The 62177-nt window shown below is 50.2% G+C and overlaps 1 long non-coding RNA gene across 1 annotated transcript; it reads left to right on the top strand.

Annotated features, from left to right (window-relative positions):
* Positions 1 to 14059: 14059 nt before the first annotated feature.
* LOC146062440 (uncharacterized) lies at positions 14060 to 42378 on the top strand. Its single transcript, XR_014471318.1, has 3 exons — positions 14060 to 14190; positions 36757 to 37120; positions 42251 to 42378. It is a non-coding gene; the product is annotated as an uncharacterized LOC146062440 (long non-coding RNA).
* The last annotated feature ends 19799 nt before the right edge of the window (positions 42379 to 62177 follow it).

The following is a 62177-nucleotide window of genomic DNA, read 5'->3' as shown; positions in this document are numbered from 1 at the left end:
TGGATCCCGGCGTTCAGAATCCCGACGCCGGAATCCCGACAGCCGAAATGCCGGACAAGGGGGGGACGTGGATCGCCCCCCCTTGCGGGCTCGCTGCGCTCGCCACGCAGCGGGCCCGGTGCCTCCGCTACGCTCGGCACACTAATTTATTCTCCCTCCAGGGGTGTCGTGGACACCCCAGGAGGGAGAATGTGTCGGCATTTCGGCGGTCGGGATTTTAACTGCATCCCGTTGCAATGCAAGAAGAAAAAAATACATTAATATTGTTTCTGTGCGGGCTAAATACCAACTGCTTTTGCATGCAGCCCATGGAATGCACTCAGCCCTGAGGTGGTCAGGATGCCAGCATTCACTACAACAAACAGCGCTGAAATCATCAGTACACCGCCACCGATACCGGAAATTCGGCAGCTGTTCGGTGAGTATACAGGGCAGTTCAGGGTCCGCCTAGGATTAGGGGAGAAGTAGAACTGGATAGAACATCATTACAGCGATTCTCTGCCATTGGTGCTGGTACTAGTCCTGTACTATAACAACGTACAGGCAGAGCTGGCACTGCCGGTCTCCTTGCAGTCACCTCTGTGGTACGCCGCACACCCGGCTCTGGATTGGGGCCTTTGGCTATAAGTAAAAGTGACAGCGTTGCTTAATGAAGACATCTGTACCTAAGACGGTACCTCCAGCAAGCTGCTCAGCGTACGCGGGCTGTAGCCAGGCACAGACAGCACTCGCTTTATTTACCACATTATTACTTGTGGGCTTGTATGTTGTTTGATCAGCGGCTGCTTCACTGTATGGAACTTTCTTACTGCAATTATAAACGGTGATTGTTATCGATTAGGTAACCGTACACGAGCATATTCTGTATGAGTGTATGCCTAACATCTTATATATACGCTGCACCCCCTCCCCCGCCCGAATCTGCTCACTAACATATACTGTATGCCTAACATCTTATATATACGCTGCACCCCCACCCCCCGCTGCCTGAATCTGCTCACTAACATATACTGTATGCCTAACATCTCATATATATGCTGCACCCCCACCCCCCCCCCCCCCCCGCTGCCTGAATCTGCTCACTAACATATACTGTATGCCTAACATCTCATATATACGCTGCACCCCCCCCCCCGCTGCCCGAATCTGCTCACTAACATATACTGTATGCCTAACATCTCATATATACGCTGCACCCCCCCCCCCCCCCCGCTGCCTGAATCTGCTCACTAACATATACTGTATGCCTAACATCTCATATATACGCTGCACCTCCCCCCCCCGCTGCCTGAATCTGCTCACTAACATATACTGTATGCCTAACATCTCATATATACGCTGCACCCCCCCCCCCCCCCGCTGCCTGAATCTGCTCACTAACATATACTGTATGCCTAACATCTCATATATACGCTGCTGCACCCCCCCCCCCGCTGCCTGAATCTGCTCACCTAACATATACTGTATGCCTAACATCTTATATATACGCTGCACCCCCCCCCCCCGCTGCCTGAATCTGCTCACTAACATATACTGTATGCCTAACATCTTATATATACGCTGCACCCCCCCCCCCCGCTGCCCGAATCTGCTCACTAACATATACTGTATGCCTAACATCTTATATATACGCTGCACCCCCCCCCCGCTGCCCGAATCTGCTCACTAACATATACTGTATGCCTAACATCTTATATATACGCTGCACCCCCCCCCCCCCGCTGCACGAATCTGCTCACTAACATATACTGTATGCCTAACATCTCATATATACGCTGCACCCCCCCCCCCCCACTTTCCGAATCTGCTCACTAACATACACTGTATGCCTAACATCTCATATATACGCTGCACCCCCCCCCCCCCCGCTGCCCGAATCTGCTCACTAACATATACTGTATGCCTAACATCTTATATATACGCTGCACCCCCCCCCCCGCTGCCCGAATCTGCTCACTAACATACACTGTATGCCTAACATCTCATATATACGCTGCACCCCCCCCCCCCGCTGCCCGAATCTGCTCACTAACATATACTGTATGCCTAACATCTCATATATACGCTGCACCTCCCCCCCGCTGCCTGAATCTGCTCACTAACATATACTGTATGCCTAACATCTCATATATACGCTGCACCCCCCCCCCGCTGCCTGAATCTGCTCACTAACATATACTGTATGCCTAACATCTCATATATACGCTGCACCCCCCCCCCCCCCGCTGCCCGAATCTGCTCACTAACATACACTGTATGCCTAACATCTCATATATACGCTGCACCCCCCCCCCCCCCGCTGCCCGAATCTGCTCACTAACATATACTGTATGCCTAACATCTTATATATACGCTGCACCCCCCCCCCCCCGCTTCCTGAATCTGCTCACTAACATATACTGTATGCCTAACATCTCATATATACGCTGCACCCCCCCCCCCGCTGCCTGACTCAGCTCACTAACATATACTGTATGCCTAACATCTCATATATACGCTGCACCCCCCCCCCCCGCTGCCCGAATCTGCTCACTAACATATACTGTATGCCTAACATCTCATATATACGCTGCACCTCCCCCCCGCTGCCTGAATCTGCTCACTAACATATACTGTATGCCTAACATCTCATATATACGCTGCACCCCCCCCCCCCGCTGCCTGAATCTGCTCACTAACATATACTGTATGCCTAACATCTCATATATACGCTGCACCCCCCCCCCCCGCTGCCTTAATCTGCTCACTAACATATACTGTATGCCTAACATCTCATATATACGCTGCACCCCCCCCCCCCCCCGCTGCCCGAATCTGCTCACTAACATACACTGTATGCCTAACATCTCATATATACGCTGCACCCCCCCCCCCCCCCGCTGCCCGAATCTGCTCACTAACATATACTGTATGCCTAACATCTTATATATACGCTGCACCCCCCCCCGCTTCCTGAATCTGCTCACTAACATATACTGTATGCCTAACATCTTATATATACGCTGCACCCCCCCCCCGCTGCCTGAATCTGCTCACTAACATATACTGTATGCCTAACATCTCATATACGCTGCACCCCCCCCCCCCCGCTGCCCGAATCTGCTCACTAACATACACTGTATGCCTAACATCTCATATATACGCTGCACCCCCCCCCCCCGCTGCCCGAATCTGCTCACTAACATATACTGTATGCCTAACATCTTATATATACGCTGCACCCCCCCCCCCCGCTTCCTGAATCTGCTCACTAACATATACTGTATGCCTAACATCTTATATATACGCTGCACCCCCCCCCCCCGCTGCCTGAATCTGCTCACTAACATATACTGTATGCCTAACATCTTATATATACGCTGCACCCCCCCCCCCGCTTCCTGAATCTGCTCACTAACATATACTGTATGCCTAACATCTCATATATACGCTGCCCCCCCCCCCCCCGCTGCCTGAATCTGCTCACTAACATATACTGTATGCCTAACATCTCATATATACGCTGCACCCCCCCCCCCCCCGCTGCCCGAATCCGCTCACTAACATATACTGTATGCCTAACATCTTATATATACGCTGCACCCCCCTCCCCCCGCTGCCTGACTCAGCTCACTAACATATACTGTATGCCTAACATCTCATATATACGCTGCACCCCCCCCCCGCTGCCTGAATCCGCTCACTAACATATACTGTATGCCTAACATCTCATATATACGCTGCACCACCCCCCCCCCCCCCCCGCTGCTGAATCTGCTCACTAACATATTACTGTATGCCTAACATCTCATATATACGCTGCACCCCCCCCCCCGCTGCCCGAATCTGCTCACTAACATATACTGTATGCCTAACATCTCATATATACGCTGCACCCCCCCCCGCTGCCTGAATCTGCTCACTAACATATACTGTATGCCTAACATCTCATATATACGCTGCACCCCCCCCCCCCGCTGCCTGACTCAGCTTACTAACATATACTGTATGCCTAACATCTTATATATACGCTGCACCCCCCCCCTCGCTGCCTGAATCTGCTCACTAACATATACTGTATGCCTAACATCTTATATATACGCTGCACCCCCCCCCCCCCGCTGCCCGAATCTGCTCACTAACATATACTGTATGCCTAACATCTCATATATACGCTGCACCTCCCCCCCCCGTTGCCCGAATCTGCTCACTAACATATACTGTATGCCTAACATCTTATATATACGCTGCACCCCCCCCCCCCCGCTGCCCGAATCCGCTCACTAACTATACTGTATGCCTAACATCTCATATATACGCTGCACCCCCCCCCCCCGCTGCCTGAATCTGCTCACTAATATATACTGTATGCCTAACATCTTATATATACGCTGCACCCCCCCCCGCTGCCCGAATCTGCTCACTAATATATACTGTATGCCTAACATCTTATATATACGCTGCACCCCCCCCCCCCGCTGCCTGACTCAGCTTACTAATATATACTGTATGCCTAACATCTTATATATACGCTGCACCCCCCCCCCCCCGCTGCCTGAATCTGCTCACTAATATATACTGTATGCCTAACATCTTATATATACGCTGCACCCCCCCCCCCGCTGCCTGAATCTGCTCACTAACATAACTGTATGCATAACATCTTATATATACGCTGCACCCCCCCCCCCCCCCCGCTTCCTGAATCTGCTCACTAACATATACTGTATGCCTAACATTCTGCTCACTAACATATACTGTATGCCTAACATCTTATATATACGCTGCACCCCCCCCCCCCCCCGCTGCCTGAATCTGCTCACTAACATATACTGTATGCCTAACATCTTATATATACGCTGCACCCCCCCCCCCCCGCTGCCCGAATCCGCTCACTAATATATACTGTATGCCTAACATCTCATATATACGCTGCACCTCCCCCCCCCCCCGTTGCCCGAATCTGCTCACTAACATATACTGTATGCCTAACATCTCATATATACGCTGCACCCCCCCCGCTGCCTGAATCTGCTCACTAACATATACTGTATGCCTAACATCTCATATATACGCTGCACCCCCCCCGCTGCCTGAATCTGCTCACTACATATACTGTATGCCTAACATCTCATATATACGCTGCACCCCCCCCGCTGCCTGAATCTGCTCACTAACATATACTGTATGCCTAACATCTCTATATACGCTGCACCCCCCCCCCCCCGCTGCCTTAATCTGCTCACTAACATATACTGTATGCCTAACATCTTATATATACGCTGCACCCCCCCCCCCGCTTCCTGAATCTGCTCACTAACATATACTGTATGCCTAACATCTCATATATACGCTGCACCCCCCCCCCGCTTCCTGAATCTGCTCACTAACATATACTGTATGCCTAACATCTCATATATACGCTGCCCCCCCCCCCCCCCCCCCGCTGCCTGAATCTGCTCACTAACATATACTGTATGCCTAACATCTCATATATACGCTGCACCCCCCCCCCCCCCGCTGCCCGAATCTGCTCACTAACATACACTGTATGCCTAACATCTCATATATACGCTGCACCCCCCCCCCCCCCCCCCCGCTGCCCGAATCTGCTCACTAACATATACTGTATGCCTAACATCTTATATATACGCTGCACCCCCCCCCGCTTCCTGAATCTGCTCACTAACATATACTGTATGCCTAACATCTTATATATACGCTGCACCCCCCCCCGCTGCCTGAATCTGCTCACTAACATATACTGTATGCCTAACATCTCATATATACGCTGCACCCCCCCTCCCTTGCTGCCCGAATCTGCTCACTAACATACACTGTATGCCTAACATCTCATATATACGCTGCACCCCCCCCCCCCGCTGCCCGAATCTGCTCACTAACATATACTGTATGCCTAACATCTTATATATACGCTGCACCCCCCCCCCGCTTCCTGAATCTGCTCACTAACATATACTGTATGCCTAACATCTTATATATACGCTGCACCCCCCCCCCCCCCGCTGCCTGAATCTGCTCACTAACATATACTGTATGCCTAACATCTTATATATACGCTGCACCCCCCCCCCCCGCTTCCTGAATCTGCTCACTAACATATACTGTATGCCTAACATCTCATATATATGCTGCCCCCCCCCCCCCGCTGCCTGAATCTGCTCACTAACATATACTGTATGCCTAACATCTCATATATACGCTGCACCCCCCCCCCCCCCGCTGCCCGAATCCGCTCACTAACATATACTGTATGCCTAACATCTTATATATACGCTGCACCCCCCTCCCCCCCGCTGCCTGACTCAGCTCACTAACATATACTGTATGCCTAACATCTCATATATACGCTGCACCCCCCCCCCCCCGCTGCCTGAATCCGCTCACTAACATATACTGTATGCCTAACATCTCATATATACGCTGCACCACCCCCCCCCCCCGCTGCCTGAATCTGCTCACTAACATATACTGTATGCCTAACATCTCATATATACGCTGCACCCCCCCCCCCGCTGCCCGAATCTGCTCACTAACATATACTGTATGCCTAACATCTCATATATACGCTGCACCCCCCCCCCGCTGCCTGAATCTGCTCACTAACATATACTGTATGCCTAACATCTCATATATACGCTGCACCCCCCCCCCCCCGCTGCCTGACTCAGCTTACTAACATATACTGTATGCCTAACATCTTATATATACGCTGCACCCCCCCCCCCTCGCTGCCTGAATCTGCTCACTAACATATACTGTATGCCTAACATCTTATATATACGCTGCACCCCCCCCCCCCCGCTGCCCGAATCTGCTCACTAACATATACTGTATGCCTAACATCTCATATATACGCTGCACCTCCCCCCCCCGTTGCCCGAATCTGCTCACTAACATATACTGTATGCCTAACATCTTATATATACGCTGCACCCCCCCCCCCCCGCTGCCCGAATCCGCTCACTAACATATACTGTATGCCTAACATCTCATATATACGCTGCACCCCCCCCCCCCCGCTGCCTGAATCTGCTCACTAATATATACTGTATGCCTAACATCTATATATACGCTGCACCCCCCCCCCCCCCGCTGCCTGACTCAGCTTACTAATATATACTGTATGCCTAATATCTTATATATACGCTGCACCCCCCCCCCCCGCTGCCTGAATCTGCTCACTAATATATACTGTATGCCTAACATCTTATATATACGCTGCACCCCCCCCCCCCCGCTGCCTGAATCTGCTCACTAACATAAACTGTATGCATAACATCTTATATATACGCTGCACCCCCCCCCGCTTCCTGAATCTGCTCACTAACATATACTGTATGCCTAACATTCTGCTCACTAACATATACTGTATGCCTAACATCTTATATATACGCTGCACCCCCCCCCCCCCGCTGCCTGAATCTGCTCACTAACATATACTGTATGCCTAACATCTCATATATACGCTGCACCTCCCCCCCCCGTTGCCCGAATCTGCTCACTAACATATACTGTATGCCTAACATCTTATATATACGCTGCACCCCCCCCCCCGCTGCCCGAATCCGCTCACTAACATATACTGTATGCCTAACATCTCATATATACGCTGCACCCCCCCCCGCTGCCCGAATCTGCTCACTAATATATACTGTATGCCTAACATCTTATATATACGCTGCACCCCCCCCCCCCCCCGCTGCCTGACTCAGCTTACTAATATATACTGTATGCCTAACATCTTATATATACGCTGCACCCCCCCCCCCCCGCTGCCTGAATCTGCTCACTAATATATACTGTATGCCTAACATCTTATATATACGCTGCACCCCCCCCCCCCCGCTGCCTGAATCTGCTCACTAACATAAACTGTATGCATAACATCTTATATATACGCTGCACCCCCCCCGCTTCCTGAATCTGCTCACTAACATATACTGTATGCCTAACATTCTGCTCACTAACATATACTGTATGCCTAACATCTTATATATACGCTGCACCCCCCCCCCCCGCTGCCTGAATCTGCTCACTAACATATACTGTATGCCTAACATCTCATATATACGCTGCACCTCCCCCCCCCCGTTGCCCGAATCTGCTCACTAACATATACTGTATGCCTAACATCTCTAATACGCTGCACCCCCCCGCTGCCTGAATCTGCTCACTAACATATACTGTATGCCTAACATCTCATATATACGCTGCACCCCCCCCCCGCTGCCTGAATCTGCTCACTAACATATACTGTATGCCTAACATCTCATATATACGCTGCACCCCCCCGCTGCCTGAATCTGCTCACTAACATATACTGTATGCCTAACATCTCATATATACGCTGCACCCCCCCCCCCCGCTGCCTTAATCTGCTCACTAACATATACTGTATGCCTAACATCTTATATATACGCTGCACCCCCCCCCCCGCTTCCTGAATCTGCTCACTAACATATACTGTATGCCTAACATCTCATATATACGCTGCCCCCCCCCCCCCGCTGCCTGAATCTGCTCACTAACATATACTGTATGCCTAACATCTCATATATACGCTGCACCTCCCCCCCCCGTTGCCCGAATCTGCTCAGTAACATATACTGTATGCCTAATATCTCATATATACGCTGCACCCCCCCCCCCCCCGCTGCCTGAATCTGCTCACTAACATATACTGTATGCCTAACATCTCATATATACGCTGCACCCCCCCCCCCCCCGCTGCCCGAATCTGCTCACTAACATATACTGTATGCCTAACATCTCATATATACGCTGCACCCCCCCCCCGCTGCCTGAATCTGCTCACTAACATATACTGTATGCCTAACATCTTATATATACGCTGCACCCCCCCCCCCCGCTGCCCGAATCTGCTCACTAACATATACTGTATGCCTAACAGCTCATATATACGCTGCCCCCCCCCCCAGCTGCCTGAATCTGCTCACTAACATATACTGTATGCCTAACATCTCATATATACGCTGCACCCCCCCCCCCGCTGCCTGAATCCGCTCACTAACATATACTGTATGCCTATCATCTTATATATACGCTGCACCTCCCCCCCGTTGCCCGAATCTGCTCACTAACATATACTTTATGCCTAACATCTTATATATACGCTGCACCCCCCCCCCCCCCGCTGCCCGAATCCGCTCACTAACATATACTGTATGCCTAACATCTTATATATACGCTGCACCCCCCCCCCCCCGCTGCCTGACTCAGCTCACTAATATATACTGTATGCCTAACATTGCATATATACGCTGCACCTCCCCCCCCGCTGCCCAAATCTGCTCACTAATATATACTGTATGCCTAACATCTCATATATACGCTGCACCCCCCCCCCCCCGCTGCCTGACTCAGCTCACTAATATATACTGTATGCCTAACATTGCATATATACGGCTGCACCCCCCCCCCCCGCTGCCTGACTCAGCTTACTAACATATACTGTATGCCTAACATCTCATATATACGCTGCAACCCCCCCCCCCCCCACTGCCCGAATCTGCTCACTAATATATACTGTATGCCTAACATCTTATATATACGCTGCACCCCCCCCCCCGCTGCCTGAATCTGCTCACTAATATATACTGTATGCCTAACATCTTATATATACGCTGCACCCCCCCCCCCGCTGCCTGAATCTGCTCACTAACATATACTGTATGCATAACATCTTATATATACGCTGCACCCCCCCCCCCCCCGCTGCCTGACTCAGCTCACTAACATATACTGTATGCCTAACATCTCATATATATGCTGCACCCCCCCCCCCCCCACTGCCTGAATCTGCTCACTAACATATACTGTATGCATAACATCTCATATATACGCTGCACCCCCCCCCCCCCACTGCCCGAATCTGCTCACTAATATATACTGTATGCCTAACATCTTATATATACGCTGCACCCCCCCCCCCGCTGCCTGAATCTGCTCACTAATATATACTGTATGCATAACATCTTATATATACGCTGCACCCCCCCCCCGCTGCCTGACTCAGCTCACTAACATATACTGTATGCCTAACATCTCATATATACGCTGCACCCCCCCCCCCCCGCTGCCTGAATCTGCTCACTAACATATACTGTATGCCTAACATCTCATATATACGCTGCACCCCCCCCCCCCCCCGCTGCCTGACTCAGCTTACTAATATATACTGTATGCATAAAATCTTATATATACACTGCACCCCTCCCCCCCCGCTGCCCGAATCTGCTCACTAACATATACTGTATGCATAACATCTCATATATACGCTGCACCCCCCCCCCGCTGCCTGACTCAGCTCACTAACATATACTGTATGCATAACATCTCATATATACGCTGCACCCCCCCCCGCTGCCTGACTCAGCTTACTAATATATACTGTATGCCTAACATTGCATATATACGCTGCACCCCCCCCCCCCCGCTGCCTGACTCAGCTTACTAATATATACTGTATGCCTAACATTGCATATATACGCTGCACCCCCCCCCGCGCTGCCTGACTCAGCTCACTAACATATACTGTATGCATAACATCTCATATATACGCTGCACCCCCCCCCCGCTGCCTGACTCAGCTTACTAATATATACTGTATGCCTAACATTGCATATATACGCTGCACCCCCCCCCCCCCCGCTGCCTGACTCAGCTTACTAATATATACTGTATGCCTAACATTGCATATATACGCTGCACCCCCCCCCGCGCTGCCTGACTCAGCTCACTAACATATACTGTATGCCTAACATCTCATATATACGCTGCACCCCCCCCCGCTGCCTGACTCAGCTCACTAACATATACTGTATGCCTAACATCTCATATATACGCTGCACCCCCCCCCCCCCGCTGCCTGACTCAGCTCACTAACATAAACTGTATGCCTAACATTGCATATATACGCTGCACCTCCCCCCCCCCGCTGCCTGACTCAGCTTACTAACATATACTGTATGCCTAACATCTCATATATACGCTGCACCCCCCCGCTGCCTGACTCAGCTTACTAACATATACTGTATGCCTAACATCTTATATATATATATATATATATACGCTGCACCCCCCCCCCCCCCCGCTGCCTGACTCAGCTCACTAATATATACTGTATGCCTAACACCTTATATATACGCTGCACCCCCCCCCGCCTGACTCAGCTTACTAATATATACTGTATGCCTAACATTGCATATATACGCTGCACCCCCACTGCCCGAATCCACAAGGCGCCTATTGAATTATCATGATTTACATTTACCTTAATTTAACTCTAATTACCTCTAGAAATGAATTACACGGACAACAACTGCATAAGTTAAAAGGTCAACAATATTTATTTACGTGGAATGACCCTATTGGAAGGGATGGCTAAGAAAGTGCTTGGAGACCAGCTCGGTCAAAAAATGTTAGTAATGGCGGCGGCAGCGACTACAACGCCCCCAATTATAACCAGGCCGCTGAAACGCCCCCATTGAATTTAAGGCACAGCCCGCACAGTGACAGTCCTACCGCCCCTCCTATGGCATGGCGAGGACACTTTAAGGAAATGGCCAACATCCCCCCTCGGGGGCAGGACTCACCAGCCGTCCTGGCAGAGGGGGCAATACCGCACAGTGACCACCTGTACCTCAAAATTGAGAACGCCTTCCCGCCAATTATTAATGCTGTAGGGTAGGTAACTATGGTGTAACAGTGTAATGTGGGCTGGGTGACATGAGGTAGATTGCTTGACTAATGAGGGAGAGAGGGAGATTGCTGCTATGTCAGGGAGTCTCCTGCAGAATGCAGGAGGGGAGGTAACTATGATGTAACAGTGTAATGTGGGCTAGGTGACATGAGGGAGATTACTAGACTAATGAGGGAGAGAGGGAGATTGCTGCTGTGTCAGGGAGTCTTCTGCATAATGCAGGAGGGTAGGCAACTATGCCACAATGTAACAGTGTAAAGTGGGTTAGGTGAGAGGAGGGAGATTGCTAGACTAATGAGGGAGAGAGGGAGATTGCTGCTATGTCAGGGAGTCTCCTGCAGAATGCAGGAGGGGAGGTAACTAGGATGTAACAGTGTAATTTGGGCTAGGTGACATGTGGGAGATTGCTAGACTAATGAGGGAGAGAGGGAGATTGGTGCTATGTCAGGGAGTCTCCTGCAGAATGCAGGGGGGAGGTATCTATGATGTAACAGTGTAATGTGGGCTAGGTGACATGAGGTAGATTGCTAGACTAATGAGGGAGAGAGGGAGTTGATGCTATGTCAGGGAGTATCCTGCAGAATGCCACAATGTAACAGCATGCCGGGCATATGTGCTGGTGGATGTTTCTTCAAAATATATAAAAAGGGCCCAATTCAGACCTGATTGCATAGCTGCTAATTTTTGGAGCCATGTGATCAGGTATACGCTGCCCCGCCCCGTGCGAGCCTCAGATTTTCTACGCACGGCCTACAAAAAAAGGAGCTGGATCAGCGATCAGCTACAAACCCAATCGCAGCCGCCACCATATAATGATTCCCCAGTGTGTGTGTAGCCCAGGATTTACTCAGCGGCTGTGATAGAATCAGGCTGATCGGGGGCGGAGCTGACGTCACATGACTTCCCCTCATACACCTGGCCACGCCTGCGTATTACCTGACACTCCCAGATAACAGCCGCTCACCATGTAATGATTCCCCAGTGTGTGCAGTCTGTGCGTAGCCCAGGATTTACTCAGCAGCTGTGATAGAATCAGGCTGATCGGGGGCAGAGCTGATGTCACATGACTTCCCCTCACACACCTGGCCACGCCTGCATTATCCCTGACACTCCCAGAGATCGGCCGGTTACCACACCCAAACCCCGGCTTCCTGTCAGTCACCTTGCATGCAGTCAGCAACAACAGTAGCAGGATTCTAACGCAGGTCGCGCATGCTTACTACAGGCAATACGCATGTGCAGTCTATTGATAATTTCTCGGCCAGCCGTGCGATCAGGTCTGAATCCGAATTAGGCCCATTGTGCTCAACGCTGTTATTCACGACATACTATTACTACCACGTCTACAGAAGTCATTGTGTTGTATTAATTCTGCCACGCAGCTGGTACCATGTACTATACGGGTAATACCGCGCCCGGGCCGATGTCTTCGCAGCAATGTGTATATATATATATATATATATATATATAGGCAAAGAAGAATCCGGCACTCCACAGGTGTTTAAGAATAATACTTGCTCCGGTGCCTTCCCAGGTCGCAGACCAAATGTAGCATAGATGGCAAAAAGGCGTCACTCGGAGACTGGATACAAATTCAAAGCTTTATTGTGTGGTGACCGACACCAGTGTTTCGAGCTAAACTGCTCGTCCTCAGGGTACAACTCACAGAATACAAATTACAGTGTTATATACCCTACAAATATTCCCGCGCCCACCGATGCATGATTATACTTATATTTAATGAGATCGGACCTACTTGGAGGATTCAATGCTTCCTCTCTTGAAATGTCTAACACCCTCTTTTTGGCCTTCAGGAGGGTGTGACGTCTATAGCCCCTATCCTCAAATTTCTCTTGCATCAAATCTAACTGTCTACAGGTTTCAACGGGGTCACTAGTAATGCGGCTTACTCGTAGCATTTGGGAATAAGGCAGGGGCGGAACTACCGCCGGTGCAGACGGTGCACTGCACCGGGGCCCAAGGGGTCAAAGGGGCCCGGTGCCACCGTCCGCCCGGCATGCCGCCGTTTCCGTTTAGTAAAAATGTGAGGGGTTCGTGGCTTCATGTGCGCTGCGCCGCGGAGACGGAGAGTGACCGGAAGCAGTGCTTTTAAACACATTACATCAGATGCAGCAGCGCTGGGGACCGGCATCCTGTCCCTGCGTGCGCGCATGTCTGGAAATGGCAGGGGTGGGGGTGCACACCTAGGTCACAGCCGGCCACCGCTACGGGTGGCCGTGCTGCTGTGTGCGTACTTACTGCTTACTGGTGGAAGTCACCATCAGGAGGAGCTGGAGAGCCAGCAGCCGGGGCTCTGTTTCAATGAAGCTGGCCACGCCCACCACACAGAGCAGGCCCTGGCTCCGTGCATCAGGCCAGCGCTGCTCTCCCTGCTCCTCTCCCCGCTAAGCTGCCTCCCTCACCAAGAAGCCGGGTGACCTCCAAACAAGAAGCAACACAAAAAGGTATAGACTGGGGGAGGGAGGGTTCTGATTAATGTGAGGGGGGCTGTGTGTAATGTAGTGGGTATAGGCTGTAATATAGTGGAGGGCGTGGCTGCATGTACTTGTATAACATGGGGAGGGCTGTTTTCAAATGGTGTGTGTATAGTGGTGTGAGTAATATGGGGGGCTATGTGTGCTATGTTATATAGTTTTGTGTGTGTGCTAAGAGTAATATGGGGGACTGTGTGTGTTGTAATGGGGGAGGTAGTGCTGTGTATAGTGTAATATAGTAGTGTGTGCACTGGGTGTAATATGGGGGCTGTGTATAGTGTAATATAGTGGTGTGTGCACTGGGTGTAATATGGGGGCTGTGTAACATAATATAGTGGTGTGTGCACTGGGTGTAATATGAGGTGTATAGTGTAATATAGTGGTCTGTACTGGGTGTAATATGAGGGGGCTGTGTAATATAGTGGTGTGTACTGTGTGTAATATGAGGGGGCTGTGTAATATAGTGGTGTGTAATATGAGGGGGCTGTGTAATATAGTGGTGTGTGCACTGGGTGTAATATGGGGGCTGTGTATAGTGTAATATAGTGGTGTGTGCACTGGGTGTAATATGGGGGCTGTGTATAGTGTAATATAGTGGTGTGTGCACTGGGTGTAATATGGGGGCTGTGTAACATAATATAGTGGTGTGTGCACTGGGTGTAATATGAGGTGTATAGTGTAATATAGTGGTCTGTACTGGGTGTAATATGAGGGGGCTGTGTAATATAGTGGTGTGTACTGGGTGTAATATGAGGGGGCTGTGTAATATAGTGGTGTGTGCACTGGGTGTAATATGAGGGGGCTGTGTAATATAGTGGTGTATAATGAGGGGCTGTGTAATATAGTGGTGTGTGCACTGGGTGTAATATGAGGTGTATAGTGTAATATAGTGGTGTGTACTAGGTGTAATATGAGGGGGCTGTGTAATATAGTGGTGTGTAATATAGTGGTGTGTGTACTGGGTGTAATATGAGGGGGCTGTGTAATGTTATATAGTGGTGTGTGCACTGGGTGTAATATGGGGGGGGGGCTGTGTCTAATATGGTGGGTTGCCTACTCTACAGCATTCAGCGGGGAGGCTCACAATTTGTGAATGAACCACCTGCTGCCCCGCACCTTAGTTTTAGTGTATTGCTCCCCTAAAATACGGACTTGTGGATGCGCAAGTCCAGAATGCCCGGGGAGGGGTGCCTGCATGGGCAATGTCATGCGCTGGTGTCTTGACTGCCACCACTATGTTCTGGGTAGCTGTTGCCACGGCATATGGGAGTGGATTGGTTTGTGTGTGCAGAGTGCCTGGCAGACTGTCGGCGATTTTACCAGCAGCAGGAGGCCAGGTGCTGTGTTATGCTGAGCTGCTGCTTCATGTTGCTGATCTGTTTTCTCCTGCAGTGGACCCCTGCAGTGAATTGGAATCTGTCACAGCAATCTCCTCTCTCTGGCTATGTTCCGGAGACTGGCCTCAGATGCAGCCGCTGCAGTAGAACACAGATCAGCAGGACAGTAAGTGCTAGAACCCTTAAGCCCTGTGCACATGGATCTGTGGCACCCTGTACAAGAAGCAGGTGGGCAGCTGACATCTGCCGGTGTCAGTTGCCCGCCCCCTGCACCCGCGAATTACCATGGGAACGCCCATGAAACACTGGGTGTTCCCATGTGTTCCCACGGTCCGCCACCCCATGTCCCCCACCCGCTGCGGAAAATTCTACCCACTCAAATGTCCCTGAAAATGATTTTCAAAAGTAGGCAAGTATGACACACGGGGAGTTGAGGAGGGGAGCCGTGAATACGGGGAAAGGAGTAGAGGAGCCGCACACACGAAGCGAGTGGAACCAAACACATGGAACCCCACGGTTGGCAGCTACTGTCAGGGCTGGGAATGGGTGGGGTGGCCTGCAGAGGGAGATGTCAGGGTATTTGTACATTGATAACACATTCTGTGTGTGACTGCCCCTCTGCTCACCATACCCCCACCCAGCCATCTGTCTGTCTATGCCCCCTCATCTGTCTGTCGAGGCAATGCCCATCAGACAACCTGGCTGGCTAACTATGCCTCTTTCCATCTGTTTATGAGCCCCCACACCATCTGCCCGTCTATGCACCCACATTCTATCTCTCTCCCCCTTTAGCACCCTGTCTCCACCTGTCTCTCCCTCATTCTCTCCAACACTCTCTTGTTTCCCTCTTTCTCTCTCCCTCCCTCTCTAACCCTCTCTCACTTTCATACCCCTCCCTCTCTAGTATTGTAGTGACAATGGTGTGGGGGCGGGGGGGTGGTGGGGGTCTTTCTAGAGTTTTCTATAGGGCACACAAAGTTCTAGTTAGACCCTTGCTGGCAGGACCAAACCCAATCAAGCAGTGGCGCTACTGTACATTTAAAATGGCCTTAGGCCGGGGCAGCCAATCGTCATTGGGGGCTGACAGCCAAGGACAGAATAGGCTCGTTGCTGTCCGCCATTGATATTGCTGTCCTTTTAATATGCCAGATGATCTAAGTGGGACTGACATCCCCCACAACAGCTAACCTACACTATCGTGACCTGTAAATTACATGCTTCATTCCTCATAATCACACCTGTCAGCGTCCCATCAGCCACATCCCCCATATAAATATGGAGCTGGGACCTGTGCACAGGTAACCATTGAAGGGAACTGTCAGCACTGGACTTGCTACTCCAAGCCAGGAGTCAGACCGACAGAAGTGGACACCAACCCCAGGGATACTGCAAGGAATAGACAGCTAGGGACTTCCTTATCTCTCCCCCTGCATGCCTCTCTCCTGTTCTCTCCCTGTATCTCCTCTGTGTGCCCCTCACCTGCTCTCTCCGACAGGGCAGACCCAAACATTATGCTGCCAGAATAGATGCCTCATGCCGGGCTGCAAAACATAGTGAGCATTACTGTAAGTGGCACTACTGGGGGCATTATATGTAATGGACACTACTGGGTGCATTGTGTAAGGGGCAATAATTGGGGTATTAACCTTATAAGCAGGAGTACTGTGGGGAATTACATGTAGCATAATGTGTAATGGGCATTACGGTGTGTGAATGTGTAATTAGTATTACAGTGTGCTGCATAATGTGTATTGGGCTTTAAATTTGAAGGAAAAAAAAAAACTATGTGTTTTTCTGTGTGTGTTTGGGGGGCCCAGGCAATATTTTTGCACCTGGGCCCATAACTCTCTTGTTCCGCCTCTGGAATAAGGTAACCCTTCCCGTAGGGGCAAGGGGTGACAGCTTTCATGACGTAAAATAGTGTTTCTGTCAGTATCTTTAACAAAAATAGAGGTGGAGAGTCTACCACAATTAAACATAATATTTACATCCAAAAAGTTGACAAAACTATCACTGATGGAAAAAGTGAACTTCACTGGACTATCGGAGTTATTGTGGGACTCAAACATCTCTGTGAGAGATTCAGCCGAACCTTGCCAGAAAATCAACAAATCGTCGATATATCGAAGATAAAGTAATACTTTGTCTTTGTTGGGACCCTGTAACAACAATGAGTCGTCCAACAAGCACATGAAGGCATTGGCGTACGATGGGGCCACAGGGGACCCCATCGCACAGCCGAGTTTCTGCCTGTACATCTCACCATTGAAAGTAAAATAATTCCTATGCAGAACCAAAAACAACATTTTCATAAAAAACTGTGCATCAGGGCCACAGTAAACATCATTGTTGTTAATAAGTGTATATACAGCATCCATCCCCTGTGAATGGGGGATGCAAGTGTATAAGCTGGTAACATCGGCGCTGCACAGTAACAAATTATCTGGCCAGCTATCAACCTCCTGTAGACGTTTAATTAACATGTTTGTGTCTTTTAAATAAGCACTAGTTTTTTGTATACAGGGGTTCAGATAGGCGTCAAGATAAGTTGAAATAGTGTGGTACAGGGATCCCCTGGCAGAAATGATGGGTCTGCCAGGGGGATCTATTAACCTTTTGTGTACCTTTGGTAAGGTATAAAACAAAGGCACAATCGGATAATCTGTTCTTAAAGCTGTACAAACATTTTCAGTAATAAGACCCTCATTCAATGATGTGGCAAGGATATCATCCAACTCTCGTTTAAAATCCACAGAGGGATCACCACTTAAATGTTCATATACATCATTATCAGACAACTGACGTTGACACTCCAATAAATATTTATCAAGGTCTTGTATCACCACAGAGCCCCCCTTGTCAGCCTTTCGAACAATTATGTCAGTCCTTTTCTGTAATGACTGCAAAGCCTTACGTTCATGTAACGAAAGATTATTAGAAATCAACAGTGAAGGCTCAATGGGATGAATGGAATTCTCCATCATTCTTGTGAAAGACCGTATCGAAGGGTTGTGGGACTGTGGATCAAATTGGGATCTCGCTTGTAATTTTTTAAGCTGAGGAGGTATGGGGGGGGTTTGGGGTTCACCACCTGCATTCTGGTTAGGGGTGACAGGGACATCTGCAAAGTGTTCACGGAGTCTCAGGGAGCGACCAAATCTATACGTGTCCACTTTCCACTGAAAGCTGTCTCTTTTTGCAGTCGGGACAAATGATAACCCTTTAGATAGTAACTGCACCTCAGTGGGATCCAATGGAGTGCTAGATAAGTTAAACACCAAGTCCTTACCTAGCGTGCGACCTTCCGACCTTTTCTGGCGCTCGTTCTGCTTGCTACGCCGCGTCCTGTGCCTCGACCTGCCGGTGGCTTGTGGGAGGCCGGTGCGGCTACGCCTAAAGGGACAATACTAGTCGCTGAGGTAGAAGGAGTGTGTAGATCCGTGTCACTGGCTGAGGTGCTGGTACCATCGTAGTCCAGATGTTGTCGACTCCTGTAGCGTCTTGTATAAGGTTTCTTGTTATTGCCTTTAGAGCCATCCGTGCTGAGCCACATATAGACTCGATTTTGCTCATAGTCCAATTACACTTTACGCTTTTTCTCTCTTTTAAAGCGAATAAGATCCCGACGGTAAGTTTCAATCTGCTGGTTGAGTTTACCAAGCCAGTCCATCTGCAGATCTTGTATAAGTGCTTTTTTTAATATGTCCGTCATGTTTGTCTTTTTCACACACACTTTTTTTCGTTTTTTTTTCGTTTTTTTTATATATATTAATATTGTAAAAATCATATATTGTACACTGTTATATTTATGCCATATTGTGTAGGCATCTTTAACACATTGTTTGCACATTTTTTTGTGCTCTTAAGGTTATACCTGGACGGGAGAGCTCCTGCGTGTCAAAGACGCGGAAGCCGGATGTACTCCTGTTGCCGACGTGCGTTCCAGGAGAGGTGACGCTTGCAGATGACGTCACCCGGAAGCACGCAGCGGCCAGGGAGGGATCCGTCTACACGCCTCACACGCTGAGGGCACACCTGATCCAGGTAAGTATAATCATGCATCGGTGGGCGCGGGAATTTTTGTAGGGTATATAACACTGTAATTTGTATTCTGTGAGTTGTACCCTGAGGACGAGCAGTTTAGCTCGAAACACTGGTGTCGGTCACCACACAATAAAGCTTTGAATTTGTATCCAGTCTCCGAGTGACGCCTTTTTGCCATCTATGCTATATATATATACATATATATATATATATATATATATATATATATATATATATATTCTGCCTGGAAACATATAATAGTAATATAATACTATGGAAATGTAGACCGGGGCCTTATTCAGCTCCTGGGACAGTCCAATACCGCTGCTCAGGGTCACATATACACCATCGGGGGAACCCGGAAACATTCACACGTGTGCAGTAGCAAATAACCGCTCTGCTGCGGCATTCGGGTCAGTGTATGTCCAGAATCAGACTCGCTACGTGCTGAAATTAGGAAACACATTGGTATGAGCGCACATTATGGTGCCACCACAGTCTGTGTGGGGGCACCACTTACAGTAGCGGGCATGCTGCTCCTTGTAGTGCACCTGTAAGCGTCTGTGTAATGGCGGCCGGGCCTGACCTGTGCAGTGACACGGCCTCGGTTAGCAGGGTGAGGAATTACATGTGTGAGGCAGAAGCCGGCTCTGTCTTTAATTAAAAGTGCTATTGATTTCTCTGGCTTTTAATGACAGCCCCAGTCTGTGCCGCACATTGCTAGTCAGCGAGGGTACAAGCAGCCAGACAAAGGGCATTTATACAACACTTAACACAAAATTATGACTGATTAAAAAGTAATTAATCAAGATAACGGTGTCACGGCGCACAATGACAAATTCCGGGTGCTCCAGATTACCCAGATTCATCTGCACCTTAAGTATTATAATGTTACTAATTACACGCTCAGAGCGTGTTCCTGGGATGCCACGTGTGTAACTATCAGCAATACCGGCTCTGTTCTCAGGCGTCTCAATCATAAAAGGTACGGTATTTACCAGTGATGGCACCTTGACACTCCAGCTGTTGTTGAACTACACATCACAGCATGCCCTGCATCAGTTTTACTATTTGGCCATGCTAAAACTGATGCAGGGCATGCTGGGATGTGTAGTTCAACAACAGCTGGAGTGTCAAGTTAGCCTTGACCGGTATATACTATATTACATAGTATATATGTGTCACAGGTTTACCACACTGATACTGTTGTCACGCCACGCACCATCTGTTGCCACGCGCCACTCAGCAACTGTTGTCACGCCACACGCCACTCGGCATCTGTTGTCACGCCACTCGGCATCTGCTGTCACATCACGCACCCCACAGCATCTGTTGTCACGCGCCACTCAGCATCTGTTGCCACGCGCCACTCAGCAACTGTTGTCACGCCACACGCCACTCGGCATCTGTTGTCACGCCACTCGGCATCTGCTGTCACATCACGCACCCCACAGCATCTGTTGTCACGCGCCACTCAGCATCTGTTGTCACGCGCCACTCAGCAACTGTTGTCACGCCACACGCCACTCGGCATCTGTTGTCACGCCACTCGGCATCTGCTGTCACATCATGCACCCCACAGCATCTGTTGTCACGCGCCACTCAGCATCTGTTGCCACGCGCCACTCAGCAACTGTTGTCACGCCACATGCCACTCGGCATCTGTTGTCACGCGCCATTCTGCATCTGCTGTCACATCACGCGCCACTCGGCATCTGTTGTCACGCACCCCTCAGCATCTGTTGTCACATCATGCGCCACTTGGCATCTGTTCTCACATCACGCGACACACGCCATCTGTTGTCAAACCGCTCGCCATCTGCTGTCACTAAGGCGCCTAGAGAATTATGCTGCTTTATCTTATACCTTTATCTAACACTTAAGCCTAGAAATAACTCACACTGACACCTTAACACTATAAATAAGACACGGACACCAAGTGCGTAAGTTTAAAGGTCATCTAAAATATTTATTGTAGAAATGGTATGACCCTATTTGTTTTAGGGATGGCAAGAAGAAGCACTTGAGACCAGCACCCTCACGCGGATGTCACTCATGGCAGCGACCAGGTTGCCCCACTCGCTAACATCACTCAAAAACTGTGTGTACAGCCTGCGCTGCGGCGGCATGCCACGCCCCTCCTAGGGCCAGACGCGGGCACTTCCAGGAAGTGTCCAGCGCCCCACCGCGGGACTCGCCTACCTTCTTGGCAGAGGGGCAGGCCATACCCCACGGAGACCACCTGACACTACACCTGAGTGCTGGTCGAGAGCGCTCAACCGCCACTGCCTTGGCACCACTACCCAGCAGGGTCAACCCGTGCAACAAGGCTCGCCACCCCAAAACAACAACCTAAACTACGCTCCTCCAACTAAACTAAACATGAAAGAATGTCCTGTAGGAAAATTGCCATGCCGGAGTCCGATAAATGGACTCCGTCTGGCCTATATAGACTAGGGTTTTCCTTTACAATAGCGGGATGCCTGACTGCCTTACCGCCTTTTGCCACTACGTATCTAGATACGGCGTGGTTCACCTTCTTCCTGGCCTTCTCTACGGCCTCTATGCTCCGACAACCGCGCCATGTGAAGCGAGGAACCATGTCGGACCAAACCAAAAGCACACCGGGCCAACTGTATCCTCGACAGGTCTGTCTCAATTAGTATTGTCAAAGCAATGCCGGTCTGCTTGACCAAATCATTGCCTCCAAGGTGTATGACTATCACGTCGGGTGGGCCCCATCTACGGGCTTTGGTGACCAGCAGGTCCCACAGGCCATCCCACTGAAAACCCCTAATGCCGAACCACTGCACGTCCCAGGCCCGAGACAGCTCCGGGGCCGTGTCCACCAAAGGGTGCCTAGCAGCCCAATATATAAATGAGTGCCCCACTAACCAAACCCTGCCCAGAGTCATTAAGGAAGGGGGGGGGGGGCTGAAAAAGAGAAAACCTACGGTTAGCATATAACAATATACTGTAAAATACAACCAAAATGCATTGACTACAGACCCGAGTGAAGGGGAAAAATCTTAAAAAACCTCTGGTGGACTGTGGGGGGGAGCCAATTGGAATTAAGTCCACTGTCAGAGGAAAAAGTAAAAAAATTCCCTTCACACTGTCGATTTCAGAACGCTACCCGTTCCAAAACCGATTGTAAACTATATGTTTTCGGGCCAGCGCAACAGGCGCTCATTACAACTTATCTAACCTTACATATTTTTTATAAGCTGAAGACTTCCACCTCCCCACCGCTTGTACGGAGGAGGGCGGGAGCCCTGCAGCAGCTGCGCAAGTCGCTGCACCAATTCGGAACGAATGCGTTCCATACTCCCTCTCCGGGAGACCCAAGGCTGCGACACACCGCCGAAACACAGACGCAAACTGGAATCGAGTAAGTGGCCATACATCCCTGTGTGCCAGAAACTGTGCCGCAGCCCCCGGTCCGCCCGAGACATACTCCTCTGCTAAGGATATGGGACATATAGCCTTTGTGCTATGCGCTTGTAAGGTGATCCAGGCGCCCTTGCCCGCTTGGTCTGTCTTGGATCTCCCTATCTTGCATAGTATCCACCCCTCGCGAAAAACGACATTCTCTTTGAGGAGCCCTGAAAGCGCGTGCTTGTTAACTCTAACTCACTTACCCGAAAGGCGCCAAAAAATGCAAAAGAAAATGCTACCCTGAAAAGCGCTGCCTCAAAATCATTCTCTGCTATTGTATTTAGACATTGCATAAGGTCTTCTAGCATGCGCTCGTCAATCGGGCGACGGGAGTCTGGATGTAGTTAAAATCCCGGCGGTCGGTATCCCGACCGCCGAAATGCCGACACATTCTCCCTCCTGGGGTGTCCACGACACCCCTGGAGGGAGAATAAATTAGTGTGCCGAGCGTAGCGAGGCACCGGGCCCGCTGCGTGGCGAGTGCAGCAAGCCCGCAAGGGGGGGCGATCCACGTCCCCCCCTTGTCGGCATTTCGGCTGTCGGTATTCCGGCGTCGGGATTCTGAACGCCGGGATCCCGACCGCCGGGATTCAATACTGAATACCCCTAGCCCACCCCTTTAATGCTTTAGCCAATATGAAAGACCTAGTTGGGTCGGGTTCATTAATCAATTTGGAGTGGAAAGCTATCCCTGCCAAAGCCGCCGCCATAGCTGCCGCCATCTACCTTTTTTATGATTATCCCAGACGAAGGCTAGTAACCGGTCCTCGACCGACTTACCGCTGGCCTCCGGCGAAACCCGAAAAGCTGACCAGTCCCTCCACGCCGCCCCGTAAGCTCCACATGTGGAAGGGGCCAGAGATAGAAGGGCCAGGGACTTCATGCCGTCTCTATGACCTGCCATACAAAAGGGGGACAGCTGAGCCCTACGGTAGCAGCCTCCGGGGCCAGCTCGCGAAATCTCTCGAACTGGAACTTCGAGAGTGCGTCTGCTATGCTGTTGTCGACTCCTGGGACATGTCGGGCTCTAAAATTAATATTGTGCCGAAGACAGTGTAAGACCAGGTGTCTCAGCAGGCGCAACGCCTCTGGTGAGGTGGCCCTCTGGTTGTTAATCGCATGGACCACCCCTAGGTTGTCGCACCAGAACACTATGTTCCAGTCCGCCAACTGGCTGGCCCACAACTCCACCGCCACAATGATGGGAAAAAGTTCCAGCAGTAGTAGATTGACCGTGAAACCACGGTCGAACCAGGACTGGGGCCATGGTGCACAGCACCATTCGCCTTGCAAGTCAGCCCCAAATCCCGTGGAGCCTGGAGCGTCTGTGTAGAGCTGTAGCTCTACACTGGAGGCTGGGTCTGCCGACCACAGCAGCTCACGGTTGAAATACTCCAGGAAACTCGACCAGACCTCCAGGTCTCCCTTTATCTCCCGACCGAGCCTAACCGTATGGTGAGGGTCCCGTACCCCCGCTGTGGCCCTTTCCAGTTTTCTGCAAAAAACCCTTCCTATTGGGATGATGCGGTAAGCGAAATTGAAAGATCCGAGCAGAGACTGAATCAGCCGAAGCCGGACCCTCTCCTTTCGCCGGCACTCGTCAATAAGCGCCTGCAACCTCGCTACTTTGTCCTCCGGCAACCTGCAGCATCCACCCTCTGAGTCTATTTCAATTCCTAAATAGGACAGGACCCTGGTTGGACCCTCGGTCTTGTCAGCAGCTATGGGGACCCCTAAAGCCATCAGGATGTCTGCGGCCCCTTCTAGGATGCGTCGACAAGTGTCGTCCCCCCCTGGTCCCACAAAGAGAAAATCATCTAAATAATGAGCTACACCGCTGCAGCCCGTGCCCTCCTGTATGCACCAATGTAGGAAGGTACTGACTTTCTCGAAGTAGGAGCAGGAGACTGAACAGCCCATCGGCAGGCATTTGTCTATAAAGATGCCCCCTTCCAGCCTGAAACCTATGAAACGGAAAGAGTCGGGGTGCAGTGGGAGCAGGCGGAAAGCGGACTCTATGTCCAATTTCGCCATGAGAGCCCCCTGTCCGAAACCCTTTACTATATCCAGTACTTCGTCGAAGAGCTGGTATATTACGCTACACTGGGATTCTGGAATGGCGTCGTTGATGGACCTCCCGTGGGGGTGAGACAGGTGCTGTATTAACCTATACTTCCCCGGCGTCTTCTAGGGTACCACGCCCAAAGGGGAAAAACACATGCGGGGTAAAGGCTTGCCCGTAAACGGACCGGCCATCCTTCCCAATTCTATTTCTGCATGCACCTTCTGTCTCACCACCCCAGGGAAATCCCTCGCCGACTTAAGGTTCTTGTGGTATATAACCAAAACTGACTCTGGAATAGGCAAGTGAAAACCAAACTTAAAACCATTATATAAAAACTGTGCCGCCTCCCTGTCGGGGTAAAAGGCCAGGCGGCGAGCCAGCTCGGCCAGCACTATGGGGGAGGGTGCCTTATTTGTTGCTAGCCCCTGCGTCACCTTGTTCCTGTGCCTTCCCAGACTTACAAGATTTCCCTGAGTGCCCAGCCCCGCACCAACGGCACTCATGCCTGTAGCGGCACTTTGGGTCATCGTAGTCCCGCCAGGCCCCGTTTCTATAGTTAATGAATGTCTCGTTCACCAGAAACAGGTAATGTAGAACATTCAGGTGCTCCTCGGGCCTGGTGCTAAGGTAGCACGAGGAAAAAATGAGGAAACCCCTGAGCCAATTATGGAAGCTCTTGAAAGCGAGCTCCTCATTGGCTGAGGACTTTCTTGCCTTATTGAAATCTTTCTTCATTTCGGCCGTTAGGGTAAAAAGATCCACAAACCTGCCTTTCTTAATCCTTTCCTTAACCCCTCTACGAAGACCCCTGGAAATGGCTGTGTTTGAGCAGAGGACCTTGTCACCCTCCGTTTCCGTGACGGCAGAGTGCACGTCCTTCTGCTTGTGCTTTGTACCCCTAACCCTCTTCGCTACTGCGCGCGCAACCAATTTAGCAAGCTTGCGCGGGCGCCCGGAAGGTTCCTCATCCCCACTGCTAGCAGTGGAATGGTAAGAGGATGACTCACACAATGAATTATCAGTGTTCTCACCCTCTGTGGACTCTGCCCTCTGCTCGGGAGCCGTTGTCACTGCCTGTGCCACTAGTGCGCCAGCAAGGCTGGGCCTTGACATCCCCCCGGACTGTTCAGCGTCGCCTGAAACGCCCTGTACCAGCGGAGTAGTGCCAGATTCTTTCCGAGCAGTAGATGACACCGTGTGAGCCACTGGCCGACTGGTCGTCGGCTCTGTCATGGATGCCGCCACCGGAATCCTCCATGAAGACCTTCCAGAACCGACTCCCGATCCTCCACACTCGGAAGGCACTATGGAAACAGGGATATCGTGAAAACTGGACCTAGAGGTGCAGGAACCTCTATCCTCCTCCCCGCTCTGGCCGCCTGGCGGGCGCATGCTGGAAACTAGGGGTATGAGTATGGAAAAATCCCTTCGGTGTTGGCGGGGGAGCGTAGCTACTCTGACGGTATTCCCTTTGTTGCGCCTGGACCCACTGGTCATATGTCTGCGGGGGCTGCCCCTGAAAACACTGCCCATAAGGAGGGGCGTGTAGCCCGCCCGTCTGCTGAAAATAAGGGAATGGAGGCTGCTGTCCTCCCTGTGGGTGGATGCCCCACGTCTGAGGTGCCTGGTTACCTTGGTAACCCGGACCCTGTGTAGCAGGAAAAGCCCAATGCTGCTGGGGCTGAAATGGTGAATGTTGCTGCCCTAAGGGCTGCGCACCCGTCCCCATTGGATGCGGGGAAAAACTGGGGGCTGATGGGTGATACCGCCCAGGCCATCCGTGTTGTAGCCCTGCCGCCGACCCCCCAGCCTGCCAGGTTGGGTAATGCCCTGTATTGTTGCGGGCGGGGGAGGGGAAACCCTCTGACTGCGTGTATCTGTAAGGAGGCCTAAAGCCCTCTCTTACCACCCTGTGGCCCGCCTCCCTGCCCTCCGACATGCTGTGTGTGGCCTGGTGAAAACGAGCCTCTGCTGCCACCGGCCTACCCGCGATAGGGGGGCCCTGGACTGCTAGGGGTACTAAACAGGGCCCACCCGTTATGGTTTGCAGGGAGCTCCCTGCGAAGTCCCTGGCGGAGGACCTGGCGGCAGACGCGCGTCTGACGTCATGCCCCTCCTCCCTGTGCCCCGGGGAGAGGCTCCCGCTACCCACCGGGGAGCTGCCCGCTGCTGGGGGAGGTGGCTGCGGCGTGTATGACGCCTCACCCACCTCGGTGCACGCCGGGGACCGGCTGCGCACGTCCGCGTCTGATGACGCTTGTCTGGGGGCTTGTTCTGCCGGCGCCGCCGGAGACGGCGTGCGAGTCCCGGCCCTGTCCACGTCGGCGGGGGTGTGTGATTCAGCGGTGGTGAGTACACCGGCGTCCTCGCTCCCTGATGCAGACGAGTACCATGGGCGGCTCAGCCCGCTACCCCCGCCGCGCCGCGTGTGACAGAGGGCGAGCAGCCTCCGCCAGCCACCTAGGTGGGGGGGCTGATCTCTTAGGTCGCCCGGACATAGTGACAGGATGGAAGATGAGATAAGGTTCAGTGAAAACAGGGGGTAGAGAATAGTGTGAAAGGACAGGGTTATGGGTACACTTATCTCAGCTTGTCCTGGCACGAAGCCAGTCTCAAAGAGGAAGTCCTTCCTGTCTGCTTGCCTATAAGTACCCCTCTCTAAGCTGCCGCCCCCCGGCTACCTGATAGGGCAGACCTAACTGCCACTCACTATTTCCTTTCGGCCTTATCCTACTGTCTACAGCTTTATTTATCATTGCAAATTCACAGGCTCTTAATTACACTCGGGCCTATGAGGTCCTTGTTACATCGTCACGCACTATTGTTAACGATATCATACATTGTTGACCAATGGGTCGTCCGTCCGAGGGGCGGACTGGTCGGTATATAGGAAGCATGGCCAGCTGGTCGGGGGCATGGCCACACTATTGTGTCATTTGTGGCTCTGCTCCCTTACCATAAAAGCATCATGGTGTGTCCTCTGCTCACTTGTACTGTGTAAGTGGGCGGCTGAGGGGGTTATATTGGGGTTCGGGGGTTTGCAGGAGATTGAGGTGTGAGAAGGCTGCACAGTAAGGCGAGTAGGACCCTGTTTTCTACATACAGAATAAATGAGCACAGTATCTGGGAGTCACGCATGGGGGGTAACAGATCCCACCTTGCTCTGTAACATTCACCGGATGAGAAGCGGGAGTGTTATTTCCAGGTACGCTGCTAATGACCTGTGGAAGAACAACACAGCAGTCATTTTACAGGAACGCCGCGCGGGTTAGTGTGACAGATGTTCCAGCATATGTGGAGAATTAATTACCCGCTAGTAAACAAAGTCTCTGACGCCGAGTCATTTGGTGAAAATTTCTTTTGATTTTGCAATTATTAGGAGCTTAATTTCTCCAGATCATCCGGAGCCGGACGAATGAGAGACTTCAGCGGGTTCATCTGCACCCCCGGAACGCGGGAGGAAAATGGGGCGCTGGCTGATGGTGCTGCACTATGGGTGCGAGGGGGAACAAAATTATTTGATTAAAAGCAAAAGAAGCGGCCACCTAGCAGACGTCCTTCAGTGTCCCCCTAATATTAGCACACACTTTAATTAGCCAGAGCCTGAACTACTTCATGAAACTTGCAGCAATTATAAGGAGGGAAAAAAATAAAAAGATAACAGATTCTAAATGAGAAACGATCGCACAGTAGCGGGAAATATTTCCACAGCGTAACACGGAGCGGTAACAATTAACATGAGTAAGGTTTGGTTGGCCAATTCCCTGGTCACAAGTTTACTTAATTAAAAGAGGAGTTTATGTATGGCTCCAACTGGCAGGCGGAAATATATTGGAAACTACTCTTAATACAATTAAAATCGCATTTTGCTAGCTAAAACATATGAAATAATTGGATCGTTCTCTGTGGATTTATAGCGATTATGCTACAAAAATATGTCTGTCATCTAAACAGCATTTAGTTAAAGGGCATCTACCAATGCTGGGGTTTGCCTCATTTATCCAGAAAATACATGGATCACAGTTGTTTATCAAAGTTGTTATTTTAGTTAGGTCCAGGTTACATCTGTTAGAATAGGAAGTGGCGGTACTTGTTTCCTAGCACGGCCACACCGATTTACATCGGGGAAAAATCGGGTCGATCGCATCGCATGCGATTTGGTCGCATGCGATGCGATCGACGCGACCGACCGATTTTGGACCCGATTTTTTGATTGAATGAAATGTAAAATCGGGTCCCTGGGACCCGATTTTACATTGGATTCAATGTAAAATATTCCCAACCCCCCCAAATTTAACGGCGTACACCCCACCCCACGATAGACGCCAACCCGAAGCGTGGCGAGCGCAGCGAGCCCGCGAGGGGCGGCGGTGTGCGTCCTCCGACCTTTTCATTCCCCTACTATCCACGACGGCGTGGAGTTGAGAATAGAATAGTGTGGCGAGCGCAGCGAGCCACCGAGCCCGAAGCGTGGCGAGCGCAGCGAGCCCCGCGAGGGGACGCGTATACCTGTGAAGTTATACGCGTGCGCTCGCCACGCTTCGGGCTCGGTGGCTCGCTGCGCTCGCCACACTATTCTATTCTCAACTCCACGCCGACGTGGATAGTAGGGGAATGAAAAGGTCGGAGGACGCGCACCGCCGCCGCTCGCGGGCTCGCTGCGCTCGCCACGCTTCGGGTTGGCGTCTATCGTGGGGTGACGACGGGGACATCTATAATGTGAAATGGGTCATATTGGCCCATTTCACATTTTTTCACGATTTCAATGTTAAAAAATATTTTAACATTGAAGCCTATGGAAAAATCGGGGGCATCGCGTCGGGACCAATGTTAATGGTCCCGACCGACGCGATGCCCCCGATATTTTACCTTTCCCGACACGATTTCAATGTTAAAATATTTTTTAACATTGAAGCCTATGGAAATATCGGGGGCATCGCGTCGGTCGCGTCGGGACCAATGTTAATGGTCCCGACCGACGCGATGCCCCCGATATTGTGTCCTAGCCGGCAAAATGGACCTGATTTCAAAGGAAATCGGGTCCATCGTATGGATCGTGTACCTTAACTTAAAGGTACACGATCCATAAGATTGTGGCCGTGCTAGGAAACAAGTACCGAAGTGGCTACTGTGCAGTCTCCAATATCGCTCCTCTGAGAGTGAGGCTTCATTCCTTTACCAAGATGGCCGCCACTACTGCACCATCTTTATGTTCTGTGTGAGTGACATAGTGGGATAGGGATGACTTCTCCTTGACACCAGGAGACTGGCAAGCCTTTACCCATACACTGGTGTTACAGTACAATGCACCACTAGCAGCACCCAGGAGACAGAGACCTGCTGTGATTGGTCAGAACTCCGCTTCATGCATAATTATCCTTGGGTCACTTATATTATCACTAGTGTGTACAGTAGTCTACACACATTACCAATAGGTTATGGTCACAGTTAAACAAGTGTGAAAAGGGCTCCGACACATATATAAAGAATCCGGGGGACACAACTTGTAACAGGCATCCAGATCATACATAGTGGGGGAGAATCATTCGCTGATCCATCAAATGATTTCTCTCCCATCTCTTATATATTTGGCTACATCTGTCACTCAAAGTGTGTCTGAAGCTGTAACGCTGGGTGGAGCCTCTGACTCACATGACTGACTCACACGACAGAGAACCAGCCCAGTGAGCCCACAGTGCCAGACACCCTCTGCCTCTCCATGTTACACAGCAAAGGCACAGCTACTCACCAGACACACCAGGTGAGCGCCCCACACCTCCATACCTCCCAACATGACCCTCTCCAGGAGGGACAGAATGCTCTGTTTGTGGACTTCCATCTTAATTTATGATTGTCATCACCTGTTTTAAACAGGGTAATTGATAAGAAAGGTGTTTAAGCACAGGTGATGGTAATCCATAATTTAAGAAGAAAGTCCAGAAACAGAGCAATGTGTCCCTCCCATCCCCCCCATTCACGGCAACCCCACGATTAAATGGCACATGCAAAACACTGACATGGCTATGGTCGACAATGAAAAAGGTTGACATGAGTTTTTGAAGATTTATTTTTCACTTTTTCAATGTTTTCATATTCATTCTCATGTGTCGACATGGACACCAATGAAGTGCCACACTTATGTCAACATTTACATGTGTTGACCTTTCTGTGTTGATTTTTTTTGTGGCGATTCACGGCACCCCCCGGCGACCCCCCTCCCGCGATTCACAGCACACACCCCCCAATTCGCGGCGACTCCCGCGATTTGCGGCCCCACCCCGTGACACACCCCCTCCTGCGATTCGTGGCACCCCGCGACCCCCCCTCCCACGATTTGTGCCAGGCCCCCCCTTCCTCGCGGTACCCCCCACCCCCCGCGACCCCCCCTACTGCGATCCCCCCCCCTGCGACCCACCCTCCCACGATTCACTGCAACCCCCTGCGTCCCCCCCTCCCACGATTCGCAGCACTCACACCCCCCCGCGACCCCCCCTCCCGCAATTCACGGCATCCACCCACGACCCCTCCTCCCGTGATTCGCAGACACCCCTCACCTCCTCACTCCCCCCCTCCCCCCTGTGCGTGATTCACGGCAACCCCAGGATTAAATGGCACATGCAAAACACTGACACGGCTATGGTTGACAATGAAAAAGGTTGACATGAGTTTTTGAAGATTTATTTTTCTTTTTTGAATGTTTTCATATTCATTTTCATGTGTCGACATGGACACCAATGAAATGCCACACTTATGTCAACATTTACATGTGTTGACCTTTCTGTGTTGATTTTTTCTTGTAGCAATTTTTTTACAGTGACAACTATGTGCACGTCAACCTACACATCATCAACCAATTCTTTGTATAATATATAACACCTGTTCTGTTTTACTGTAGGTGTTTTAAGTCAGATCTTTTACTGCTACTATTACTGTTTATGTAAATGCATTCTGAATGACAGCAACATCCTACCATCCTTCTACAAGAATATATAACCAACTAGGTGATTTATCGCGCCCCGTGCCCCCCCCTCCCGCAATTCACGGACCCCCCCCACGATTCACGTCACCCCCCCCCGCACACACCCCCTCCCTCAATTCGCAACCCCCCCTCCCGCAATTCACTCCACCTTCCAACGCTTTGCGGACCCCCGCCCTCTCCCGCGATTCGCGGACACCTGTCCCCCCTCCCTCCCTTGATTCACGGCACCCCCCATGCCCCTCCCACAATTCACTGCACCCCTAAGCCCCTCTTTAGTCCCCCGTATACTCACACACCCCTATCACTACCCAGCTTCCTGCTCTCCTGAACCGTAACTTCCACCACTGGGGAGTCGCTGACGCTGTTTTGGCCACATGCCCCTATCATGCCTCATAGCCCAGCCTCCTGCTCTCATGCACCCTAACTCCCACCCAGTAGGAGGAGACACTGACTCAGGGCCACCATCCTGTACTCCTGTACTGCCACACTGGACCCTCACCCACTGGCAGAAGCTGCACAGTATCTCCCACCCTCCTCTTTAGTCCCCCTTATGTCCACACACCCCTATCACTACCCAGCCTCCTGTTTTCCTGTGTCGTGACCTCCGCCAGTGGGGAGCCGCTGACTCAAAAACACCCTACTATACTATTGCACACACAGCCCCCCCCCACACCCATAAATGTCACTGTACCATCCACACTATCAATGTACATCTTACTCTGTAACCGCTTTTTATTTAAACAAAACAATACACACCCCCTTCCACATCATATGCTCTCTATTTAACACATTTCACCTATAACTCAAGTTGCAATACAGGCCATCTTGCATACAATTCTAACCATCTTTCTCATATACAAATGTTCACAAATTAAGGGGGCGCAGCCCCTTACGACGGTGTGAAGAGCGCCCGTAGGGCGCGATTAATCACCTAGTGTATGTATATATATATATATATATATATATATATATACATACATACATATATACACACACTATATTACATACATGCTCTACACCAGGCCTCCCCTCACAGCAGCACTGCAGCAGGGGACCTACAGCATACCTCCCAACTTTGTGAGATCAGCCGGCGGGACGCTGCTACCGCGCGCCGAAATTTTCGGGGGTGTGGCCTAATTCGGGGGCGTGGCCTATACTCGCGGCTCTCCCGCGAGGCCACGCCCCCATTTTGCCGCTATGGGTGCATGACCCAGAGGCTCTGTGAGCCTCTAGCCATGCCCCCAGCCCCCTGGCTGCGGGAATAGACGCTGTGCACATGCGCACAGCGTTTATTCCCCGCTGCTTAGCAGCTGACAGGGGGACTCCCAACAGCCCCCCCTCACCGCGGGACATTGCCACCCGCGGGTGGGACAGCGGGACAAGCCCTGACAATCGGGACGGTCCCGATAAAATCGGGACTGTTGGGAGGTATGTCAGTGTGTAGCCCTCCTGTGTAATGCAGCTGTGATGTCAGTGTGTAGCCCTCCTGTGTAATGTAGCTGTGATGTCAGCGTGTAGCCCTCCTGTGTAATGCAGCTGTGATGTCGGCGTGTAGCCCCCCTGTGTAATGCAGCTGTGATGTCGGCGTGTAGCCCCCCTGTGTAATGCAGCTGTGATGTCAGTGTGTAGCCCCCCTGTGTAATGCAGCTGTGATGTCAGTGTGTAACCCTCCCGTGTAATGCAGCTGTGATGTCAGTGTGTAACCCTCCCGTGTAATGCAGCTGTGATGTCAGTGTGTAGCCCTCCTGTGTAATGCAGCTGTGATGTCAGTGTGTAACCCTCCTGTGTAATGCAGCTGTGATGTCAGCGTGTAACCCTCCTGTGTAATGCAGCTGTGATGTCAGCGTGTAGCCCTCCTGTGTAATGTAGCTGTGATGTCAGCGTGTAGCCCTCCTGTGTAATACAGCTGTGATGTCGGTGTGTAGCCCTCCTGTGTAATGCAGCTGTGATGTCGGTGTGTAGCCCTCCTGTGTAATGCAGCTGTGATGTCAGTGTGTAGCTCTCCTGTGTAATGTAGCTGTGATGTCAGTATGTAGTCCTGCTGTGTAATGTAGCTGTGATGTCAGCGTGTAGCCCTCCTGTGTAATGCAGCTGTGATGTCAGTGTGTAGCTCTCCTGTGTAATGTAGCTGTGATGTCAGTATGTAGTCCTGCTGTGTAATGTAGCTGTGATGTCAGCGTGTAGCCCTCCTGTGTAATGTAGCTGTGATGTCAGTGTGTAGCTCTCCTGTGTAATGCAGCTGTGATGTCAGTGTGTAGCCCTCCTGTGTAATGCAGCTGTGATGTCAGTGTGTAGCCAGTACTGCGCTTGGTAATTTGGTCTTTACTTGCCACTGCAGGACACACCCCCGAGTGACAGTAGACACGCCCCTTGTGTAGAATGTGATACGCCCCCCTCAACAGCGCACCGCGCAATGCCTTACAGAGCAATCTATAATATCCCTGAAACTACTTTTCAAAAGTAGGCAAGTATGGCACCAGGCCTCACCCTACAGCAGCGCTGCAGCAGGTGACCTATATATTATATACATGCGCTGTACCAGGCCTCACCCCACAGCAGCGCTGCTGCAGGTGACCTATATATTATATACATGCGCTGCACCAGGCCTCACCACACAGCAGCACTGCAGCAAGGGATCTGTTTATTATATACATGCGCTGCACCAGGCCTCACCACACAGCAGCACTGGATCTGTATATTATATACATGCGCTGCACTAGGCCTCACCACACAGCAGCGCTGCAGCAGGGGACCTGTACATTACGGTATATACATGCGCTGCACCAGGTGCCACGACACAGCAGCGCTGCAGCAGGGAACCTATATATTACAGTATATACATGCGCTGCACCAGGTGCCACGACACAGCAGCGCTGCAGCAGGGAACCTATATATTACAGTATATACATGCGCTGCACCAGGCCTCACCTCACAGCAGCGCTGCAGCAGGGGACCTGTAAAATTACAGTGTATACATGCGCTGCACCAGGCCTTACCTCACAGCAGCGCTGCAGCAGGGGACCTGTATATTACAGTATATACATGCGCTGCACCAGGCCTCACCTCACAGCAGCGCTGCAGCAGGGGACCTATATATTACAGTATATACATAAATGCTACACCAGGCCTCACCACACAGCAGCGCTGCAGCAGGGGACCTGTACATTACGGTATATTCATGCACTGCACCAGGTGCCACCACACAGCAGCGCTGCAGCAGGGGACCTCTATATTATATATATGCGCTGTACCAGGTGCCACCACACAGCAGCGCTGCAGCAGGGGACCTATATATTACAGTATATACATGCGCTGCACCAGGCCTCACCTCACAGCAGCGCTGCAGCAGGGGACCTATATATTACAGTATATACATATATGCTACATCAGGCCTCACCTCACAGCAGCGCTGCAGCAGGGGACCTATATATTATATACATGTGCTGCACCAGGCCTCACCTCACAGCAGCGCTGCAGCAGGGGACCTGTATATTACAGTATATACATGCGCTGCACCAGGCCTCACCACACATCAGCGCTGCAGCAGGGGACCTGTATATTATATACATGCGCTGCACCAGGCCCCACCACACAGCAGCACTGCAGCAGGGGACCTCTATATTATATACATGCGCTGCACCAGGCCCCACCACACAGCAGCGCTGCAGCAGGGGACCTCTATATTATATACATGCACTGCACCAGGACCCACCACACAGCAGCGCTGCAGCAGGGGACCTCTATATTATATACATGCACTGCACCAGGACCCACCACACAGTAGCGCTGCAGCAGGGGACCTGTATATTACAGTATATACATATACGCTACACCAGGCCTCACCTAAGGACACTTGTCCGACACAGGATGTACTGCGCCGAAGCAGACAGGTCATCCTTCCTTTCAGACCTATGATGCTCTCACCATTTACAAGAAGAACACATTGTGGGAGATTCAACGGCGAGGAAACATTCGCCATGATGAATGAATCCTGCGCTGCTGCTGCTGGAAGGTGAATGAATGGTACCTGCCAGTTGTAGATCGGGCACCGCTGCGTAACACAGACATTAGGTTCCATCTATTGGTCACAAGAAGTTTGTTTATGGCGATGATGAAGGGAGCGGACAGCGCACTTAGGAGAAGGGGCGATTCTTTTCATTACATTTCTTACTCTTCCTATTGATTTCCTGTCTGTTTCCCCGGAAACATGAGCCATCATGTGAGATAAAGAGGCCTCTACAGGAGAACGCAGCCCAGCATTCCTCACGCTGACTGCTCAAATGGATAGAACATCTTCTTTCTGGCCCTTATTATTATTATTATAATTTTATTTATAAGGCGCCACAAGTGTTTCGCAGCGCCGTACAAAGGAACAATACAGGGAAACAAAACTTGGCATAACATTGAATAAATAACAAAAATACAGTACAAATAAAGAGCGCCACAGATCAATACACATTACAGCTTGGATATAAGTAGTGAGGACTCAATCAACATACAACTAGAGGCTTGAGGCCAATGATGGAGAGGAGTATGCAGATGAAGATGGTCACTGAGTGTTGGAGTAAAGGAGAGCTGTGAGTGAAATGTGAAGAGAAGTGGGCTTTGACAACAGGAGGGAAGAGGGCCCTACTCGGAGGAGCTTACAATCTATTATCTGTCGTTTATTGCAGGACTGAGCGGAGTGATAACAGCGTCCAGCGAGGAACGGCTTCGTCCAGCGAGGAACGGCTTCGTCCAGCGAGGAACGGCTTCGTCCAGCGAGGAACGGCTTCGTCCAGCGCGGAAATGGCTTTGTCCAGCGAGGAAATGGCTTCGTCCAGAGAGGAAAAGGCTTCGTCCAGAGAGGAAAAGGCTTCCTCCAGCGCGGAAATGGCTTCCTCCAGCGCGGAAATGGCTTCCTCCAGCGCGGAAATGGCTTCCTCCAGCGCGGAAATGGCTTCGTCCAGCGCGGAAATGGCTTCGTCCAGAGAGGAATGGCTTCTCGTGTCGCTTTCCGGGAGAGGCTGGTTACTGAACCTCTCCAAACAATAAAAGGTAAGCTTGTAATGACCACGAGGCAGGTAAATAACTGTATACCGTATTCTATCATGCCGACATAACCGACACGTCGCTGTATAGGCACAGACAGAGCCGCAGAGCCCAAGAAAGTACTAGTAGGCAATCATTGTGAATGGACTGGACTTGAAGGTAGCAGTAACAATAAGGTTCGGGTGCTGCGCAGAACGCGTACAGAATACCCTGACCTGAGCGCTCTGCGCAGAACACATACAGAGGACCCTGACCTGAGCGCTCTGCGCAGAGCACATACAGAGGACCCTGACCTGAGCGCTCTGCGCAGAACGCGTACAGAATACCCTGACCTGAGCGCTCTGCGCAGAACACATACAGAGGACCCTGACCTGAGCGCTCTGCGCAGAGCACATACAGAGGACCCTGACCTGAGCGCTCTGCGCAGAACACATACAGAGGACCGTGACCTGAGCGCTCTGCGCAGAGCACATACAGAGGACCCTGACCTGAGCGCTCTGCGCAGAACGCGTACAGAATACCCTGACCTGAGCGCTCTGCGCAGAACACATACAGAGGACCCTGACCTGAGCGCTCTGCGCAGAGCACATACAGAGGACCCTGACCTGAGCGCTCTGCGCAGAACGCGTACAGAATACCCTGACCTGAGCGCTCTGCGCAGAACACATACAGAGGACCCTGACCTGAGCGCTCTGCGCAGAGCACATACAGAGGACCCTGACCTGAGCGCTCTGCGCAGAGCACGTACAGAGGACCCTGACCTTAGCGCTCTGCGCAGAGCACATACAGAGGACCCTGACCTGAGCACATACAGAGGACCCTGACCGGAGCGCTCTGCGCAAAACACATACAGAGGACCCTGACCTGAGCGCTCTGCGCAGAACACATACAGAGGACCCTGACCTGAGCGCTCTGCGCAGAGCACATACAGAGGACCGTGACCTGAGCGCTCTGCGCAGAACACATACAGAGGACCGTGACCTGAGCGCTCTGCGCAGAACACATACAGGGGACCCTGACCTGAGCGCTCTGCGCAGAGCACATACAGAGGACCCTGACCTGAGCACATACAGAGGACCCTGACCGGAGCGCTCTGCGCAAAACACATACAGAGGACCCTGACCTGAGCGCTCTGCGCAGAACACATACAGAGGACCCTGACCTGAGCGCTCTGCGCAGAGCACATACAGAGGACCCTGACCTGAGCGCTCTGCGCAGAACACATACAGAGGACCGTGACCTGAGCGCTCTGCGCAGAACACATACAGGGGACCCTGACCTGAGCGCTCTGCGCAGAACAGTACATTTCCTGCTGATGTCACAATTCGGCCAATCACTGGATTAATTGCAGCAGCAATTGGATCACACAGTTACAAATAGAAATATGAACTGTATTCGGTCGTCAGCAATAGGCCGACATGGAGGATCGGCGCACATAATATCTAGTGCAGAATGCGAGGGTCCTGAGGACCAGCGGCTGCACCACAGGTGGCTGGATACATAAACAGCAGGTGGAAGGTCAGTCCTTCAAATCTTCCTGGATTGTATCCACGCCTCTGATTGGTCGGATGAGCGGGAGTAACCCAGCAGAAGATGTATTTTTGTTGTGACACATCCAATGACTTCATACAGGACAGGGATAATTTATGTACAAGATCAAGTAAAAGTTCTGTTGCTTTTGGGCGGGATGCTATATAGCAGAAATGCGGTAAAAACCCCGTTTTCGGGGTTTCTACCGCATTTCTATATGCTATATGCCCCCTCCGCAGTGTCAGCGCTGCGGAGGGAATCGCCAGCTAAAGCTGGCGAATCCCTGCAGAAGCCTATGGGCTTCTTACCGCAGCGCTGTTTGAGGGATCCGTCACGGATCCCTCCCAGCGTGCCCTGCGGCCGGCGCCGGGGTCTGCGCATGCGCAGATGGACTCCCGGGTCACAGACCCGGAAGTCCAGCGCCGGCACCGCATCGCAAGGGACAGCGCTTACCGCAAGAGCTGTCCCTTGCATGAATAACGGCATATGTTATAGCATATGCCGTTATTAATAATGCGGTAGCCGGCGAAGGGGGCCGCGGATGTTACAACATCCCGCCCTTTGTGAGGCAATAAGCCGCGAGGTTTAATTCATTTCCTGGCAAATGTGCATGAGATGAATTTTTATGTTATAAAGCTCACTAAGAATCCTGCCTGGAAACAGCAATCATTACACATAATGCCACGGCTCCCTCCCAGCCTACACCATGCACATCTCAGTCCCCCATTCTGTACAGATATCATTACACATAATGCCACGGTTCCCTCCCAGCCTACACCATGCTCATCTCAGTCCCCCATTCTATACAGATATCATTACACATAATGCCACGGTTCCCTCCCAGCCTACACCATGCACATCTCAGTCCCCCATTCTGTACAGATATCATTACATATAATGCCACGGCTCCCTCCCAGCCTACACCATGCACATCTTAGTCCCCCATTCTGTACAGATATCATTACACATAATGCCACGGCTCCCTCCCAGCCTACACCATGCACATCTCAGTCCCCCATTCTGTACAGATATTATTACACATAATGCCACGGCTCCCTCCCAGCCTACACCATGCACATCTCAGTCCTCCATTCTATACAGATATTATTACACATAATGCCACGGTTCCCTCCCAGCCTACACCATGCACATCTCAGTCCCCCATTCTGTACAGATATCATTACACATAATGCCACGGTTCCCTCCCAGCCTACACCATGCACATCTCAGTCCCCCATTCTGTACAGATATCATTACACATAATGCCACGGCTCCCTCCCGGCCTACACCATGCACATCTCAGTCCCCCATTCTACACAGATATCATTACACATAATGCCACGGTTCCCTCCCGGCCTACACCATGCACATCTCAGTCCCTAATTCTATACAGATATTATTACACATAATGCCACGGCTCCCTCCCAGCCTAAACCATGCACATCTCAGTCCCCCATTCTGTACAGATATCATTACACATAATGCCACGGTTCCCTCCCAGCCTACACCATGCACATCTCAGTCCTCCATTCTATACAGATATTATTACACATAATGCCACGGCTCCCTCCCAGCCTACACCATGCACATCTCAGTCCCCCATTCTACACAGATATCATTACACATAATGCCACGGCTCCCTCCCAGCCTACACCATGCACATCTCAGTCCTCCATTCTATACAGATATTATTACACATAATGCCACGGTTCCCTCCCAGCCTACACCATGAACATCTCAGTCCCCCATTCTATACAGATATTATTACACATAATGCCACGGTTCCCTCCCGGCCTACACCATGCACATCTCAGTCCTCCATTCTGTACAGATATCATTACACATAATGCCACGGTTCCCTCCCAGCCTACACCATGCACATCTCAGTCCTCCATTCTATACAGATATTATTACACATAATGCCACGGCTCCCTCCCAGCCTACACCATGCACATCTCAGTCCCCCATTCTGTACAGATATCATTACACATAATGCCACGGTTCCCTCCCAGCCTACACCATGCTCATCTCAGTCCCCCATTCTATACAGATATCATTACACATAATGCCACGGATCCCTCCCAGCCTACACCATGCACATCTCAGTCCCCCATTCTGTACAGATATCATTACATATAATGCCACGGCTCCCTCCCAGCCTACACCATGCACATCTCAGTCCCCCATTCTACACAGATATTATTACACATAATGCCACGGCTCCCTCCCAGCCTACACCATGCACATCTCAGTCCTCCATTCTATACAGATATCATTACACATAATGCCACGGCTCCCTCCCAGCCTACACCATGCACATCTCAGTCCTCCATTCTATACAGATATTATTACACATAATGCCACGGTTCCCTCCCAGCCTACACCATGCACATCTCAGTCCCCCATTCTGTACAGATATCATTACACATAATGCCACGGTTCCCTCCCAGCCTACACCATGCACATCTCAGTCCCCCATTCTGTACAGATATCATTACACATAATGCCACGGCTCCCTCCCAGCCTACACCATGCACATCTCAGTCCCCCATTCTACACAGATATCATTACACATAATGCCACGGTTCCCTCCCGGCCTACACCATGCACATCTCAGTCCCTAATTCTATACAGATATTATTACACATAATGCCACGGCTCCCTCCCAGCCTAAACCATGCACATCTCAGTCCCCCATTCTGTACAGATATCATTACACATAATGCCACGGTTCCCTCCCAGCCTACACCATGCACATCTCAGTCCTCCATTCTATACAGATATTATTACACATAATGCCACGGCTCCCTCCCAGCCTACACCATGCACATCTCAGTCCCCCATTCTACACAGATATCATTACACATAATGCCACGGCTCCCTCCCAGCCTACACCATGCACATCTCAGTCCTCCATTCTATACAGATATTATTACACATAATGCCACGGTTCCCTCCCAGCCTACACCATGCACATCTCAGTCCTCCATTCTATACAGATATTATTACACATAATGCCACGGCTCCCTCCCAGCCTACACCATGCACATCTCAGTCCCCCATTCTGTACAGATATTATTACACATAATGCCACGGCTCCCTCCCAGCCTACACCATGCACATCTCAGTCCTCCATTCTATACAGATATTATTACACATAATGCCACGGTTCCCTCCCGGCCTACACCATGCACATCTCAGTCCCCCATTCTGTACAGATATTATTACACATAATGCCATGGACTGGACCACGGGGTACAGGGCAAACCCTCTGTAGGCCCCACTGCTTGGGGAAGGGGGGGGGGACAACTCCTCCTCCTCTTGGGAGCAGGTTCCAGACTGGGCACTTTACACATTATACATTGGCCTCTGTGGCACTCTCCTTGGCTGGTTTACCTCTTATCTCACCAACCGTTCTGGCACCACCTCACCACCTTCCATCCTTCCTGTCTGTGTCCCTCAGGGTTCCGTCCTCAGCCCCCTTCGGTCCTCCCTGTACACCTCTTCCCTGGGTGCACTCGTTAACTCCTTTGTTCTCCAAAACCACCTCTATGCTGATGACACAAATCTACCTCTCCTGATCTGTCCCCCACTGCTCTCGCTCAGGTATCTGCCTCTCCGCCATCTCCTCCTGGATGTCTGACCACGGTCTGAAGCTCAACATGGGCAAAACGAAACTCATGGTCTTTCCCACACCTAGACCAAACCCTCCGGGCAGTCAGGGGTTAAACCACCAAGAACAGAGATATTTCCCGATATCACAATATATCTTTGCTGAGATACAGACTGACCCTATTCTTGGAGATATGACACCGCTCGTATGTATTATTGTGTTGTGTAACTGTCCTTGACCTCCGTCAACATTTATTTGTGCAAACGCGCGGGTTTCAGCCTCACAGTTCCTGGGTTTGGGGAATATATAATCAGGGTCATGGCACATAGTGTAGATGGGAAAGGCACATTTTACATAAACCTGACACCGATACGTTTCCTGCCTTCCAATATAGAACGCTGCAACTTCCGAGGTGCTAAGACGTATTCACCTCAGGACAGTCTGCGCGGTGACGTACACAACCGCACAATGGGGGTTATTCTGATTCACTCGGAAAGGCACAATCACTCTCTAATGGACAAAACCATGTGCACTGCAGGTGGGGTAGATGTAACATGTCATGTGCAGAGAGTTAGATTGGGGTGCTTTATTGTTTCTGTGCAGGGTTAATACTGGCTGCTTTATTCGGTACTTGTTTCCTAGCATGGTGCCAGGCACCGGGACCTAAAAAATCGCGATTTTTACATTGGCAGCAATGTAAAATGGTCCCTGGGACCCAATTTTACATTGACGGGGAAAAAAGGCTAAAAATACCAAAATATCGGGTCGGTCGCGTCAATTGCATACCTTAAGTTACCTTAAATTAAGGTATGCGATTACCCACGACGGGCACCGTGCTAGGAAACAAGTACCCTTTATTCTTACACTGCAATATAGATATCAGTTTCAAGTAAAACCCCACCCAAATCTAACTCTCTCTGCACATGTAACATCAGCCCCACCTGCGGTCCACATGGTTTTGTCCATTAGAGAGTGATTGTGCCTTTCCGAGTTAATCAGAATAACCCCCAATGTGAGGACGCAGGATGTACCCTTGTGTACCACACATGTGTCCTCGTATTGAACACGGCTTATATATAGGACAACAGAGTACAGAGCCCACAACTGCCACCCAACCGGAGGAGGACGCGGTTTCCTATCAATAACCAATGGCCACAAGGCGCATCTTCATCTGCCCTAATATTGGGGGATATTGCACATCCATGCGCTACGTGGGCTATAATCATTCGGACGTTATCAGGGAACCCGCCATAGCCGACATCTCTCAGTCACAGGTACCCCGAAGCTATGGCAGTGTCTCACATCCCAGCCCGTGTCGGCACCATTTGACATATAGACACCAGGGGCCAAATGTAATAGGGTGAGAGTTTCAGAAAGTGAGAGATTTTGGGAGAGTTTTCCCATGTTTTTTAAAGCAGCAATCAATTACACTGCAAAACCAGGTTGATTTTGCCATGTAATTGAAAAACATGGGAAAACTCTCCCAAAATCTCTCACTTTCTGAAACGCTCACCCTATTACATTTGGCCCCAGGTGTATGATGACGCATCTGAGCATTTATGTTTGTGGTTGCCATTTGGGATTGAGGTGCAAGATGTTGCTTATTCTGCCATGTTGTCCTGTTGGGTAACAATAAATCGGACACAGCGAACGCTCGCCGCTCAGATCGGATAAGACCAGAGAGGGCACTTTTTTTTTTTTTAAGAAGAAAAAAAAAAACATATCTAAAACAATTGCACACTGCACTAGGATTATGCCCATTAAACATGGTCATACTCGGCTATACCCATTACATATTCTGGCACGCACTGTGAAGCCTCTTACACATTATACCACACACCATAATGCCTATTACACATTATACCACACACCATAATGCCCAATACATATTCTGGCACGCACTGTAATGCTTATTATTTATTTATTTATTTATTAACAGTTTCTTATATAGCGCAGCATATTCCGTTGCGCTTTACAATAGCAGACAGTGAAACAACAAAACAGGGTATTTACAGACAGTCAAAATGTAGGAGGGCCCTGCTCGCAAGCTTACAATCTATAGGGAAATAGGCATTGATACATAAGGATAGATACTGTATTCTTTATTGCATCGATTCCACCGGAACGCAAGGTTCTATGACTGGTTCGGGAATTTGATAAGCTTGCCTGAAGAGATGAGTCTTCAGGGAACGCTTATAGGTTTGGAGACTGGAGGAGAGTCTTATTGTGCTTGGGAGGGCATTCCACAGAGTGGGTGCAGCCCGAAGAAAGTCCTGCAGTCGGGAATGGGAGCGGGTAATGAGTGTGGATGAGAGACGCAGATCTTGGGAGGAGCGTAGAGGTCGTGTTGGATGATATTTTGAGATAAGAGAGGATATGTATGTTGGTGTAGTTTGGTTTATGGCTTTGTGTGTAAGTAAAAGAATTTTGTATTGAATACGGTAGAATACAGGTAACCAATGAAGTGACTGACAGAGTAGCTTTGCAGACGATGAACGTCTGGCTAGGAAGATTAGCCTTGCAGCTGCATTCATAATGGACTGTAGTGGTGAGAGTCTGTATTGGGGAAGGCCAATAAGGAGACTATTGCAATAATCAATGCGTGAGATGATGAGAGCATGGATTAGAGTTTTTGCAGTGTCTTGTGTAAGGTAAGGGCGAATTTTAAATATGTTTTTTAGGTGCATGTGGCATGATTTTGAGACAGATTGAATGTGGGGTACAAAGGAAAGTTCTGAGTCAAGGATAACACCTAGGCAGCGAGCTTGAGAGGTAGGAGTGATTGTCATCTTCTCAACAGCGATAGAGATATCAGGTTGGTAACTACTATTTATTGGCGGAAATATAATTAATTCTGTTTTTGAGATATTAAGTTTGAGGTGGCGAAATGACATCCAGGATGAAACAGCAGAAAGGCATAAACTCCCCATCAGGTATCCCCCAGGTCTACACCTTTCAACTCATCATAACTTAACCTAAACCTTAATAACTAAACTTATCTAATAAAAAAGACACAGACACAAGTGCTGGCGTTTCAAAATGAATGTCAATTTATTTTGACAATTAAACTAAACTATATATATAATGGTGGCGGCACCAAAGAACGGTCACTATAGGGAAAGTGGGGTTAAAGATGTTTACCATACACACCATCGCTGGTGATCACTCTCCCCGGTCATCCACTCGTGCTAGTGGTGACCACCCCCCGGGCGGAAGCATGGCCGATGACCATAGATGTCAAGGGAGAGCGACACCCCACTATCTACACACACACCTCAAGATCTTACAAGGATGACCGTTCTTTACCGCCAAAGCTAGGCCCTAAGCCGCAGCACCGCCACCGAGTAGGAAACGCTCAGCACTGTGTATCTAACCAGCTAAAAACATCGCCCAAAAACAGAGCCACGCCCTCCGGGCTCAGATGAACACCATCGCTTCTATACAGCGCACTCCGCTGAAAGCTGATGGCGTCATGGCGAATAACACCCCCGCCATTGGTCAGCAGGTATTTCTCAACTGCAGCGTTCACCGTCTTCCGTGAACGCTCCAGGCGGGGGCAGGATACCGCTTTTCTCCACACAATCCTCGATATAATGGAGGACCACACCAACCTACATGTTGGCAAATACAGCGAAATAAAATAGAGGTCCCGCACAATCACAGAGCATAGCTCAAGAGCGGTTACCCGCCCTAAGTCATTGCCACCCAGGTGGAATATAATGACTTTCGGGACCCCAAAATTTCGCAGGGCTCGAATCAGCCCAGCCTGCAGTCCTTTCCACAACATACCTCTCTCACCCAGCCACCTAACCTCCCCAGCCCGACGGAACACACGCACATCAGAGGCGATGGTCGCCCTAGAAGCCCAAAAGACAAAGGAATGTCCCATCATCCATATGGACTTAAAGTCCTGTCGACCTGAAATATTTATAGAGAGGTTAGAAGGCTGTCGACAAGCTTGCATACCAAACACGCACCACACTTGTTAGGAGAGAGGAATGGAAAAAACCGTGGCCGACCAGCTCTTGAGGCACAAAACACACCGTCTGGAGTAAACTAACAAGTACGCCATGCCTGATTGTAATTATAGCCGAATTGTGCCCCCAGACAGATGTGAAAACACACCTCAAGGCCCCCACTGGAAGTTGACGAGCGCTTATGCGTCCAGTCGACCATGGTGAAAAGTGACAGATAAGGCTGGCCGAATGTACCTTCGGAATGCTGCCGAGCGCCATCGACCCAGAGACTGAATCTCTGAATCGGAGCGGCCCTCCGCAGCCGCCGAGGTAGCAGCCCCAATCCGAAAGGAATGCGACCCAAATTCCTTTGGATCGAGACCCGTGGCCTCCAGCGCCCGTCCCAATCCGTGGCAAAACTGATACTTGGTGAGCGGTGACCCATCATCATGCATCAGCCATGCACCAGGTAGGTCTGGGTGCACCAGCGCGAAGGCCGTAACCAACGCCACGGGGCACACCCCTTCCACCGCACATGGGAGCAAAGACAGCCACCGCCCCCTACCAGCCTGGCTAGTCTTGGAACGGCGCAGGTGATGTAGCACCGAATCCACATGGACCACCAGGTCATCCACGGTCAGTGGTGAGGGCATTCGCTTTGACGGCGCCACCAGCTCCCCAAACCTGAAGGCACCATGATAAGCCATTGCATACGCCATTCGGAACAACAGGACCTCATAGTCAGGCCAGCAAATGTCCCTCAGGGCACCCAGCAAGGCTGGAAGCAATGTCAATTCAATTGGTCGCCTGCAGTCTGGGAGTGCCGGCGAGGCGCGCAGCCATCCACGCAACACACTGGACACCAGAAAGGACCGGGACGGGTCCGCCCTACCATGCAGAGACAAAAAGAAAGACACCCCTGCCAGCATCCTGCATACTGAGGCAACAACAGCCCAAGGAGTACAAACTCCAGACAAAGGCCACCATAGCCGCACCAGGTGTCTTACCTGCATGAGGGGCAGACAGCCTAAACTGTTCCCCCTCGTGCCATCCTTCCTGATAGCACCACAGTGTCCTGGGCATGATAGCCCGCATAGCTAGCCCCTCCATTCCAGGCTTATCACCTGAAGTGCCTGCCGCCGGCATGAGGCTCACCTCTGTGGACATGCCAGGGGTCCCGACAGCCGAGGTTCCGGGAACAACCGCCAGAGGAGGAGCTGGCCCACCCTGCGAGGCCTAAGTGGCAAACGGCCTGAGCTCCCGTGCCACGGCACATGTTGGGGACACAATTACGGGCGCCACCTGTGAAGAGGCTGTAACCCCAGGCAGCTCAGCAGGGGCAGGCAAAATAACAGGGTTGGGAGCTGGCAGAGCCCCAGTAGGGGAAAGCCCAGACATGTGGTCCATGAAGGAATTCAGAAGGGCCATAAACTGCTGTACTCCGTTACAGGAAGTAGGTGGCAGGGGCCCTACACCGCGTCAGCCAACAGAGGGAAAGTATTTTCGGGAACTACCCTAGACCCCCCTTTAGCGCTGCACTGAGGGACCAGCCTGGTCCTCCGCAGCCATTGTCGCCTGGCCGGTCCTGCAGGAGGCATGTCCCCGGGGATGGACAGGAGTGACTGGGGGTCCCACAATAGGGGGGGTGGCCGTCCCCAGTAGCCTGCACTACCAGCCCTACATCCCTGTCACACGTCACCCCGCAGGCCAGTCCGGGAATGCCAGAGGGGTGTGCAGTGCTCGTGGCAGGAGTACCCCGCCCCCTGCCTCTAACGGCCTCACTATATAATATGGTGGTGCCCCTTATGGGGGTCGAAGCCTGCCTCATGGCATTAACCATCACGCCAAGAGGCTGCACCTCCCCAATGGTGGGGACTGGGCAGTGGTATCATCCAGGCGGCCCTGCCGCACCCCGGGGTAGTTGCGCCATGGGCACTAGCTCTGCCCGACCCCCCAGGCTGCCAGGAGGTCCTGGCGCCATTGCCGCTGCCTACCCCTTAGTGATGGGAAATCTAGTTAATTTTGTGACTATTTCATTATGATCTAGTTCACCCAAAAGATTAGCTCAGAAGACTACCATATATATATACTCGAGTATAAGCTCACTTTTTGAGAACATTTTTTTTTATGCTGAAAATGCCCGTCTCGGCTTATACTCAAGTGAGGGTCCCACTCGAGTCAATAAGCTTTCCCAGTTTTTGATGTAGACTTAGGTGCTTAGGCTTATATTCGGGACGACCTACACTCGAGCATACATACGGCAGTCTGTCCGGCTCATTATTCCATCAGAGACTGAGAGGAGTGATTAGAACTAGATGAACCAGACTACATTATTACACGCAGAGCATGGATTTCTAATACTAGCTCATTGGAGGAGTAATATTCTTGTTAGAATGATCAGATGGGAAATAATCTGATTTATTAAACCTATTTTAGAAGCAGTAAATTATACAGCACCCTTATACCCCCTTCACACTGCACTTGTAAAACGGTATATTGCCGTTGTTTCACAATTTAAACACGTTTAAGGCAAACAGAAAGTGCCAGAGTTGATTTACCGGTGAAAGATAACCGATATTTCAAAACGGTCCTACACGTTTTAGGGCCATTTTTTATGCAGTGAGAATGGCTCGAAACGGTATTTAGCAAAAACAAAACAAACATCAGACTACAGACCCGTCCCCTGCCTACTGCCTTGAAACGTGTTGAGGGGATCAAACGGGTTGATTGATTGATGTGAATGGTATTCAAATGGCATTCAAAGCGGCAATCTACTGCAATGTCAAGGCTCAGACCCGTCTTGAATACCGCCTTAAAATACAGCTTTGTAAAAACGTTTAGGCAGTGCGAAAGCGCACTATAGGGACCTATTCTTTGTTTAGCTCTGCAATATTTATCCCATTTTGGTTATTCTTTTAACTTCCATAATATGCAAGTAAATTACCCAAATTCAGAGTAATATACTGTCACTATTTTTGCTTTTAAAATACAGTATTTAACATGTCCCTTTTCCCCAATGTAACTGACTTTACAGAGAGATAAAGTAAAGAGTTTGCAAAATATCCAGTCAGTTTCTGTCATTTATCTTCCACAGCCTAAATGTGACCTAAGCCGATCGTCTGCTTGGGGAAACTGCTCCACTTAATGTATTATGAAGGTCCTGTGGAGTAAACAGCAGAGCTGAATTTCCCATTAGGCATGTGAGGCACCGGCCTAGGGTCGGCACATGTTTGGGGGCGGCACTTGGATGCCTGTGATAGTACTGTCAGTCCAAAATGTACCAATAACTGCAAAATATCCACTGTCCTGTACTATATTCCATCTTAAATAGAGTGTAAATGGATATGACATGCAGATACTGCCCCTATAAACTGTCCTACTTAGTAAACATTATTGTTGTGCCTAGGGGCGCCCTCCTCCCTAAATCCGCCCCTGGTAAACAGAGCTACAGTATATAACCTACTATACATGATTGGGAGTGTAGCTCGTGACCTAATATGAAGGCAGCATGGCAGTGCATACTATAGTTCTGCTCCATACACACAATACATGTGCCTGAGCACTGCAGTGCCACACATGGCAGCCCAGAGGCACTGTACAGTCTCATTATGGCTGTATGAGTCAGAGATTAGTTTAGGGATCTGTAGGAAGTGAACTACTGAACTATTTACATGACTCATGAGTCATTAGTACAATGTAGATCCGCAGAGTCCAGACCATGTCTGAGCTCAGCACTGCCACCTGTGGCAGCAATCATGTACTGCCTCCTGTGTACTGCATGAGAGCTGAATAACATGGCTGCTGCAGGAGCACCTACCCAGATCCCAGCAGAAGATTTAGCACAGCAGTATGCTCAGGACTCAGTAACAGCAGCAGCACCAGTAAGTGTTTGGGCATCTGGACTAAATAATAGTATAGTGATAGTATCACAGAAATGTGAGCAGCATGAGCACACATGCTCACTCACAGACACCCCACACATAGACTTTGGCTAGGCAGTGCATACTTTCATTTCATTAGATCTGTATTTGCTGGGCTTGCTGTACTTTTAACTATAGATTCATTAATTAAAGATGCAGTAAATTAGCCTTATGTAGCTGCTGGGCTCTGTCTGTGTGTTACACTGGGCTCTGTCTGTCTGTGTGTTACACTGGGCTCTGACTGTCTGTGTGTTACACTGGGCTCTAACTGTCTCTATGTTACACTGGCTTGCACATATAGAAAGAGAGGGACAGAAAGGGGAGAGAGAAGGTGAAAGATTTTAGTAAGATTTAGCAATGATAGAGAGACAGTATAAGATCCAGCTTGAGCCTTACCAGCTTTTCCAGACAGAGGAGGAACTTCCTGTAAGCATATTCCTTTTCTTCCCTATCTGTACCCTCCCACTGCTCTGATAGGCCTTGTGCCCATCCTATTTGCATGTCAGCTGACCTTCCAGTGTAACCTGGGGAACCCATCAGGGGTTTATGCTCTCTCATTGCTTACTCAGCATTCGTGGTTCTTTCAGAGACACGGCTCAATACAGATGGGGACAGGTCTGGGGAGGATAGGTAGAGCTGAGAATCATCCGCATACAGATGGGGACAGGTGCGGGGAGGATAGGTAGAGCTGAGTATCATCCGCATACAGATGATACTGAAATCCAAAGGAGCTGATTAGTTTGCCAAGAGATGAGGTATAGATTGAGAAAAGCAGGGGACCTAAAACTGAACCCTGAGGTACTCCAACTGAAAGAGGTAGCGAAGAGGAGGTAGAATCAGAGAAACGAACACTAAAGGAGCGGTTAGAGAGGTAGGATGAGAACCAAGAGAGGGCTGTGTCTTTAAGACCTAGGGATTGTAGTGTTTGTATGAGAAGTGTGTGGTCAACAGTGTCAAAAGCAGCAGAGAGATCTAGAAGAATTAGTAGTGAGTAATGGCCTTTAGACTTAGCAGTGACCAGATCATTCACAACTTTAGTCAGTGCTGTCTCTGTGGAGTGTTGGGCACATTATACCACACACGATAATACCTATTACACAATATACCACACACCACAATACCTATTACACAATATACCACACACCACAATGCCTATTACACATTATACCACAAACCATAATGCCTACTACTCATTATACCACAAACCACAATGCCGATTACACATTATTCCACACACAAAATACCTATTACACATGATGGCACACACAAAAGTTCTCAGCGACACGTCAGCGTGGTGGGGGGGGGGGGTGGTGGTGGTGGTGGTGGGGGTTCAGTGTAAGGGTGCACAGTGCCACATACAAAAAGGGTATGTCTAGATAATGGTGCCAATTCAGACCCGTTGGTCAGGATTCAATTTCGTCCCCGTCCCTGATGTTCGTGCTTTGCGCATGCATGATCCGGAGCGAATGGCTTCAGCAAGTTTCCCACTCACAGAACCATTTACTCTGGGAAGGTAGGGGGCAGGCAGGAGGTGTACTCACAGATAGAACCAGCATTCTAAGGGTGTACCCCCAAAACACAGTAGGTGTGCTCATGAAAATGCTGGGCGTAGCCTTAGGAACACAAGTGCGTCAATACCTGCTCGTTGGGAGAGACAATCGCCGCAAATGTGGCGGATAGCGGCTGGAATAAAAGTCAGTCTGGACTGACTCATTACCGAAGGGGAGAGCTAATCATTCCCTGATGAGGGGACATCTAACGATTTCTTTCCCGTTTGGCCATATGCGAGCAGAAGGGTATGCCGTTACATGGTCACCTAAATACCAGATACTGTATATGTATACATAAGGGATATATATATATATATATATATATATATATGTATATATATATATATATATATATAAAATATATGAAGTGTTTATATTTCCTCGGGTATTAGCGTCCTGGCCATAAATCTCGGGATATTTTGTACATTATTACAGTCAGTGTTTAATCGTTGACGCTGAGGTTTTTACACAGAATATTACAACTGTTTATTGCGGGGAATATAAATTAGCCGTGAGATTTATTGGTGCGGTTATTAATGTGTCGTTATCAGTAACAGTGGCTGCGTCGGTTACGTCGGCTCATTGTTATATTATGGGGAGATTTTGTCTGGTTTTGATGAACAAAATTTTTTGAGTTTATGACAAAAGGTCATTCAAGGGTCAACAGGAACAAGGCCGATCGTGAATGGTCGACACATAAACGGTAGACAGGAGTTTTTCTCTCTCTGCTGACATGGACCCACAATTCGTGCAATGCGTACGCTCGCCATGCCGCAGACCAGGTGACTCAGCTCAATATCGTTATCCACGGCGGTCTGGTAGGCGTCCCCTCCTTACACTACATCCGCAGGTAGGCGTCCCCTCCTTACGCTACATCCACAGGTACGCGTCCCCTCCTTACGCTACATCCACAGGTAGGCGTCCCCTCCTTACGCTACATCCACAGGTAGGCGTCCCCTCCTTACGCTACATCCACAGGTAGGCGTCCCCTCCTTACGCTACATCCACAGGTAGGCGTCCCCTCCTTACGCTACATCCACAGGTAGGCGTCCCCTCCTTACGCTACATCCACAGGTAGGCGTCCCCTCCTTACGCTACATCCACAGGTAGGCGTCCCCTCCTTACGCTACATCCACAGGTAGGCGTCCCCTCCTTACGCTACATCCACAGGTAGGCGTCCCCTCCTTACGCTACATCCACAGGTAGGCGTCCCCTCCTTACGCTACATCCACAGGTAGGCGTCCCCTCCTTACGCTACATCCACAGGTAGGCGTCCCCTCCTTACGCTACATCCACAGGTAGGCGTCCCTCCTTACGCTACATCCACAGGTAGGCGTCCCCTCCTTACGCTACATCCACAGGTAGGCGTCCCCTCCTTACGCTACATCCACAGGTAGGCGTCCCCTCCTTACGCTACATCCACAGGTAGGCGTCCCCTCCTTACGCTACATCCACAGGTAGGCGTCCCCTCCTTACGCTACATCCACAGGTACGCGTCCCCTCCTTACGCTACATCCACAGGTAGGCGTCCCCTCCTTACACTACATCCACAGGTAGGCGTCCCCTCCTTACACTACATCCACAGGTAGGCGTCCCCTCCTTACACTACATCCACAGGTACGCGTCCCCTCCTTACGCTACATCCACAGGTACGCGTCCCCTCCTTACGCTACAGCCACAGGTACGCGTCCCCTCCTTACGCTACAGCCACAGGTAGGCGTCCCCTCCTTACGCTACATCCGCAGGTAGGCGTCCCCTCCTTACGCTACATCCGCAGGTAGGCGTCCCCTCCTTACGCTACATCCACAGGTAGGCGTCCCCTCCTTACGCTACATCCACAGGTACGCGTCCCCTCTTTACGCTACATCCACAGGTACGCGTCCCCTCCTTACGCTACATCCACAGGTACGCGTCCCCTCCTTACGCTACAGCCACAGGTAGGCGTCCCCTCCTTACGCTACATCCGCAGGTAGGCGTCCCCTCCTTACGCTACATCCGCAGGTAGGCGTCCCCTCCTTACGCTACATCCACAGGTACGCGTCCCCTCTTTACGCTACATCCACAGGTACGCGTCCCCTCCTTACGCTACTTACGCTACATCCACAGGTACGCGTCCCCTCCTTACGCTACATCCACAGGTACGCGTCCCCTCCTTACGCTACATCCACAGGTACGCGTCCCCTCCTTACGCTACATCCACAGGTACGCGTCCCCTCCTTACGCTACATCCACAGGTACGCGTCCCCTCCTTACGCTACAGCCACAGGTAGGCGTCCCCTCCTTACGCTACATCCACAGGTACGCGTCCCCTCCTTACGCTACATCCACAGGTACGCTTCCCCTCCTTACGCTACATCCACAGGTAGGCGTCCCCTCCGTATGCTACATCCACAGGTACGCGTCCCCTCCTTACACTACATCCACAGGTAGGCGTCCCCTCCTTACGCTACATCCACAGGTAGGCGTCCCCTCCTTACACTACATCCACAGGGAGGCGTCCCCTCCTTACGCTACATCCACAGGTAGGCGTCCCCTCCTTACGCTACATCCACAGGTAGGCGTCCCCTCCTTACGCTACATCCACAGGTAGGCGTCCCCTCCTTACGCTACACCCGCAGGTACGCGTCCCCTCCGTATGCTTCATCTACCGTGTGCCCATTCCCACTTCGCTAATGACTCCAGTGATCGCAGCAATTCTCTCGGGACGTCTATAATTTTGAAACAAAAGTTATAATCTGTCTGTCGGAACGTTTTACATCAGACCTCTTCTTATTCTCAGTAATGACAGAGTAGCGATGTGGTGGCGACACAAGACCTTGACAGGAGCCGCATTGTTTGCGAATCACCTTCTTTCCTTTGTCATATCCTCTAAAGATAGAAAAACTCATCGATTCTGTTTTGTGTCTCTTATGAAAAGAGTCAAACAAAGTGCGCGGCAATATTTACTGCTGAACGGCGCCGTCAGCACCGCCACACGGCAAAGAATAGAGCCATATTCTAATTCCCAAAAACTATTGATAATCAATTGAAACGCAGGAGCCATTGAAAAGCTGTCCAGATCCAATTCCAGAATAAGTCGGGAAACAATTTAGAAATAATAGCCCCTTCCACGCAGTGTTGGCGACCGTCAGCAGCGGATCTGTGTGAAGGGCAAGTGGCCATACTGTACATACGGTACTACTGTTGTGTATAAATACAGGGTCCCTGTAGTGTGGGGCTGTATACATCTGAGAGCATTAGTGTAACCCTTGCACTGCTGGGCTGCGCGCTGTCGTATAACATACGAATAACAGGTTGACGTGTGAAAGGATTTTAGCCCAGTGAAGATGGCGCCCAGCAATCCCCCCCCCACGCACACACACACACACTCTGATGACACCACTACTGCCCCTGTCACCCTCTTCCTGTCAGCCAGTGTCTTTCCCTGCCGCTATGTAGCCGCGCACATCCTCACATGCGCTGCAGGATGGGCCAGATCTTCCTTCGTCTGACATATAATTCTTACTGTTCTCACATTACCATAGTGGGGACGGCGTCAGCAGTTTCCTCATCTTCCCTCAGCCTCCTTCTCTAGCGCCAGTAATATGAATGCGGATTATACAGACACAGACCCCGACCGTTACACTAAGTAGTAACTTGGGATTTCCTGGGCCAGTGTCAGAGCAGCCGGACCCAGAGCCCCTCCGCTGTGCTGATAATGGATCCGTGTGGCTGGCTGTAAGGTTGTGGGGTCACCATAAGTTCCTTAATGGACTGAGAAAGAGCTGTCACCCCATTAACCTCCAGGCATGGGACGGGCGCTGCCAGCATCCCCTCCGCTATTCGCCCACATTACCCGGTGTCTCAGGCAATTATGCCGTTACTGCTTCCCATTAAGTCAGTAGGACCTTACCATGAATATCTCTAACAGGTAGACGATGTATTATCATAATTCCGCCGTTCTCCAGCGCTGATCCCGCGACGCCGCTCATGTGTAGTACTGTCAGAAAAAGAAATCTGACTTGATTGAAAATATAAAAAGCCCCAAAGACCTGGTATAAATAATGCAGTAATGTTACACGAATACATTTATCTCACAGTCTAGGGGCAGATTCTCGGACTCACAGAAGCTCGCTGCGTTGGGTTCTCTCACGTCCCATATCGGTGACGTATCCAGACCCATTAGGTCGACACCACTCAATGGTTGATAGGGTCTAAATGTTGACACAAAGTTAACCATGGTTGACAGTCAAAGGTCAACACGAGATTTTCACTGTTTTTTTTTAGCGGACACGTGGCCTACCGTCCAAAATGGCGTTTTGGGAGAATAAAATAGTGTGCCGCGAGTCACCGTCCCCGAAGCATGGCGAGCACAGCGGCGCAATTTTTTTAGTGCCCATGTCGACCTTTTGACTGTTGACCATCCTATGGTCTACCCAAATCTTGTGTCGACATTTAGACCCTGTTGATTATGAGTAACTACTGCATTGTAGCATGTTTGTGTACATATTCAGGTGCACACGGAAGTATCGCACACACACGTACAAGTGTTGCACAGATGTACAAGTTTCACACACATATGTGCAAGTGTCCTACACAGATGAACAAATGTCACCCCAGATGTACAAGTGTCACACACAGACATTCAGTTGTCACACATGTATGTGCAAGTGTCATACACAGATGTACAAGTGTGGCACACACACAGACACACAAGTGTCACACACAAATGAACAAATGTCACACACAGACATTCAGTAGTCACACATGTATGTGCAAGTGTGATACACAGAAGTGCAAGTGCAACATACATTTGTAGAATTGTCACACAAAGATGTGTGATTGTCGCACACAGATGCACAAGTGTTGCACATTCTATTGGTCAGATCATCACAACAGTTGGCTAGATCGAGAACCCTCTCCAGGAGGTCGGTGTTAAAGTCAACAATCAAGAGAAGACTTCACAAGACTGAATATAGAGGGGTCACCACAGGATGTAAACCGTTGGGGAGCCTCAAAACCAAGAAGATCAGATTAGAGTTTGCCAAACAACATCTTAAAAAGCTTTTACCGTTCTGGAACAACATCCTATGGACAGATGAGACAAAGATCAACTGGTACCAGAGTGATGGGAAGAGGAGAGTATGGAGATGGAAAGGAACTGCTCATGATCCAAAACGTCCACCTCATCAGTGATGCATGGTGGTGGTAGTGGGCATGTATGGCTGCCAGTGGAACTGGTTAACTTGTATATATTGATAATGTGACTGCTGACAGAAGCAGCCGGATGAACGCTGAAGTGTTTCAGACAATATTATCTCCTCATATTCAGTCAAACTCATTGGACGGCGCCTCACAGCGCAGATGGACAATGACCCCTCACAGCGCAGATGGACAATGACCCCTCACAGCGCAGATGGACAATGACCCCTCACAGCGCAGATGGACAATGACCCCTCACAGCGCAGATGGACAATGACCCGAAGCATACTGCAAAAGCAACCAAAGAGTTTTCTAAGGCAAATAAGTGGAATGTTCTGCAATGGCCGAGTCAGTCACCTGACCTGAATCCGAGTCGGCATTTCACTTGATGAAGACAAATCTGAAGGGGAAATGCCCCAAGAACAAGCAGGACCTGGAGACATTTGCAGTAGAGGCCTCTCATCACCAGGGATGACACCCAGCGTCTGGTGATGTCCATGTGTTCCAGGCTTCAGGCTGTAAAAGCGGGTTGCACATTTAGAAACCGTTGTAATTACTATACTGGTCACCTGATATGGATGTATATACTCTCAAATTAAAGCTGAAAGTCTGCAGTTAAAGCACATCTTGTTTGGTTCATTTCAAATCCATTGTAGTGGTGTATAGAGCCCAAACTATGGGAATTGTGTCAATGTCCCATGGTGCGTTTATCACAAAAAAAAAAAAGTTTTTATTCTTCAAAAACTATCCACACTTTGGGCGGGATTCTCTAACAACCAGCGCAGCACATCACCGGCACTCGCAGAGTTAATAACCGCATATGCAGTAAAAAATGCGATTATTAAGGCCAAAGCGCTGGGCGGCGATGTGCTGCGGGTCCCCCCCTCCCTGCACCCTTACCTGGCTGTGTGATGGCTCCTTTTCCTCCTCCCTGCACCCAGAAGCTGTGCAGGGAGGAGGAGATCACTGGTCCGGGCAGCACAGCAGGAGGTTGCCCGGACACAGGTAAGGGGGGTGCAGCGCGAATCGGCAGGGGGCGGCGGGGGACGCGAAGGGAAGCCCATAGACTTCCATGGGGTTATGCCAAATAGGAACTGGAGTAACCCCCCGCAGCAAAGCCCCGGCGGTGGTTCTTTGCTGCATATGAAAATGAGGTAAACCCCCCGAAAACTGGGTTTTTACGGCATTTTTAGTTTAGTGAATCTCGTCCATTAGCAGAGTAATGGGTCACATAGAATAAGAACCGCAGTGATAGTAACATCACAGTGTGTCTCACACAGGCTGGAGCGGGTACACAACCGCAGCGATAGTAACATATATCACAGTGTGTCTCACACAGGCTGCAGCGGGTACACAACCGCAGCGATAGTAACATATATCACAGTGTGTCTCACACAGGCCGGAGCGGGTACACAACCGCAGCGATAGTAATATATATCACAGTGTGTCTCACACAGGCTGGAGCGGGTACACAACCGCAGCGATAGTAACATATATCACAGTGTGTCTCACACAGGCTGCAGCGGGTACACAACCGCAGCGATAGTAACATATATCACAGTGTGTATCACACAGGCCGGAGCGGGTACACAACCGCAGCGATAGTAACATCACAGTGTGTCTCACACAGGCTGGAGCGGGTACACAACCGCAGCGATAGTAACATATATCACAGTGTGTCTCACACAGGCCGGAGCGGGTACACAACCGCAGCGATAGTAACATCACAGTGTGTCTCACACAGGCTGGAGCGGGTACACAACCGCAGCGATAGTAACATATATCACAGTGTGTATCACACAGGCCGGAGCGGGTACACAACCGCAGCGATAGTAACATCACAGTGTGTCTCACACAGGCTGGAGCGGGTACACAACCGCAGCGATAGTAACATATATCACAGTGTGTATCACACAGGCCGGAGCGGGTACACAACCGCAGCGATAGTAACATATATCACAGTGCGTCTCACACAGGCCGGAGCGGGTACACAACCGCAGCGATAGTAACATATATCACAGTGTGTCTCACACAGGCTGGAGCGGGTACACAACCGCAGCGATAGTAACATATCACAGTGTGTCTCACACAGGCTGGAGCGGGTACACAACCGCAGCGATAGTAACATATATCACAGTGTGTCTCACACAGGCCGGAGCGGGTACACAACCGCAGCGATAGTAACATATCACAGTGTGTCTCACACAGGCTGGAGCGGGTACACAACCGCAGCGATAGTAACATATATCACAGTGTGTATCACACAGGCCGGAGCGGGTACACAACCGCAGCGATAGTAACATATATCACAGTGCGTCTCACACAGGCCGGAGCGGGTACACAACCGCAGCGATAGTAACATATATCACAGTGCGTCTCACACAGGCCGGAGCGGGTACACAACCGCAGCGATAGTAATATATATCACAGTGTGTCTCACACAGGCTGGAGCGGGTACACAACCGCAGCGATAGTAACATATATCACAGTGTGTCTCACACTGTATGTGTGACAGACAGTGTATAGATGCATGTATGTATGAAGGTGATGGATGTATACAGTATGAGAGGCAATGTATGGAGAGAGAGGGATAGATATAGATATTTAAAATGTATGTATGTATGTATGAGAGGCAGTGTATGTTTGTATATAAGTACTGTGTATCTATGCATGCATAATGTGGCTATGTATGTAGGTATGTATGTATGTATGTATGTATGTATGTATGAGAGGCAGTGTATGGTTGTATATATGTACTGTGTATGTATGTATGTATGTAGGTATGCAATATATGAGAGTGAAGAAGGCAGAATTTTGCCTAGGGTGCCACAAAACCTTGCACCAGCCTTGACTGTACCTGCTGATTAGATTAAGCGAGGGCTGCCTAAGCCAGAGCGTACTTAAGAGGCTTACATTTTTTGGGTTGGCAGGAAAGAGTTAATGACTGCTAGTTGCCTAAAGTTGGTTTCAGTTTAGTGGTTAGCCTATGGGAGAGCTTAGGGGCGTGAGCTTAGGAGAGGGGTATATAGGCAGGTCCTTACAGGAAATGCTTCCTCTTGGAAAAGTTCTTCAGCCCCACCCACCCTCCCTTGCCTTTGGCATTTCAATTTTATAGTCAATTCATTGGTACATTTACCATTAGCAGAACTGGGGCGGTAGGCAATGTTCCCTCTAATTTTACGAAGGCTGTGTGCGGCAAAAGATTTTGGCTGTGCAACTTTGGAAGGAAATTAAAAATTTTGTGCGTCACTTATATATAACTGGAAAATGACGTTCAGCATTTGTGTTAACTTTACTTCAAAATGATTTTAAACATTTAAACATTCAAAACACAGCACACAATGTAGTTAATGGGTGAAACACACATTAATTGAGTCCACAACTGCAAAAAGGGACCACTGCTGCTTTGTGCGCTCTGTTGTAATGTCTGTGCGCACGCTCGTCGAGTTGTGTGCGCGCGCACGTGCGCACAGCTTAGAGGGAACACTGGCGGTAGGGCTTCACGGTCCAGCGGTCACTTGTGGCATGAGAGGGCGCTGGGAGGCACTTCCCCCGGGAAAGACGGCGGGGTGTCCTGCCTTTGCGGGGGGGCGCTGTGGGCACTTCGGCAGCGGAGTGTCCACACCAGCCAGAGAAGGGGTGGTGAGACTTCCCAGCGTTAGGTTGTGCCTTAGTCGGATGGGGCCGTCTCAGTCGTCCCCATGTTAATATCAGTCAGTTGGGGCGTTTTAGTCGCCGCCAGACTATGTGTTAGATGTATCACCGCTGTACCGGAGACTATGTGTTAGATGTATCACCGTTGTACCGGAGACTATGTGTTAGATGTATCACCGCTGTACCGGAGACTATGTGTTAGATGTATCACTGCTGTACCGGAGACTATGTGTTAGATGTATCACCGCTGTACCGGAGACTATGTGTTAGATGTATCACCGCTGTACCGGAGACTATGTGTTAGATGTATCACTGCTGTACCGGAGACTATGTGTTAGATGTATCACCGCTGTACCGGAGACTATGTGTTAGATGTATCACCGCTGTACCGGAGACTATGTGTTAGATGTATCACCGCTGTACCGGAGACTATGTGTTAGATGTATCACCGTTGTACCGGAGACTATGTGTTAGATGTATCACCGCTGTACCGGAGACTATGTGTTAGATGTATCACCGTTGTACCGGAGACTATGTGTTAGATGTATCACCGTTGTACCGGAGACTATGTGTTAGATGTATCACCGCTGTACCGGAGACTATGTGTTAGATGTATCACCGTTGTACCGGAGACTATGTGTTAGATGTATCACCGTTGTACCGGAGACTATGTGTTAGATGTATCACCGTTGTACCGGAGACTATGTGTTAGATGTATCACCGTTGTACCGGAGACTATGTGTTATCCGGCCTGGCAGTTCTTGCCGTAGGTCACGTACACCTTGTATCAGCAGCCGTGGGACCTGCTCCCATTACTGCTCATAGGTTGATGGATTTTTAATATGTACAGACATTTTTCATAGATTGGATGACAATTATGGAAGGGAGCGTTGGGGTCCTGGAGATTCTCGCTCGCTCCACGCTGCCAAAGGGCAATGTCAAGAGCAAGTTTATTATGGTAAAAATAGGTCTGTGAGAAGTAATGTGATATAAGCCGCGTAGGAGACGGGGAGGCACCAATAACAATGCAGGGTAATGATATATGCACCAAGCATGCTGGAGTAGGGGAGCAGTGCCGATCTATGCCCATATATGTATCATATAGAGGCCTGTACCACTGCACCCATACATTACACTGCAGACATCGCCCAGCATACGGTATGGCCGCCATGTTCCCGGAGACCTGGCAGTGGGCCAGTATAGGATGAACGAGGACCCTTTACCTCCGTTACCATTTCCATGTCATGTTACTCTGCACAATATTTCGGGGTAGTCCCTCGCACCTGGTCTGTGTGGAGGGGTTGGGACCTAGTGACACAATTCTATGTTAAGCACATGATTTAGGCCACACCCCCTATTCTAACACGCAAGATCCATTGCATTTTGTAGAGAGTGGGCAGGGCCTATGACATGAGCCCCACCCCCATCACAGTCCACCAGCTTGTCCTCCCCAGGCTCCTCCCAGGGGAATATTAATCGATTACTAATATTCATCAATTATACAGTAAGCATTGGAGATATTTGCTGCAGTCTACTATTTTTGTAAAAAAGAAAAAATGTTTATGGCCTGTAACAGGTTTTCTGTTGAGATAAGACACAGCAGGCAGTGTTCAGTATTTGTGCATGTGTTCACTGACAAATATGAGAAGATATGCCTCT

This window comes from Crinia signifera, chromosome 3, assembly GCF_055691185.1.
Source record: "Crinia signifera chromosome 3, ASM5569118v1, whole genome shotgun sequence".
NCBI lineage: Eukaryota > Metazoa > Chordata > Amphibia > Anura > Myobatrachidae > Crinia > Crinia signifera.
The sequence above is the reverse complement of the archived record's forward strand: the minus strand, read 5'-3'. Positions and strand labels throughout refer to the sequence as shown.